This window comes from Saccostrea cucullata, unplaced genomic scaffold (genome assembly GCF_032062105.1).
Source record: "Saccostrea cucullata isolate Sc308-1 unplaced genomic scaffold, CSIRO_AGI_Scuc_v1 ctg639, whole genome shotgun sequence".
Classification (NCBI taxonomy): domain Eukaryota; kingdom Metazoa; phylum Mollusca; class Bivalvia; order Ostreida; family Ostreidae; genus Saccostrea; species Saccostrea cuccullata.
This window is the reverse complement of record NW_026926185.1, coordinates 12799-84887: the sequence shown is the minus strand read 5'-3', so window position 1 is coordinate 84887 and position 72089 is coordinate 12799. Positions and strand designations below refer to the sequence as shown.

The following is a 72089-nucleotide window of genomic DNA, read 5'->3' as shown; positions in this document are numbered from 1 at the left end:
GCTTATGATGCCCCTTCACTACCATTATTTGAAAAACTTGGATGGCTGACCATATATGAGTTAATTGATTTTCATAAATATATATTACTGTACAAAACACTTCATGGTATGGCACCAACTTATTTAAGAGATTCCTTTGAATTTACTCCTTCTAATAGTTATGTTCTTAGATCTGAAACAAACTATGACCTTCATCAACCGAAATATCGAACAGATCATCTTTTCATTTTTCCTTATTCCGGTGTTCATTTATGGAACAAATTACCCTTGCATATCCGTATTTCACCAACTGTACAAACTTAACCAAAAAGGGTGCAGAAAAAAAGGGGCTTTGTCTGAAACTGATGGACAAATCATGCTGTGCACACATTATATCGCTGCACTCTTTTCCAACGCATATAAATCTATATATGCTATATTAATGTTATAGATAAATAGGATACTAGAGCTTTTTAGAATGATGCTTAAAATCAAGTTGCCATTAATTGTCTTTTGAGCAGACATTTCAAATGATGAGATATTAGGTGAAGGAAAAAATACCATGTTTTGGGTTACAAATATACCCTTATCAAGCTCGTTTTCTTCACCAAAAAAATTAAAATACTTGTAAGCATGGGTGTATGTATCTTTTCGAAAAGAATTATTTTAAAAATTTTGAAAGAGAACACCAAATATAAAAATTTTCCAGACATATCCTTGTTGCAATACCTTGTTTACCTACTTCTGTCTATAAAATAGAGAAAAAAACAACAAGACAGAAAAAAATGAAAATAAATATCCGCATCTGTTTAAATATTATCTGTATGTCAAAGATGGTGTCACATTTTGCAAGCACTTAATAAATCATGTATATGATATCTAAGGTGACTTAAAGATAGGCCACAGTACTTTTACCCATCAACGTAATTCACTAAACCTGCGTTATAAAACATTTTGGAGAAAACCCGACTAAAATCGGTACCGCTGTTTCAAAGATAATCAATGTTGAACGTCTGCATTTGCACCTGTGAAAAAGAATATTTCACTGATATGGAGACGTCACTATTGCCGGTGAAGGGCTGCAAAGTTAGGCTAATGCTCGGCACTTACGGCCTTTGAGCAGGGAGGGATCTTTATCGTGCCACACCTGCTGTTACACGGGGCCTCGGTTTATACGATCTCATCCGAAAGACCGTCCCATTTAGTCGCCTTTTACGACAAGCAAGGGGTACTGAGGACCTATTGTAACCGGGATCTCCACGGGGGATTTAAAAAAGGAAAGATGGAACTAAAATTTACAACTCGGCTCTTTTAAGGAGGGTTTATAAAGGTTTTTGAGATTAGACTAATAGACTTCATGTTAAGAATGAATATAAGGTATTGAAGATACTGCATTTATTCCGTATGCTTTAATTAAAAAGACTATATTCCCGACCGAATGTTTTTTTTTATCTTACAAAGGCTAACAAAGGTTAAAAATGGGCGCTATTCGGTGAATTTTTTCAAATTAAAATCACTTACAATTATTTTTTTAAGAGCTTTTGAATTGGAAATAAATGAAATAAGCAAAACAGTCAAGTTGTACATTATTCATTCAAAAATAACGGGCTTAATGCAGTGCTGGAACAACGCTTCAGATTATTAGCCATCTAAGTAAGTCAAAAATCTTGGTTTCGATGCCGATGGAATTTCTCATACATAGCCCCACAGTTTAACATGCATTCTCAATTTATAGTGCCAAATCGACCTTGGGAAAAGTCAATAAAATTTGTGAACTGAAAATAACACTTATATGTCATTTTAAACATGAAAGTGTATAGTTATTAAAAATCACAATTTGATTTACATACTTCATACTGTGTTTTGTTGACCTCCTTCGAAATGAATGCGGTTGGAGGGCTAATTTTACATCAAGATATTTACGTAATGTTGAAAAGACATATTTGGAAACGAATGATTTTTTTTTAAATACAAAACTAGGATAATACACATAAATTTTTGTTAACTATAAACACTTATGAAACCCTTTATAAACATTAGTGAAAGGAATGTGTAATCTTTGTTTCACTTATTAGTAAAAACAAAACAGGCATAATTTTCATTTAAATAAAATTATATTCTTTTTATTTTAAGTTTTTATTAAATCTGATGATAAGCTAAATAATGGCAATATTCCCTAAAATGTTTCAATATTTGACTCTTTATTAATCTGCTTAGAGAAAAGCACATTATTTAAAATATAAGAAGGTAAAATATTTTGCCATTACCTGATTACAAAGTATTTGATAAATATTACGTAAATATTGCACATAGATGTCATACAGAATAAAAGTATATCTGAAAAAAATATGATTTTATTTATCATTTCAAATTATTGCATTTTATGAATTTTTTTATCTGTGTTCTTGACAAGGAGGTGAATTTAAAATTCAAGTTATGACTTATTTATAGAGGAATCATGTAATAAATGACCCCCCTTCCACCATTTAATCTGTTGATTATTTCAAATGCTTATTATAATTGCTTGTGAAAACTTTATCGTCAAATCTAAAAAAAAAAACAAAAAACAAATAACAAAGTTATCCCCATCACCCTTTAAAAAGTTTGTTCATTATTACAGTTGCATATTACATGTGCTCTATAGAGCAATATACGTACATTCTACATTTAATATACCGTTAATTGAATTTTCAGTACTATTAAAACATAGACGCATACGTTTTAAGTTTTATGTCTCAATAGCAATTTAAATGGGAAAAAATAGGTCCACAATTTAAAACATGTATTTCTTGCAGAGCAACAAAAATGGAAATGGATTTAATTTCGACCAGTTTCTTGACACCCCACACCAAGCTGTCTTTTTTAACCTGATGTGGAAGCCCCCCCCCCCCCCCCCCCCCCTCCACACACACACTACATGTAGCGCAGTGCCTGTTCTCTGGAATTATATTTCCTACAAAAAATGTAAAATTATATTTTCGTCTTCAAAATGTTAAGCTTGGCATACAATTAAGGTGCATACAACGATTTTTTTAAGTAGACGATACATCAGTTCAAACAAAGAGCAAAATACAAACTTTAAGAAAGTTTTGTTTCAGATTTACGTTCCGAATGATAACGTGCATTACACTTAAAACTATGCAATATTAACCAATTGCTCAAAATGGAAACATTCGATCATTAAACCACAATTTTACTTGTGAATAATATTATGTCAATCAATTTTCAAATCACACGGATGCACAAGATATTGAGTAAAAAATGTTCACCTTTAGTTTGCATGTGCACTTCCATTTGCATTTCTGCACTCTTGTTACAGAAAATAATGTCATTTTAAGAAACAGTGTATTTCTTCATGTTTTTAGTTTTTAAATCATTAAGATTCACTCGCAAATCTGTTCAGACAGTTCAATAATTTAATTCCTATTTATTTTAAAAAATGGTAAAGTAAGTATTGGTAACGTAAATATCGGTAACGTAAATATCTTTCTGATTTATTTATCGTATCGCATTTATCGTAATGCTGTTGTTTAATCATTTCACTGTTAATTAAAGGTATATTCTAGTACTTGAGTGTTGGCAATTTGACCCATAGGAAACAGTGTAGTTCTCTTGCTTAATTTGTAAAACGTAAATATCGATAAATTTCTTAACCATGGGACTCATAAGAAAAGGGGAGCTATTTTTTATAATACAGATAAACAGTGTCTTTTTTTACCATTCCATGCAATAGAAGAAATGTTCATGATGTTAAAAAGTTACAACTTTATCCTTTTGAGTGAGTTCAGCAATCCTTCAAGTCCTTTTGAATTTCCAGATTGAAAAGTAATAATTTTGCGGTGACATCAAATTTGATAAATATATTAAATCTTTTTAAAATTTGTGACACACATATGTGTGCTTGGTGTGATACTCAGAAATTATAACTAAAATGCAGGACAATCTTACTAAGAAAAGGATATTTAAATGATTTAAAACTTCTTTTTGGTTTAAAATAAAAACTATTCTATGATCGGCGAGAGCAACGTTAATATCTATTTCTGCTGTAAAATACGATTTTCGCCTAAGACAATTATTCAAGTTACAAAAAACAATTGTTGTATTTTAATCAACAACCCACAATGGTTCATATGAATAGCAGAAAATAAAATTTATTAGAAATATTATATTACTTAAAACACGGTACATCTGTATATTATTTAAAGCGCATTGAGACTATACTTTGAGAATGCGTGTTAAGGTAAAATAAATCAATTAGCAATTGACAATCGTTTAATCATATATCAAATATAGTCTTGTTTATGACGAATTTATTTATATCCTCTTGAAAGAAAGAATAAATAACAAACGTCCGTATTACAAAAATACATAGCAAATATATTTTCATGAGAAGAAGATATTAAAAGTTTATATTATATATTATTAAGTTTTTTTTTTTAAATTTTAGACAAGAATTTCAGGACTCCTCTCTTTATCAGTACTCCAACCTTTAAGTTTACAAAATAACAAAAAATGTGAAAACTTTTGAAAATATTCCGATGTGTATAATTATTTCATCGATATCGCTTAAAAGATTGTGTCCTATCTTCCTGAAATCTGATAAATCTAGTATATGATATCTTTGGTGATTTCATTCGTTTATTGTTCATTTTTCTCTTAAAAAGAAAGTTCCCAACAAATTAATCAACTGGGTTTTTTGTAAGGGTATGTCAACATCTTTAAACTGAGATGCCGAATTTCTTCCGTAATTGTGTATACATTACACCATAAAATTATATTTCTGACCGCATTCTTCACATTAGATAGATTAATGTGCATTAAAGAGTCCGGAAACGATAGAATTTGAAATAAATTTCAAATGTTTACACGTTTTGTTTCTTGTAAAAAGGTGAAGATACCAAAGAATGATTGGTCTTAAAAATTCGCTAAACAATTCAAATATGTGAAAAGGACATAAAACACAAAAAAAAATTCCAGAAGTGGAATGATTTGACTTGAAGGATGGAATATCCCTTGTTGATCGATCTCTCACCTACTCTGAACCCTATATAATTGTAAGTTAGACGGAACTTTCCGCATTTAATTCAGTATAAACCAAACACCTATACCTAACAATTGGTATAATTCATTACACAGCCATACAGCCAACGGCCAAAAAAATTTATAAAGGAACGACATTAAAGGGAATTGTTGAAATCCCTGTTACATAAACTTAGCAGTCAGTAGAATATGCATCGCTAAAAAAATCATAATCTGAGCTAGATTCAAGTAGCGAATATATTCGCTACATAAACACCATCTGCAGCTGATAGTGGAGCATTACAGCATGAATAAGGATAAAACATTCGACTTCACAATTATAACGTCACGTACGAGGGTTGTCCAAAAAGTTCGTGAACAATGACGTTTTTGTGAAAATAAATGGTTCTATATGAATCTGTTGTATATCAAAATATTTTTTATGAAAAAACAAGTCAGAATGATTTAGTTTTTATTGATGGAAGGTAATATTTTTGTAAAAATCGGGGTCTTTAGAGGTCGCGGATAGTGCGCACGGACCAAGGTTAAAATTATGTAAACTCTGATATAAAGAGTTCAGATTAAAATGATTATTTTCTCTATAAAACAAGTCAAAAATTAATAAAAATTTTATGTAACACAAATAAAGATGTTATTATCATTTTATGATATCTTAAATATCGCTTACTATATAGACAACGAAAATAAACAAAGAAAACCTTAGCAAGTACGTGTCAAAACTCAACAGAAAAAGTGACGTCGTCCGTCGGCACGGGTCAGCGTCCGGTAAAAAAATTAAATTTTATAACGATTGAAAGGATGTAAGAGACAAAATGTTTGTTAAAACAACTCAAAATTATTGAAATATATTGAATGTATCGATTGGGATAAGAATATACGATTTTTCAACAGTGTGTATAAATTTAAAGACACTACAAGACTTTTAAAACACATGTAATTAACTGTAAATGGAGATTTCTATTCATGACGTTGTTATAAATCTAGCGCAGCGTCGGACTGGGCTGTTCAGTTTGGGTATACAGACTGTTAATTTAGATGACGCTCGTAAATTTGTGTGTATTGTTTTGAATTTCAAAAATTAAATAAATAATAATCTATACTTAAAGTTTATTGCTAGCACTTCGAATTGCGTTACGCCTTAAAAAAGAAATCTTGTGTGTGTCCATGAACATGTGTTCAGTCAAAATCCAAATGTTTGACGTTACAATGAAATTAGCGTAACGTCAGACTGGTCCGTGCGCACTATCTGTGATCTTTAAAGACCCCGATTTTTATAAAGATGTTAAGTTTCATCAATAAAAAAATAAATCATTCCGACTTATTTTTTCATGAGAAATATTTTGATATACAATAGATGCAGATAGAACCATTTATTTTCACAAAAACGTCATTGTCCACGAACTTTTTGGACAACCCTCGTATATGTGTAACGTACGTTATTAACTTACTAATGTTGTTTCGTTTAAAGATTCTGAAGATAAAAAAAAAGGCCTTAAGCTCTACTGATGTTTTTCATTTTTTTTTCTTCTTCTTTATTTTTGGCTTATTCCGTTATGCAAATTATACAACGTTTCCAACTATCATTGGTGATTCCTACAGAGTGATTCCTTATATAAATGTAAAGTAAATAAGTGTAATCGGGAATTTTGTGTACATGTACTAGTATTAACAAAATTTAAAGGAAACTATATTCTTAAATACACAATGCCATTGTGCTCCTCTCTTAATACTTTTAGATTTAATACTTTGACACTGATTTTAAGGTCTCCAAAAACAAAACGAAACGTGTACTTTGCAATAATAAACATGTTGGAGGCGGGGGTGTTATTTAGTGAGCTCACAAACCCTCTAGGTTTTTTTTTCAATTTGTGATAATGCACCATTGTTATACCTGATATGTTAAGCCTGTAGCACTCTAATCCCCGCTAAAGGAAATAAAGAAATGTATCTAGGTATTTATTATATAATTCTTTCTCTTTTTATAAACATTTAACTAATTCTACTCAGTGACTTGGAGATTGGTCCCTCTGAAGAGACCGTATAAAAAAAGTTCATGTGTCGCAATAAGCGCTGACACGAAAAAAATCCCTCACTGCTCAATAGCCCAAAGTGACGGGTATAGAGCGAATTTTGCTTCTCTCCACTTGCAAGCGGTGGCATTACCATATAATTGAATAATTTTCGAGAAGGACGTTAAACAAAACATAACTTTTATAAGATATAGCTATATTATAATATTTTCTATTTGAAATATATAGTTGTTATAGCGTTGGAATACAAACAATATTTGGGCGAAGGTAAGAAAACATAAAATTTAACTGTTTTGTAACAAAATTCAGAGAATTAAACATAACAGATTTCAAAACTGCAACATATATCTTCAGTCATAAAAATGCATTTTTCAATTTTTACCGACAATTACATCCTTAATATAGGTCTTTGTTTCATTGTCGTTTGAATAATTTCATAATAAAGGACATGTTAGAGGAAGATCATATTTGATTAGATTTCAATTACTGTGCTTATAAAAAAGAGTTCTATTCATTTTGCGATTTGTATAAAACTGTTTTTATATAAACTTGTTTTACCATACACGTAATTAGAAGTGTATTCATTAATTATTCTTAATATTTTGTAGCAAATTCATCTGAGTTTCTTGTCATTCAGAGAGAGAGAGAGAGAATAAGGGAAGGTGTAACCTTCAAAAAGTGAATAGTAATGCTGGCGACTTTGGAGGAGTTGGTGACTTAAAAGAAAGTAAAATTAGACGAACACCTTGAAGAGCACATATTTAGAGTTGGAGTTGTAATGCAATTGTTTACATGTACAGCTAGTTTTTGCTCATCTCTGATCCAAAGGTTCAGGGTTGCTCTTCTGGACATAGTGTTTTGCTTTCATCTGTTATTTTTTGTGTCATGTCTTAACATATCACATTTTTTAATTCTTCTCCAGAACCACTGGAGCAAATGAAAAATAAATGGCGCCAAAGGAGTTTAATTTTGAACTAGTTCACTTTTAATGCGAGGTATGTTATGAATGGTGCATATTTGTACGAAAGCCCAGAAGGCTCATTCGAGATTCAAGTTTCGAAATATGAGATTCAAAACTCGAGATTCGAAATTCGAGTTTCGAGATTCAAGATCCAGATTAACTTATCAAAAGGCTTATTCGAGATTCGAGGTTCGAAATACGAGATTCGAAATTCGAGTTTCGAAATTCAAAATCCAGATTAACCAATCAAAAGGGGGTTCAACATTTAATTACTCCCCTTTATTATGTTTGATCTATCAATAAATCGTTTAAATATTTATAACAAATGAGTCATTTGATTAAATAACAATAGAAGAAAGAGTGTTATATATATTAGAAGGAAAGTTAAATTATAATTGGATTTTTGATCAGCAAGTGAACTTCAATTCATAATTTGACTTCTTAAATATTAAGTAGAATACATATATCAGGAAAAAAAAATATATATATATATATATATATATATATATATATATATATATATATGTAAGTATATTTGTATTGTCTACTTTATGTGAAGAGTTGTTTACATAACAATAAAGTTATAAATGGTAACTAAAGATTAACAAAATCCAAACCCCTACCCGCAACACCTGCCAATATTTCCTGACACTGAAAATGTTACTTTAAAAACTTGAAAGGCAATGTAGCTTTGATAAATAAAAACCGAGTATATTTTAATCTTGACCATAACGCTATGGTCAGAGATTAAAACATAAAACAATAACGCTATAGTTCTGCAGCTAATTTAGACTAATCTACTGTTTGATATCAGATAAAATATGAATGCTGCATTTACTCTAATTCATATTTGCAATCTGTATTGTATATATAATTGTTAATCAATTTAAGAAATCAAAGCCTCAGATGAAGATAAGTAATTGAAAACTTTATTTTTATGTATTCCCTCAATTAGGAAAACGAATACGGTTTTTACTTATGAAGGCTACATTGCCTTTAAAGTTTTTAAAATTACATTTACAGTGTCGGGAAAAATTGGCAGGTGTTGTGGGTAGGGGTGGGGATTTTGTTAATCTTTAGACACTATTTATAGCTTTATTATTATGTCAACAACCCTTCATATAAAGTAGACAATGCAAAAATATATATATTCCTGATATATGTATTCTATTTAATATTTAAGAAGTACATAATACAAATTAAAGTATATCTTCCTAATCAAAAATCCAATGATTATTTAACTTTCCTTCTAATATATATAACAATCTTTCTAGCATTGTAATTTAAACAAATGACTCATTTGTTATAAATATATTAAACGATTTATTGATAGATCAAACATAATAAAGGGGAGTAATCAAATGTTGAACCTGCTTTTGATTGGTTAATCTGGATTATGAATCTCGAAACTCGAATATCGAATCTCGAATTTGGAATCTCGTATTTCGAAACTTGAATCTCGAATGAGCCTTCTTTCGTATATTTGATATGATCATTTAAAAAGCACTTGGTCAGAAAATGTGAAACGTATGCTTAAGGAAAATTAATATATTTGTTTAATGTTATCTAATGACCTAACTTTTAATCTCAAACAAATATTTTTACATGCTATACATAGGACATACCCGGTATAAGCCAATGCTGTTAACTAATGTCCTTGGTAAAGGTCGCTTCATAATATTCAAGAAAGATTATAGAATTAATGAGATAATTAAATAATAAAAAAAAGTAAGTAGGTATGCATTTTACAAAACTCCGAAGAAAAGTAACATAAATATTATTGTATGACAATTTGTGCAGTTATGTATGTGGTAATCTACGTATTTATGTCATTTGATAGACCAATGATCAATTTGGTTTTGAAAACAATCTTAATATCATTAAGAATTTTGAGTTGATGAGATGATGAGTAGAATTGGATTTTCACGTCAATTACAGTTTGAAGTTGAAAAGTTCCAGGGTATACAAAAACACATGCGATAATGTTTAAAATGTTTTTAAATGGATTGGAGGATGAAATACATTTTCTCTTCAAATGCACTGAATTTAAAGATAAAAGACAATTTTCTTTAAATCGTTCTCAGATGTGTGTATGTACTAGTTTACCTAATCTTATTTTCAATATGAAACTTGTATGGCTATTTTCAAATGAAAATGATGAGTAAATCTAAAAAATACTAATCTTATTCATATCAAAACACTGTACATATGACTGTTTAAAAATTAATGTATTTAACTGTTACATATTGCAAATGTAATGTACTTACTTTCTTTATTTATAGTAAACGTGAGAAGAAACGCAGATTTCTTCCATGTTATATATTTGACTTGAATTCTTGTGTTTTCTAGAGAACCGCCCCTTAATATATTCTGAGATCTGACAAAAATTAATATATTTTAGAATATAAAATATTATAATACATGTAAGTATATTACATAAGTACATTCACACACAAACATTTTTTAATTTTGTTTAATATTTGTTTATTTCATTATTTTTTCGCAATATTTTATTTATAATACATACATTATTGAATTGCTGTTCAACATTAGTTCTGTAGAGGAATGCTATCCGGACAGTTACTCCTCTGAAACATGTCTATCCTAGAGCATTGTCTCTTGAATCTTGTATAGTTTAGGAACTGGATTGGTATTCCTACATGGCTTCAAGGTGTAAGAGAGACAACTCAAATTACTCACCACTGTTACAACGCACTTTGAAAAATTACGCACTTTGAAAAATTTTTTCAAAGTGCGTTAAAATTTGGGACCAAGCTAACGCACTTTGAAAAAAATAATTTTTTTTCAAAGTGCGTTAATATCGACCATATTAACGCACTTTGAAAAAAATGTAAAGATTGATCAATATTCCTTCAAATAATCGGTATGATAAATAACAGATCCTGATTTGATAACTTTTTATGATAAATTCACTGTATATAGGACCTGAGATATTGACGCTTTGAGGTTTTGATAAAATAAAGGAAAAATTAAAGGGTCTTGAAAAAGAGTGTGACGATTGTTTCTGATAAGTAGATATAAAGGTATATAGGGGTACTAACAGAGGACAGCTTCATAAAATTCATTGATAAAAAAGGGCAACTTGATTGTTCAAAACTATGAAAATTCTTTCTCTCTCAAACGTTTAACTGTACTTTAAAATTTCTAGTTTTCATCTGTTTTAATTAACTCATTTTTTATTGAAAGTTTTCAACGTCATACAAGTTAGGTAAATACATAATTATATGAATGCTTTGGTTATAGCATAGACATCGAGACTGGGCGAAGGGCCATGGGGGATGGGGGGGGGGGGGGGCTAAGACCCCCACTTATTTTGGAGAGATATATACATCGTATAAGCATTGTTGAAAATGCAGCTTACCCTTTTTTGGGTTTATTGCTCCCCTCCGTTTGTTACCGAACCTATGTATTGGAAAGATAACGATTTGGACATAGGGATCTTATACCCGTCTTCTCTTTTCGACGGGAGTAAATCAATTCATTTTTGAGGTTAGGCTTAGGCTTAGTTTGTTTTGAAAGATAAAAAACAATAAAATCTTTTCATGACTAAAATATGATTTTTTTTTTCAAAGTGCGTTAAGTGTCTCCATGGTAAAATATATTGATGTAGACTCTTAACGCACTTTGAAAAAAATTTTCAAAGTGCGTTGAGTTGGTCCAAAATTTAACGCACTTTGAAAAAAAAATTTCAAAGTGCGTTGATTTTGTCCCAATTTTAACGCACTTTGAAAAAATTTTTCAAAGTGCGTAATTTTTTCAAAGTGCGTTGCCACACACCACCTCTGTTCTGTGCAGTCCTCTGGAATGTTTACAAATCATGCTTACTTTTATGGTTCCTTAAAACAACAAAGTGTGCAAGTTTTTGAGTGATTTCTTTTGTTCATTATTATTTAAGTTGAGGTATGATTTCCTTTTTTTATTATTGTCTTGATTACATCACCATTAATGCAAGACTTCTTATGAGCTGATTTTCTGTGGCTGCCCATACACATTAATTTTTTTCGGCCACAGGAACGATCATTCTAATTTGATGTATTGCAATACATAAAATAAATAACGTAACGGTATGATGTGCGGAAATAAAAAAAAAATCAGGAATATAAAGAAGTAAAGCCACGAAGGTGCAAAATCGGCCTACATTTTTTACGAAATTTTAACAGAGGTGAAAGAGAAAAATAATGGTGAATATATTATCTACTACTCTTGAACTTAAAAGGGTTAACGTCACATTTTTCAATTGATGACGTCATATTTGTACATTAAACGTCTAAACACGTGCACTTTGCCGATTTTTAACAAAATCGACCATTTTTTACATATTTAACTCAAAATTTGACCTTGGCCACACCCTACAAACAAAATAAAATTTATGTCATTAAAAAGAAGATTAAAAAGTAAATACACAGGGCATATTTTTATTTTGTTTGTCACGTGTGGCCACATTGAAAAACTAACTTTTCTTTCCATATCAAACCTCTGAAAACCGACCACCACAGCGGATTTTCGGGAATATCTCATGATATCAAAAATAATTTTTTTGTGTGCTTTCTACTTTAAAAATGTATCAACATGAATTGTCTAGTTTGAAATATATTGGATTTTGTGTTTTGGTACGAAAAAGGAAAACGAAAACCATGTGCTTTACAAAATATTACGGCATGTTATAGGCCTATTGTTAACTTCCACTGAACCCGTACCGTGGATCTGACCCAAGACTTTTTCTTAACATAGCTGACTTAGATTCAATTTTTTTATATTAATAATATTTTTTTTAATAATGTATACTCTTTTTGTATTAATGTTTACAACTCTATCGCAACGCCTCGTCGCCATGGTCACCATGTAATCAAAGGGAGATTACTCGTGAAATAGCCTACAACGGATATAACTACCAGCAGAAAGGTCCAATAAATCAATTGAAATTAAATAGCGATTAAAAACGCAGATAATTTCATGACATCTGCATCGTCAACATTACAAATACTGGTATTATAAATTGGCTAAAGTAAAAAGTAGGAGCCTACCAATTAGCGTGTTAAAAATTACTAAGGATGTCTTTTACATTCCTCTATAGTTGAAAAGATTTCAAGAACCTTGACCTCATGATATGTGACAAATTATTGAACCTTCTGTACATGTTTATGCGCCAATTTATGGTGGGGGACTTCAGATTTAATAGGTTATATCAAAAAGTGTTATTTTGTTTTTTATTTAATAAATTAACGAACACATATAATCAATTCTACATATATATATAATTTACGAGAGGCAATCGTAAACGCATTAGGACATGGAAAAATGGTACTATCATGAGTGTGCATATTCAATTTTTTTCTCGTATTATATTAATCATTTCTAAGTTATATGATTTAAAACAAATAGTCTCTGTATCTTCTTGAGATGAATTCTTGCACTCAATTTTAGCAACAGGTCTTTTGAAATAAGAGGGGTAAGGTTGGCAAAAAAAACTCTTATTCTTCAAAACCAATTCTTTTATTTTTATGACACATTTAATAAATGAATTGCATATAAATGAATTGATGCAAAACAAAACTCAAGCACGTAGTAGCTGCAGATCTGTTGCTCTCCGAAAAAAATACATGTATATTAATAGACCGGTCTTACGTCTATCAATTTTTTTTTTCGGAGAGCTGCAGATCTGCAGCTAAGCACGTACATGCTTAATTATCAAAGGTGCACATATTCGGAATAATATTCATAATTATATATGTATACGAAATCAAAAGAGTTATATGTGTCAAAATTTATACCACAACCCAAATAAAACCTCGAACAATATTAGGATAAGGGTCTCCCTCCCTCGGACTCATACATGTGTATGGCTTTGGGTCTGTTCACCCTATCAATCTGTTTGGTAATTAGCAAGGTACAATAAGTGTTTCTGTATATGTGTAAGTCAGCAGTGAAGGGACTTCTCCATACAATAGCTTTACCAGGTTTCTTATCCAGTACGCTTCTGTTCCGAATTAGAAGAAAAAAATCGTACAAAGGATTTTCCAAATTGTTCAAACGATTTTCAAAATTGTTCAAACGATTTTCCAAATTGTTCAAACGATTTTCCAAATTGTTCAAACGATTTTCTAAATCGTACAAACGTCTACATCGTTCAAACGATTTTCTAAATCGTACAAACGATTTTTAACAATCGTACAAACGATTTAACAAATAGTACAACCGATTTTTAACAATCGTACAAACGATTTAACAAATAGTACAACCGATTTCTAAATCGTTCACCGATTTTCAAAAATTTTCTTTACAATGTCAATATGGCACGAATACGCCGTCGTACTAATCTGTAAAAAAATTTTCTTTTTAAGTCGACTATAGTAAGATAGAGAATTCCCAAGTTTGCACGTATTTCTTAGTAGTGTATGCTTGATCGACTGGAATCTTGCTTAACTTGTGAGAAGTACGGGGTATTTACTGTACTTTAAAAAGTACGAAGAGAGAGAGCGAGAGAGAGAGAGAGAGAGAGAGAGAGAGAGAGAGAGAGATGTTTAAAATTGCAATACGGCACTAACCATTTAAAAAATATAGAAGTTTTTCTTAAATATGATTTTCCCCGTTTTCATATACAAGTAGGCTCGGTTTATTTAATATAGTGTTAAATTTCCACCGAGAAACGACCACAAGACGGGGGATCTGGATTTATAGGGATCATATACATTTCAAAGATCCTCCCCCAGTACCATCTTTCTTTAAAAAAAAGTGTCGTAATCCTTGAAAAATTCTTTTTGTTTATTTTTCTGTACATACAGTTTGTATTTTGTATTCAAAAGCCATTATAACTGGCTAAATATTACATGTTTTCAATCGATCAATGAAATGCTCCGCCTACACTGAATATTAATGTGACACAATTAAAACCCAACTCGACAAGCGCAACATTCCGGAATTAACACGATGTATATGGCTTTTTAAATTACCATTTATAAAACTAAGACGCCGTTTTCAGTGTGAATTTTTGCAAGTAATATACCACAAAGATAACAAAGTATGAGTTAGGTGTAAAATAATTAACATTTGAGTTAATTAGATAAAGTTAGAGGGGTCCGAAAAAGGGGCCACGGCACTATGCGTAAGTGGAAACATTCTTTAAGTGCATTCAAATTGATGACCTGATAAATGACATCTTCAAACTTTATCCACTTTTCAAACTGATTTATTTAATTTAATGTTTGTATATGTATTCTATATGTATTCTTGGGTGAAACTTTTTTCATTGCTTTTTCCCTTTATATATATTAACTATTTTTGGAATTTGTTTCTCACCGTAGGAAAATACTGAGCGGAATAAAGTCCTGAATATCTCGGGTAATTTATTTTATTTAAGAAAAATAATTTAAAATGAAAAATGACATCATCTAAACAATTGCTGAAAATTCAGCTTAGTACATGTGCACTTTCTTTTTTCTTAACAAAAACAACACCACCCACACCTCACCACCCCTAAAACACTCGAGAAAAAAATTCAATATTTATTCTAATCCTACTCTTGTGTATTACTTTCCATTACTGTAAAGCTTTTACCTCTTATAAATAATTTCAACGTTTTGATTTTAACGTGTTTAATGTCAACGTCATGACGTCATAGTATTACATTCGAAAAAACAATGCTTATTTAAAACGCCTGTAAAAAGAAAACTATAAAAGATATTGTTAAAAAATAAACTGTTTTACAACGTACACATACTAGACTATCATTTAGCAAAAATTCATAAATTTTGAATACGGTGCGGATTTTGATGCTTCGTGGCTCTTGTTCTTTCCTCCCGTCAAAACTTTAATAAATCAAATCTATCGTCATACATGGGGCCAACATCTATTTTAGTCCATGGCAACCACGGAAGTAACCTGAATTTTGAATGTTGATTATGCCATACTGCAAGGGCATTATATTAATTACCTGAAAAAGTTTCATGGAAATTGCTCATGGTGTGTGCAACAGCCCTACAGTAAAATTTTGGTCCTTACAGAGAACTGATGTTAAGTTTCTTAAAATCATGATCCCTGGGATGGAGTGGGGCTACAATATCTTGTCAAAAGAACTGATAAATGATATTTGACTTTCTTTTTGCATTTATTTAGAAGATTCATTTGTTGTAATAATTTGAAAATATAAAATCACTGTAAAATAGTGTAAAAATTTATTACAGTGAACACTTTGAAGTTTTGTTAAGGGGGCCGACTATAGTTTTATTGTGTGAAAACTACAATATCGAAATTCTTCATTTTTATACCATATATAACTTACATTAACTTCAGTGTACATGCAATTTTTGGAGGAAATCAACCGTCCAGGTATTTTTGAGGGACTGTCTCAAAATTCAGGTACATTTACTTAAGGATTAAATAGGAAAATGCCAATTTTTAGCACTTTAAAGCAAATTATACAAATGCTCCTATAGACATTTTGTTTAAACTACAATATTTGATGAGTTATACTATATTGTACATTATATGTAAGAAATACTAAATTCTACGTCTTGTTACCAGAGGGGGCATCTCAAATTACAAAAAATTAGCAAATTTTACTAATTTTATAGAGTATTACAAAATATGACGCACACAATTGATTCACATGAAAAAATACTAAAAATATTGGAGATATTCTCAAATTTCTATGTCTTAAATTTCAAGAGTGCATGTTTATTTCTTTTTCTTAAATAATACTTTTATACCCCTTTCTTTAAGAGCTACAGATTATCATGACGTCAAAAACACACTGCAACGAAGTCAACCTACCTATTGCAAAATCTGTTAAAATATCAGTAACATCAAATTGTAATATCATTTTAATACCTATAATTTCTTAATTTTGTTAAATTTTAATTATAAAGCGAAAAAAAGTTGCATTAAAACAGTAAATACGCTTCATTTTACTATGATGTGCGCAATATTGCGCGATGGAAACTATAGATGGTCCCCTTAAGTGTATAGGTTACCTTTTGATAGTTAACATAAAATCATATAAGCAAAGTATCGAAAATGTTAAACCCACCACTGAAAAAAAGTAGATTGATTTGAAATTAAAATAATATGTAATTTTTAATATATACGATAGAGTATCAAAACAATCATGGTAGTAAACGAATAGATACATGTTAGTCTATACAGTGAATATTTCAAATCATGCATACGAAAAAAAAATTGAAAAGAAGTATATATTGTATGGGCCATTTAAGGCTCCAATTCAGAAAATGTTGATCTTTATTACGGACAGGGATTACATGTAGATCGTGTGCCAAAGGGTGACGCATTGTTTGTTGTAAGATAATACATTATGCTTTCCTTCTTGTGACCAGAGGGGGAAGGTTCATCCAAGAATGTAGCATAAAATCCCATCTTGTTCGATACCATGCATTGTGTGCGTTTTTCTAGTTGTTCTGTTTGTATTGGCGTGATTATCTCCCCTTTTGTGCATTTCTCAACATCCAAACATTGCGTAGCACAAAACTTTTGATCCGAGTCGATGGATTCGGTGAAGAGTAAGTAAGCTCTGGAGTGGCCACACACAAAGTCTAAACCTGAATATGAATATTGATTAATAGCAAGAAGAGCAATTGTCTAAAAGGTCACATAAGTATATTAATACACTTTAAAGTGAAAGCCCTATTTGAATATAGTTGCAGAACTTATTACAATACGAGTGTAGGCCTAAAGGATCCATAGAATATATAGTTAATTGATAGACGAAGCTTCAGCGCCTAGAAGCAAGAGAACTAGAATTATCAGGAGCAGCGAAAAAAATAGTTAAATATTCAGTAGCAACTCATAAATTAAGCTCTAATTTGGCCGCAATGTACAGTAGGGGGACAAAAGTCTTGAGAATAAAAATGGCGTCACTGTAAAATAAAGAATCTTGTGCAATAAAATATGTTTACACCGCAGGAGTTTTAAACTTTGGAAATCCCCATTAAGTATAAATAGGTTACTATGTGTCACGTGTCTATGACGTATTTTTATTCGTCTGCTCAAGGTTATTTTGTCTTTCTATCGATGTAAACAAAATGGAGGCTAAACGTTAAGAAATTTCACTACCTATGAAAGAAGTAATTGTAGAACTTTATTTGAATGGAGAGAAAGTGTCAGACATTGCACGAAGCGTCAACCGATATTTAGCTTCAGTTTACCGAGTTATTGGTAAGTTTCAAACAACCGGATCGCTCGAAAACCGCCCGAGATCAGGCAGACCCCGTTCGATTGGCGATTGAGAATTTCGGAGGCTGCAGAGGATCGTGAACAGGGATCGCCTCGCTCCCCTAGGAGAAATTACATCACGATTCAATGAAAACAGACCAACACCCGTGTCTACAAAGACTATCAAACGACGATTGAAGGAAAACGGATTCTACAGAGGTGTATACAGGAAAAAAGTTGTCATCAAAACTGTCAACAGAAGGAAGCGCTTGTCGTGGTGCAGAGAGAAAAGATGGTGGACTGTAAGAAACTAGTGGTCAAAAGTGATTTTTATTGACGAATCTCAAATATGTGTAGGCGTAAATAACCGTGTGTATGTGTGGAAAAAAGCCGGAGAGGGTTGGAGACCCGACTTAGCGACGAGACAAAATGGTCGCAAGTTCAGCATTATGATTTGGGGATGCCTCTGTTTTAACGGTTTTGGGACATTGTGTCGAGTTGAAGGAAACATAAATTCAGAGAAGTACATTGATATTTTGGACACTAACTTTTGGCCTGTTATAGCTCGCCATCTCCCAGATGGGAATTATCTTTTCCAAGATGACAACGCTCCAGTACATCGGTCCCGTTTGACTCAGGAATTTGTCGCCAGAAATAGAATTAAGAACATGAGCTGGCCTGCACAGTCTCCGGACATAAATATTATTGAAAATATTTGGTTATTTATAAAAAGAAAACTTCAATCACGAATACAAATGATCAATTCCCCGGACGAACTTTTTCAACACACACTGCAAATATGGCGGGATATAAACTTTACCTACGTCAGAAATCTGTTTGAATCCATACCCCGAAGAATACAGCAAGTCATCTGAATAAAGGGACACTTAACTAAATACTGAGGTATGTTGTTTTATTCACTTTGGGCAAATGAGCTGTCAAAGCGTTTTTTTTGTCCGAGTTGTCCCTCTTGCTTTGGAACGTGACGCCATTTTTTTTTCTCAAGACTTTTGTCCCCCTACTGTATCACTATCACCATGCAGAATATATAAACAAACCATTATAATGACTTATATTAGTTTTAACCCCATTTTGTAACCTCCCTCAATGGCATATCTGGGTCTTCGAAGTACACTTAAAAATATAAGGTAATTTTGTCAATTTTTATTTATCTTTTACATTGTATTTAAAAGTCTATCTCATCATGAAAGCTTAAATTGCCTATACAATAAAAATCTTGCAAAAATCCCTTATTCCATTAACCTTTTAAATCATTATTTACAATGATTAATTATCAAAAGTGAATGGCATAGGAGAGTAACTTCTCTCAGTCGAAATCAAATTAAAAGGGCCTTGACCAGGAACATGACACTTGACCAAATACTTAAAAAGTACATGTTGTCTTTTATGAATCATTTGATGTACGACTTGATTGTTACTTTTGTATCTTCGTAATAAAAGAGTTCCAATTAATATGGCGTCTTAGTATCATGATATACAACATGGTGTCAGAAGTAATCTGATAACATTCTCATAAATACAAGCCATCGACAATTATCCTGTCCGTAAAACAGACAAAAAGGAGTGATGGATTTGTTATCAGGATCAACACCAGCCATGGACTGGACAAGTGATGATTTAGAAGGCCATTTGAAATCATTTTTGCAGCACGTGAACTTCGCATTCTCGGGATCCCTAAAAAAGAAAACTGAGGACGAAAAGTGCGCATATCAGATGATCTGGGTTGGCCAGAAAGGACGTGACATATATTCCACGTGGAATCTAAACGAAGAGGAACGAAAGACACTAAAGGTACACTTTGATAAATTCGAAGCTTATGTCAAGCCCAGAACCAACATTATTTACAACAGATACAAGTTCCATAGCAGAACTCAGACAGAAGGAGAAACTCTTGACCAATTTGTAACTGATTTGAAACTGTTAGTGAAAGAGTGTAACTACCAGGAACCCGACAATATGGTCAGAGACAGAATCGTGATTGGCATTAACAACACAAAAATACGTGAAAAACTGATCAATGTAGTTAGTGACCTTACGCTAGAGAAGGCACAGGAAATCGCTCGTCTGCATGAAATGTCAACTTCACAAGCAAAGTCAATGGCACACAATTCTGGAGAGCATTCCTAGGTAAACTTGATAAAGAAATCTTATAAGAAGTCATCCAAACACTCTCAGAGTAATGACACTGGAAAGAGACAAAACTTCAGTGAAACCAAACCAAGAAAACATAGTGATGATCAGAAAATGTGTACACGCTGTGGATACAAGCATGGAAAAGACTCGTATCCAGCCAAAGGAAAAACGTGTGGATTGTGCAAGAAGCCAAGTCATTTCAAAAAAATGTGTAGGACTAAGAAGACTGTTTATGTTGTCGACAATGAGTATTCAAGTGACGAAGGAGAGGAATATTATGCTGGGAGCATTCAGATGGAATCGCAAGTGAATTCTGTAGACCACGAAGATCTAGAGTGGACACAGACTATTTTCGTAAATGATAAACCAGTGAAATTCCAGCTCGACACAGGTGCAATGTGTAATGTTATGCCGTACAGCACACTGAACAAAATTGACGTACACCATAAACTCAGAAGTACAAGAAACACTCTGAAATCTTATTCAGGACACAGAATTGTACCAAAAGGTGTAATAACACTCCAGTGCCAAGTGAATGACAGAGTTCAGAAAATTGAGTTTTTGGTTGTTGACATAAACGCAAAACCGATAGTTGGTGCAAAGGCATGTGAAACGCTAAATCTGATTCAGCGGATGTCGGTCAACAGAGTGAAACAGGAAATGTTAGACATAGGAAGTGTGACATTTAAAAACATTCCAAAGGACATTCAGAAGAAATACGGGGATGTGTTTTGGATGCCTGCCAGGGGAACATTCAATCAAGATAGATCCTAATGTTCAGCCCATCATACATCCACCAAGAAAAGTACCACTTGCCCTTAAGGTGGCTCATTACATCCACAGTTTATTTTAGATTTCATGACAGCACCACTTATCATGTAGATGCCAAATATCCAAATGGAGATATTGATATTGTAAATATTTTTTAGAGAATTTTTTAACTTTCTTTTTATTTTAGTCAAATGTTTTATTTCAAGTTTATTATTTCCAGAATTTCAGAACTTTCAGTGTCAAATGATGGACATCTTCTTTAGAAAAGTACACACAATGAAAATACTTCATAATACCTAATATTAATTTTATTAGAAAAAATAGTTTTCTTCTACAAAACAATAAATGTCATTATCTTTTTAATCTGCGCATAAAATATTTTAAAAATGAGTTCTGAAGAGACAAGGAATGTAATTCAATGAATTGCTTGTGACAAATTGAAAGAAAAATGTTTTAACGAAATGAAAATTCCAATTTCGAAAATATTTGGTATAAAATGTCCTTTTTCAAGAGTTATCTTTCCTAATTACCCAAGACTCAAAACACAAAGGAACGTTTGAACATTACATCTAAATTTCAAAAGAAAGCTTTACACTTCCATAATATATATATTTAAATTAATAAAGAAAATGTACAAATTAACACCAACACAGTAAATTGTGCAAGTAAATAACATTTTTAAATTCAACAAGGTTGTAGATTTAAACTCGAATTTCCTCCATGCAAACACGTTGATTGATAGAGCCCACTGCTTCGACATGTCAGAAATTGCACATTACTTGTTTGGCGAAGATTTGGCTGTTGTTTTCTTTTGTTTCTGCTAAAAAGTAATCCCTCTTGGTGTATGTAAAATGAATCCATTACTTTGTTTTCACTGTTTAGAACACCGCATGTTTCATCTATTTTTAAAGCGTTTTAAAGGTCAGGGTCATATAAGTGAGGTACCCATACGATTCGACCCCAAAGTAATTCGGTCGAAACAATGGAGGTTTATTTTTTTGTGTAGTACGTCATCAAAAAATGGTGTAATGAGCCTCCTTAAGGAAAAAGTCAAACAGGAAATAGACCGCATGGAACGTGAAGGTGTTGTCATCAAACAACAGGAACCAACTCCATGGGTAAACTATATGGTGACAATGACAAAAGCTAATGGCAAAGCCAGTATTTGTATTGATCCCAGAGACTTAAATAAAGCAATTCTTAGGGAACATTTCCCGTTAAAGACTATAGAGGATGTTCTCACAGAGATAGAGGGAGCCACAGTGTTTACAAAACTTGACGTTACTTCAGGATTTTGGCAGATTCGCCTAGATGCAGCCAGTAGCAAGTTGTGTACATTCAATTCCCCATTCGGGAGGTATAGCTTTACTCGACTCCCATTCGGCATTAAGTCAGCATCTGAAGTTTATCAGCGACATATTTCAGAACTGGTACAAGGAATCGACGGCTGTGAAGCTATTATTGATGACATTTTAGTGTGGGGCAGAAACCTCATGGAGCATGACCGGAGACTTGCAATTATTATGGACAAAATCAGACACTACAATCTAAAGCTAAATGCAGAAAAATGTGAGTTCCGAAAGGACACAGTTACATATGTGGGACACAATCTGACTTCAGCAGGAGTGAGGCCGGACAAAGAGAAAATTAGAGCTGTCACAGAGATGAACAGACCAACTTGTACTCAGGAACTATAGACTTTCCTAGGCTTCATTCAGTATCTCTCGAAGTTTCTTTCCAACATCGCAGCACTGTTAAGGCTTACTATGAGAAATCAACGGAAATAGAATAGTGCAAAAACGGGAATTGTTTTTAAAACTGAAATTATTTTTATTCATCTATTATTACAGAACTTAAATACTTATGGAAATAGCATAGTATAACATACCCTGTACTGTATGGAGTTTGGTCCCATCGATGGACAGTCACATGATGAATGCATAGTAGGTACACGGAATGTAGGTCAATAACAAATTTCAATATCGCAAGGGCATACCCTAGTTGAAATTAAAAATTCAAACTTTTAATTTTTTCTGCATTCTTTGTACTTTCTGGAAAGTGCTGCTGCTTGGAATAGAATTCGGGTTTTAATAGTTATAATTTCAAGTAAATAGGGTGATGTCGAAATAAGTTTTACTTTTACCAGATATTTTGTGAACTTATGAAGTCATGCTCTCGATTTCAAGAAAGCAGCAGCACTTTTCAAGTTAAGGAACATATCCTTTATTTATATTTAAAAAATGGTAAAGATTTATTTAGTGTATGCCCTTGCGAAAAAGCGATTTTATGAGGCACCTCGATGTAAAATATATCTAACCTGAACATTAAAACACCACAGAATTATTTAAATACATTCTCTCGATAGTTGATGAATAATCGCACTTAGCAAAGGATATACATTGGTATTGTTAGCCTATTAAAAACCTGTAAATAATATTCTGTTTTATAATAAAACGCATTTTTCATTGTTAAAAAATTTCCAAATCTGTCTCTCACAGTACATAAAATACGTCATTTTTATACGCCCGTCTTAAGACGGGACGTATTATGTTATAGGCTTCATGTCCGTCTGTCTAGCCGTCTGTCTGTCCGTCCGTCTGTTAGCTTTTCTCGTGTCCGGCTCATAACTTGAATACTATAAGGCCTAGAGTTATCAAACTTTGTCAGCTGATACATCTTGGGTAGAAGGTGTGTCGCGCACAAAAAGTAGGTCGCTCTGACCTATAATTAAAAAGTTATAGGCAAATATGGAAAAATCCTGTCCGGTCCATAACTAGAAAACTATTAGACTTAGAATCATCAAACTTGGCCACTTCATGCATCTTAGGTAGAGGGTGTGTCGCGACCTATTTCAAGGTCACTGTGACCTTTAATTTAAGTGAAATTTAAAAAAAATGTTTTTTTTTTCTCTTCATTTACTCACTCCAAAAAATGTAAAAGTATTGTACTATCCTTATTAGAAAAATGTTAAATCAAGAAAATACTTATTTTTTTAGCATATACTTGACAGCAATCTATAACAAATGTAATGTATGTTAAAGAAATTCCACCACTCCCATGAGTTTTGTTATTTTTAATTATCAAGCACTGGTCAAGAAGAATTTTGATAACAGAAAATTGCATGTCAAATTAGAGAGAGAAATTAATGAGTTTAGTGTGAGGAAGAGCATCGGTGCTGAGTATTGGGCCAAATGGGTAATCCTGTTGGATTAAAAATAGCTCTTGTTGGCTAGCATAAGTTTTAAAATGAATTTGATGAGAAGTAAATAAAACTAATTTGATTTTGCATAATAAACTATTTTGATATTACATAATATTATGAACTTTAAAAAACTAATTTTATAGGGGTGGGGTGGAATCAGCATGTCCATACGAATTGCATATTAAAACCTGTCTGCCATTAAATCTAACAAAACAATCATTGAGGTTTAATTTGTTTTAAAAATGCCTTATGGTAGATAGTGCAGATCCAATTATCTCTTGGGAGTAATGAGTAGACAAGCATCCAGTTAAAGATTAATTAATGTGTTCAATGTAGCAAGGCTATAGCTGTCTCAATCATTTCTTCAGAGCATTATCTTAACTGACAGTGTATCCTTTGGGATTTTTTTTAGACAGAAGAACTATTGGTCATTTTATATTTGATGGCCAGCCTTTTATTTTCAAAATTAATTAGGTATAGATTAAGTTGTTAAGACTAAATTATTTGATATTGTTTAATATGATAGGCATTTGGCAAGGTCTAACACAACCAGTATAGAAATCTATGAATGATGCAATATATGTTATAATTAATGCCTACACCTAACAAATTTTTTAAGGAGTTGAAAAATCATGGAAATCTAAAATCAAGGTTGACATGATTTTCTTGCACTTTTAATTGTTTAAGATAATTGTAATTTTGACGGGCGTATCATGCTGTGGCGTGGCACTTCATTACCAAAATGACGTCATGATTGACAAGTTCATCAAGATCAGTGATTTGTATGGGATTTAACTAGCGACTTTAGTTAATGAATTGGTAAGTTTTATTGTTGTTTATTAAGCTAATACAGTTTAAAATTGCAAATTATTTTATTTTCGGGTAATATGATGAATGCATAAAAGTCATATTTTTGTGTGACGTCAAGTAAACTTTTCCCGTATGAATTAGGCCCCGCCCCTTTTTTCTAGCCTTAACAGTGCTGCGATGTCTGAAGTCAGCGCTCCACTTCGTCAGCTCTTAGAAAAGACCACATGTTAGCATTGGGACGAAGAACAGCAGAATAGTTTCTTGAAACTGAAACAAATGGTTTGTCAAGCACCAGTGTTGAGGTATTTTGATTCGAACAAACCTTTGACTCTCACCGTTGACGCAAGCTCTAAAGGGCTGGGGGCAGTACTTGTTCAGGAAGGACAACCCATCGTATACGCTTCCAGAGCCCTTACCCAAAGTCAACAGAACTATGCGCAGATAGAGAAAGAGACACTAGCTATTTCATTTGGGTGCGAGAAATTCCATCAATATATTTTTGGAAGAAGTGTCACAGTGGAGACAGATCACAAGCCGCTACAGTCAATCTTCAAGAAATCTCTATACCAGACTCCAGCTAGACTACAGCGACTACTGCTCTCACCTCAAAAATATGACTTGAATGTTGTGTTCAAACCAGGAAAAACTATGTTCCTACCTGATACACTCAGCAGAGCGTTCTTACCTGAAACGAAGGAAGACTTAGAGCTCGATATTTCAGTCAACAGTTAGCATATCTTGCAGTAACACACAAGGAATACATACAGTTCAAAAGGCTAACAACGGAAGACCTAAAACTACTACAAACCCTGAAAACAACTGTCCAAAATGGATGGCCAGCTAACAAAGAAGAAGTGCCACAGAGCATTCACAAATACTGGAACTTTAGAGAAGAAATTTCATGTATAGATGGCATTCTGTACAAAAGCCACAAAGTCATAGTTCTATCAGCGATGAGAAAGCGCAAATTCATGTTGAAGAACCAGTCGAACCTTGTGTACAGGAAGATATACCTACCGCTCAATCTACATATGATGTCCAAGATCAGCAAAAGTGTTCACTTACCAGCAGTCCGTGCGATAAACCTGTCACAACCAGATCAGGCAGAGTAATAAAGCAGCCAGAAAGATTCAAGGATTGTGTGTGATTTCCATGTGAGGCTAAAGCAAATGTGAATCTGTGAAATTTTGTCATATCTGAATGTGTTCAAATTGTGTTTATTCATTCCATGGAGGATCCAATGGAGGAAACAATTTATTATTGCAAATTTCATTCATTAATTTTGTAATCTTTACATATTCAATTGTCAGTTAATTATCTAGGCAGTTAAAGTCTAGTCAGTTTAAACATGTCTCTGTACAACTGTAAGTTTTATGCATTGAATTAGATTTATATCTTTAAAGGTAAACTTTTATCTAGAAAAAGGAGGATGTCATATATGAATCATTTGTTGTACGACTTGATTGTTACTTTTGTATCTCCGTAATAAAAGAGTTCCAATTAATATGGCGTCTTAGTATCATGATATACAACACATGTAGTCCAAATTCCGTAAAATACCTACCGTATCACCTTACCTTAACACCAGAACCTATGACCCAATGTCAGGAAATTCACAAACTTTAAAAATATACCATCGTCATCTTATCTGTTTTTTTTTAAGTTAAAAGTTTTCAAAGAAGTAACACAGTATTATCAATATAACATCCCCACCCCCTCCCGAGAAACACCTTACCCTGTTATAAGACCTTTCAAAAAATTCGTAAGAAGCATCTTTGTTCTTTATTCACGCACTCTCTTTATCTGCTCAACAATAAGGGGGGGGGGGGGGGACATCATTATTTAATAAAATGAATTCATTTTATCAATAGAGCCCCACTCTTATACCAAAGGGTCTTATTGTGTTTAATTAGTTTTTTTTTTTGGTTTATAATCAAGAGCAGAAAAGAATATTTTCAAAGAATATGTGATCGATAAACCCCCTTTCTTTTACCAGAACCCCTAACCCTAGGCCTGGGACCATGAATTTCACAATTTCAGAAGAGGCTCCTTGTTCATGATAACCATGCTCTTAGTCTGATTAGTTATTCCCTAGGAGCAGAGAAGAATATTTTCAAAGCATATTTTTTTTTTTACAAAGGGCTTAATGTTAATTACAGTTATAGTAGCAGCGTAGCTGCTTGTTTTTTTAGGAGTAAAGGAGAAGATTGTCAAAGATTGCATTTATTTTTTAGGTTTTAGACTAATTATAAGTACTCAGGACCCAGGGTTAACGTTGAAACTGGTAAGCGATTTTAGAAAACAATTTGAAAATGTTAAAATATTACACTTCTCGCCCTCAGCCCCATTTCGCTTTGGAGTCGTTTAATTTTAGAGAGAGTACGTCGTCCATGTTATGCACAACTCACGACGGGCGACAGATAAAAAAAGGTTGCAATAGAAAAATGTAAATTGTAAGTAATGAATAAATAGGGTATATTTTTATAATAACTTTTCCTTACCAGAGCATCCAGGTTGGATTTCTCCGCCGTTTGGATAAAAATCCAAATGACCAATAGGACGATGAATACCAAAGCGTAGTTCTAAAAATCAAAGAGATTGATTATATAAACAACAAGATGTATGATGTATTAGATATAAAAATGTATCTTAATTCATCAGTGACATGGCAAGAGCAGAACGATGTAGGTATGATGATAAAATTTAAAATGCTTTGATATTTAAATATTTAGTTATCTAAAAAATTGGGAACTAATTGACCTTTTTATTGCTTGCGTTTAATTTCAAATCTTCGGGAAGTACCTAGTATGGAAGCTCGGCAGGGGTCGAAATTTTACTGCATCTACTCCACAAATAATACTAAATATTTTTGTACTAAACAACTTACTTTACACCATACATTGTAGCTACTACACACATTAATATACTCGTATATTTTTAGAATAGTACTTGAAAGGATCATAGCAATGTACACATTATTCAATCGTGTTATTTACAACAAAATTAAGAATTACTCAGTGTAAGGTCCTCAGCAAATTTTACTTATCTTATTTGTTTTCCTACAAAGCCAACTTTGACATTGATTTGAATACCATTAAAGTAAAAGAAATGGTAATTATCACGACTCCGCTCGTTGACAATAGAAATGATGAGTTGCGGGTGTTGAACATTGAAATTCTAAGGACTTTGATTACAATTGAACACAAAGTTAATTAAATCAATTAATTAATAATCTCGGACGAAATGAACACCTTTACTTCCAGTCAATAAGTAGCTTTCATATTAATATTTCGAGGATTTCCCAACGAGGTGTCGAAAATAGTCTGTCGAAGTTGCAAACTCTGTTTTGTGCCAATTTTGCACTTTAAAGCAAATTATCACAATAGATAGACCTTTTGCTCAAATTAAAATATGTACATGTATGACGAGTAATACTGTATTGTGCATTAAGTGTACTATGTAACTCAAAATTCCACCCTCTTATTTCACCGGAGGGCATCTCAAAATGCCAAAAAATTACGAACTTTCATGTGTTTATATAGGGTAATAAACTATGATAGATATAAAGAATTTATAAAATAATATTTCCATTTCCAATTGTTTTCCCTATGATAAACAATACAAAAGTCAATCTTGTTTATTTTCCGTGATTCCTGTGGCACGTAAATCTCTCTATTGAAATACTACTGAAAGGTCAAATGTCATCCTGCATGTATACGTACTGGCGTATCGTATAAATACACTGAAGAAAAAATAGCTGTTTTGTTTAATTGTTTACTTAGTAATTATATATGATATATATTTTTTTACAAACAAAATTAGTAATGAATTATCTCCGGATCAAGAGCAAGGGACCTAGTCCACTACCACCGAGGACTCGTGAGACCGTGAACTCCACTTCCGTAAACATGGAAAACAGCCCATCTGAACCACGTGGAGAAATCGGCATCGCCACATGCACATAGATCGATCTGAAATTCATCATCTGATACAGACATTGCCCCTCAGTCATTACCATCCGACTTATTAATCAACTTCCTCTGTTATTTTAACATTCACACAAATCTGTTTCCTGACCTGTCATCATGATGACCAACTCCAATTTTATCAACTGTAACATTGCATTAAATATGGCGACGGAGAAGTAAATGTTTTCGTGCTTCCGACAACCTAAATCTAGGTCACATATATAATTATAGTTCACGAGATTCACAGTAACTACATGTAAATAATCATTAAATTTGGTTCGTGTTTTATGGGACTATTTTTTAAAAGTAAAATTTGACGTCAAGGGGCGGGGCAAGGGGCCTCGTGCATTTCAAATCTACTTAAGAACTACGAACGATAGTATTGTTCTCCCGCCTACCTCTAAGTCAATTTTCAACAATTAACATATTCGAAAGATTTTCAAAATTTTTATAAATATTTATATGAATTTTCATAAAATGTTACTTATTTGGGATACCAAAGAGAGATAACTCTATAATTTTGGCAAAACTTGTGTTTTTCTCTATAGAAATCAACAGAAAACGGAAAATATTTTTAAAACATCTCCCCCTCCCCCCGTGAAACAAAAATTCCTTCTTACAGGTAATATGGACTGTCATTTTTTATGCCAAAGCTTTTTGTGTTTCACGGGGGGGGGGGGGGGAGAGACAACAAATGTTTATATACGAAAAAAAATACTGATTTTTAACCAATTTTAAAAATATTTACAGCTCAATATTTTTATCTTATTAATTCATATATGTTTTATTTATTTGCGAAAACAAGAGAAAATATATCAGATAATTTTTATCATATTTAAGACTATTTCAAAATATGGTGATTCTTGAAAGTTCGATTTCACTAAAAATATCGTCTACCCCCCCCCCTTTTTTTTCAAGAGCTGGAATTAATGATAATTTACTATCTAGCGCTGGAATTAGAATGATAAATTAATAACCAAAGAACTGTTCTTTGTATTAAACAAAGATTTAATGGACAAATTGCCATTAATACTGAATTTAATGGGTGCAAAATGTAGGCGGGAATCAAGATTTAGTGTTCGTAGTTCTTAGACGGTATTCTGATATATACTGAAAGGAAAAAGAAACGCAGGGTAAACTTTTGAGGTGAATTAAATTTGTTTTTTTTTAAATACTTTTTAGTTTTCCTATCTACCTTTTATAATCATCTTTCAAAAAGATATAACCAAGTTCTCATATGAATATGACTAATTATTCATGAGTTATTGAAGCTCAAATGACGATACCCCCCAAAAGTGAAAATTGAAAACTCTCATTATCTTCAATGTCTATCTCGTGCATTTGTCAGAGTCATGTTTCTCCTTTGCATGGAATTTCATCAGAGTGTTTATCTTTCAAACCCTGGCTATATTTATCATGGGTAACCACACAAAAAATAAGTCAAGCGGCGCGCGCATGCGCCAGTGAGAGGAATACAACCGTAAGTTGACTGGCTCAAAAAACCAAATTGCGGAATTGTTTCCTTTCAAATTTTGTATGAATGTAATGATTATAATCGTCCACTGTATAAATGGCTGATTTTGTGTTAGTAAGGTGGCAATTTAAGAGATGGCTGGACGAATAACCCGCTCGTAACATGGCTCTGTTTCGCGTTAACGTCATCGTCATGGTTGATTGAAAATCATTCCAGACCCTCTCTGACAACGGGTAAAAAGTCTTATGGGGGAAAATTTACAAGAGACTGGTTAAAAAACCGCTGTTGCCCTTTTCATTAATTAGGCAATTCGAAAACAAGACCCCATTGAACTTCCGTAAACTGTGCCAAGATTGCAATAAATTCATAATGTGTCTTAATATTGAAAAACGATGTACATACCTCAGATGCATCAAATAATGCAACAAGATTTGTTGACAAACTCGTCGTTATCAAATTGCACGTATTTTGTGCTTTTTAGCGTTTTCCCTACGTGACGTCATAAATTTTACGGTTGAGTAATTCTGAATACCGATTTTGATGCACAGTAACTAAATTTCCCTTCTGACCAATTTTCGTAATTTTCGGTCATGTGGTCAAATTTTTATCGAAAATTATGCTACCCTGCGTTTCTTTTATTTTTATTTCACGTAAAAATGGAATCACTGTCTAGTTAGGAGGGTAAGTCAGGGACATCAACAATAGTGGGAAACATGGGATAATTTGCATAACGGGCGAATCCTCCTAACTAAACAGTGATTCCTTAAAATAAACATGATTGATTGATTGTATACTGTTTAACGTCCCTCTCCAGAATATTTCACTGATATGGAGACGTCACCATTGCCAGTGAAGGGCTGCAAATTTGGGCCTATGCTCGGCACTCAGGGCCATTGAGCAGGGAGGGATCTTTATCGTGCCACAACTGCTGTGACACGGGGCCTCGTTTATACGGTCTCATCCGAAGGACGGCCCCATTTAGTCGCCTTTTACGACAAGCAAGGGGGTACTGAGGACCTATTCTAACCCGGATCCTCACGGGATAAAATAAACATGATCTAAGAATTCTAAAAGTTCTATGTTTTAAATTACAAGAGCATATATATAATACTTTTTCTTTTATAACATTCTTATTACATGTACCCTTTCTTTAACAATTCTAGTTTATTATAACGTCAAAAATAAACTTTTACAACAGGCGCGTAGAAACAGGGGGGGGGGGGGGGGGGGGGGGCACTTTTCCCCAACATTACCTTTACTATAGAAAATGTTCATTAAAAAGATGGTTGCCCCCCTCCCCCCCCCCCCCCCCACTTTTTACGATTGTATATTCATAGGAAGGAAACATAGGAAAAAATTGGAAGTTAAAAGAAGTTGGCCCTGAAAAGTTGGCCACTACCCCCCCCCCCCCTCCCAACCTGTAATTTCCTAATGACGTTGTGCACGGTGTTGGTGTCATTTTCGGGAATTTGATGTTACTCTTTTTCTTACATTTTTTATGATCCCGTGAGGATCCGGGTTAGAATAGGTCCTCAGTACCCCCTAGCTTGTCGTAAAAGGCGACTAAATGGGGCGGTCCTTCGGATGAGACCGTATAAACCAAGGCCTCTTGTCACAGCAGGTGTGGCACGATAAAGATCCCTCCCTGCTCAAGGGCCGTTAGTTCCGAGCATAGGCCTAAATTTTCAGCCCTTCACCGGCAATGGTGACGTCTCCATATCAGTGAAATATTCTGGAGAGGGACATTAAACGGTATACAATCAATCAATCAATACATTTTTTATGAAGAAAAAAAATAAACCCAATTATGCCTCCAATTATTTAATGCAGTTCATTGAAAAAAATGCATGTAATTAAATTCGCTGCCCTTTTGCAAGCATATATTGCGGAATCTAGGAAATATATGCATAATTTGCTTCATTCAATAAAAAGATAGGTAGGAATAATAAAACTTGTTCGACATCGCAATTTAAATTTACATGCTTTTTATTTAATTGAGATAAATTCAAAACAATTCCATATCATATCAGTGGGCGCTAAAACCTGTCCTTTGTTTTCAGTAAATTGTATGATTGCATGTAGATATGTTGCTGATTTAACATTGAAATTTTTCTTTTCGTTTAAAGTCCCTATTCCCATCCCATCTTTAACCTCCACCATCACTCAGACCCTTACATACTGAGTACCTGTATCTACAGTAGATCTAAATATTTCAAATAATTCAATTTTAAAAAGGAGAGCTAGAATCGAATCTGAGAATTGACCCTCAAGTCAAGTCAAGTAATTTTTATTTATAGTCGGCACATATATACAATTCAACAGAAATAACATGAGCTGTGGTGAGCTCTTTAACCGACTTTAACATATTTACACAAAGATAAAAATTAGTAAAAATATACATTGTTAGTAAAACAAAAGATAATTTAAATGAAGCCATTTAAAATGACACTTTAAGGCTAAAGAAAACAAAAATCACATATACTAGCACCTTTTGCAAAGAATAAACTAAAAAAGAAGAAGCAGTATACATTGTTTTGCACACGGATGGATATCACAGTCCTAATGAGCACTGATCATGCTGATTAAAATAATAATTGAGAGGAATAAATAATATATGAAGTAAGAACATCGATAAAGCGCAGTACAGTACATAACATTTACTAACACTGACAGAAATGAAAGTTGAACAACAAGGAACGCAACATAGAAAGCATGCAACTATTCATATGCTTTGCACACATAAGGACATCACAGAACATAATAATAATAACAGAAGAGAAAAATAGGGGGGGGACAGAAGCGTACACACACAAAAGTTCAAATGATTGCAAAAGAAACATTTAGGAAGGCTTCTCAGACAAAGGCAGCATGGACTGGTATTTGCATACACTACAGTTACATTTTTGATATCTACACCAGGTAGAAATGTAGTTCTTGAATAAATTAAAAGATGTGGTATTTCGGATATCATTGGGAAGGGTATTCCATGTCCTTGCTGCCTCATATCTGAAAGAACCTTTTCCATACCGTGTAGTTTTGACTCTGGCAATATCAGCGCCTTTAGAAAACCTGAAACAACAGGGAGCACACTGACAGGTCTGTAATTGTCTTTAATAAGAGCACTATTTATCTTATGAATTGGTGTAACCTGAGCTTCTTTAAGCTTGTCGGGGAAAATTGAACATAATAAAGACAAGTTAATAATGTTTGTAATAGGTTTTGCTAAAACAGGCTGTGCTAAATGGAGTAATTTAGATGATATACCATCAATACCCGTAGCCTTCTTTACATTTGTTTTGCTGATCCTTTTCTTTACAAAATTTTCGGTTACACTAGTAAAAGAAAATTTCTCAGATATATTTGTGGAGTTTGTTTGAATAACAGCAATGCTTGGATGTTTGACATCTACTTGCACACTATTTTCTCCTATATCTTTGGCAACATTTACAAAATAATTATTAAAAATTTCACTAACTTCTTCCTGTTTGGTAATAAGTTTATTTTCCTCTGAGAGAATAGTGTCACTTACTGTGGTATAAACTTTGTTTGTTAAAAAGGGTTTAACAGTTGGCCAAAAATCACTAGATTTAGGACCTCCTGTGCATCTTTCCAAGAAGTAATTATTTACCGACTTGTTCTTGAGTTTTGTAACCCTCCCTCACTTTAACTTGTCCATGAAAAGAATTTTCTATGAAGTGCTGTTTAGAGGCTTAAGTTGTATTTATTCGAAAAATATTTCAGTTTTCTCCTTTCCCCCTTTTCACCCCCCCTTTTTTATATACGTTGCAATGTATGTGCCTAGCACACAGATCAAAGATCGTAGGTTAAATATACTCCTTTGGATATCAATGCATTTTACCTGCTTTTTGTGATTCAAAGAGCGTTTTGTATATGCTTTCATCAAGATTCAGATTTGAATAATTAATTGATGTTGATGTTGAGGAATTTTGGTGCCGGCATGGTCAGATTTTAATCAGATTAAGGAGATTGTATAGAGACATTGTCCTTTCCCATATTTGAAGGATATGGAGATTAAATGATTAAATGAATGGTTACTTAGTATATGTACTATTTTGGTCGGTTGAAATTAGTTTAAAAGTATTTTAAAAAAATAAGAAAAAATGAAACATTACTAAATAAATTATGAAAAAGAAAGGACATTGTTTACAGGCACGTAACAAGGGGGCGTGCCCCCTCCCCCAATTTTTAAAAACATTTTTTCTATTGAAATGTTCACTGAAAAGCTGGTTGGCCCCCCAATTTTGGCAAAAGTAAAGTAATATAAGCGTAATGTAGTAATTGTAGGAAGAAAAGAAAATTTGATACTGAAAGAAATTTGCGTTGAAGGAAGTTCGTCTAAAACAAATTTTCCTTTTTTTGGCTGAACAACTTTTTTCCGGTAAGTAATTTTTTTCTCTCCGGCTGCCCTCCCCCACCCCCACTTTCAAAAACGATGCTACGCCACTAGCTTATGACCAAATATATTAATGAAATTTTTTTTTATTAAAATAAATAATGCAATAAATTTGTTCTCGCCATAACCTGTTTCAAAATGTCGTCTATTTCGAATGTAAACACCTATTTTTTTAACATTATAAAATACAACTGTTTTATGTAAAGGTTACATGCCGAAAACTGTCCATTCTGTGAGAAGAAAGAACTATTGGAGGGCCGTTAGGCCCGACAATAGTTCTTTTTTCTCACAGAATGGACAGTTTGAGGCTTGTAACCTACTTAAAACATTTCATTCCATTGTGTTCAGAATGGACTCTCTAAGAAAAGTTTCTCTCTTGCAACGTCAATGAAGTAAACATCCTTTGTATTAAATTTGGCATTGTCTTCTTAGTAGACTGTCTCAGGTAAATTTGTTGATTTAAATACTGTGAATAGGATTCACTTCAATTATTAACTTAGTGGACAGGTACAGGTGAGTTCCTTGGTTTTGTATAAAAAGCATGCACATCGAACACCACTTGTTAGTAAATGTACCTGCGGTTAGGATGTCCTCTTCAGATGGAGAAAGCGTGTTTTTAACGCAAAACAAGTTTAGAGAAGTTGATGAACAAGAAAACAACACGGATGGCATTCTCAGTGATATTTTGGATTTGGAAAGAGAACATCCAAAAAAAAACAACCGAATTTTGACTTCAAAGTAGATATTTTTTCGGATATTTCTGACGAGGAACTTGTTAAGGCCACCCAAGACATAGAAAGAAAAGAAAATATTGAAAGGTTTGCACGGCTCAATCAAGAAGATTTGGATAATTTGGTTAAGAAAGGTTTATCGAAGAAAACAGAGCAAAAGTCAAAGTGGGCAATGACTCTATTTACGAACTGGCAAAATGAACGAAAGCGTATGTTACCAAACCATGATACATTTATGTACCAGGATATTATGATAATGAGTGATGAGGAAATCAACAAAACAATGAGTTTCTTTGTAGCTGAAGTGATGAATAAATCTGGAGAGGATTACAGACCCAATAGCTTGTATGAACTTGTGTGTGCAATTCAACACAAATTACGACATGAAGGTAGATTCATAAACTTTTTGGATGATGATAAATTTCACGATATGCGCAGTATTCTTGATTCAAAGATGAAAGAACTCTCTGGGCGAGGCATGGGGATAGAGCGGAAACGGGCAGAGATTATAACTGACGCTCAAGAAGATGAAATGTTGTCCAAGGGAGTTTTAGGAAGAGATACACCTCAAAAACTCTTAGATACTCTACTGTTTCAACTAGGACTACATTTTGCACTACGAGCAGGACAGGAACACAGAAACTTGAGGGTTGGGACAAACAGTCAGATTTCTCTTTCCATGGATGCATCTGGACTGCGATATCTCGAATATAGAGAGGATGTCTCCAAAACAAATCGCAGTGGGCTCCAGCACAAAAATCTGCAACCTAAAGTTACCAGAGCATACCAGAACAAGAATGTTCCCGAGAGATGTCCTGTGCTCACGTATGAAAAATATCTGCATTTAAGGCAAGTATATTGTTGTTAATTTCCACCAAAATATTGCTGTAACATATATCTTAATTTAAAACACTTTAATCTATAATATGCAATTTTCTTTTAAAGGCCTGAAGCTGGTAAAACCAATGCTCTCTATTTGCGACCTCTGCGGTACCCCACAGATTCCACTTGGTACGCCGATTCCCCTGTTGGAGTACACACTCTTCAACAGACCGTCGCAAAACTGTGTAAAATAGCAGGATTTACTGGCCACTACACAAACCATAGCCTCAGAGCAACCGCCGCAACACGCCTTTACGATGCTGGCATTGATGAGCAGCTAATAACCGAGAAAACTGGACACCGCTCGACATTTGTTAGATCGTATAAAAGAACAAATGAAGAACAACAGCAAAGAGTGAGCAAAATCATTCACGGTGAAAATCAGTGTGATGTAGCTATCAAGAAAGCCAAAACCGCAGCCGAAAGTGATTCTAATGTGTGTGCACCAGCTGGTGCTAGTGAAATTGAAATTTCGTCTGGGAGTGTATTTTTCAAATTTAAATTCTAAAGTTGGAATAATTATTACAATGTGTGTATTTCGTTGTTCATGAATAACATGTATATCTTTTGTGTTGGATTTGTTGTTATTTTTTCTTAGTGCTTACCTATAACTGTCCAATAAGTTGTAAAAAAGTGTCCACTATTTTTAATAGTGGACAGTTTTTCCAACTTATTGGACAGTTACAGGTAACTTATTGGATTGTTTTTGTTATTTCAAGGATAAGAAGGTATTAAAAGAACAAAAGATGATGTCATAACAATGTTTTAATTCATACGATGCTACCGGGTTAATGACAGAAAGAACTATTTTTCAAATTATGTAGTGAAAACCTGATACTCTATCGAAATCACAACTTCCAACACACCCTAACTCTTATTCAATATTGGACTATTCACTCGGCATTTATAGAACAGTTTACGCCAGTATCAAATAGAGTTGACAAACTTAACTGTCAGGTAATTTAAATTTGAAATCACACCCTTACATTAATTTTGGTTTGATTGGTTTTTTTCTGGTGTCTTAATTCGAACTCTGAATGGTACTATTGTATGTACAGATTTTTGACAAGGATATATACTGATACAGTGTACATGTTTTGCTTTTATACATAAATACAACTTAAAAATTATTCTTAAAATTAATCATTATTGATATAGTTTTCTTTTATCCATTTCAGGGTCATTAGCAATAAGAGTAAAATTTTGGAGAAAAAATCTTTTTTATATTACATTTTATGCATTGAATGTAATAACGTACACCAAAACGCCATATTTTTAAGTCTGTGACACAACATGTTGACTTTTATTTTTTGGAATGATTTTGTCCCCATTCCATTGAAATTAATTTGAATATACCGATAACTTTTTGAAGAGATGCACATTTCATAAAAATCCTCTAATTTTCGATACGTCTATTTTTAATGACTACTCATACAATACGATCATACACAACATTTATACACTTATAGTTAGATTTATTACTTTTGGACAATGTATGATATTTATTGTTGACTTTGTAAAACCCCTCTAAAACAAACACTTCTTTGTAGAATCAATTCATTTTCATATCAAAGTAAAGTTTTGATTTTGCACATTTTGTATTAAATGTTGTTTTGTAACAAAATAGAAAAATGAATTCTTAAAATGAAAGTAATTCATGGAGTGAAGAGTTTAAATATGATGTTTTGCCGTAAAATTCAATTGTGACATATAGTTACATGTCGTACATATATGTGACATGGCAATTATTATCAAAATTTAAGACACCGCAAGTTAACATTCTGTCAAGAGATCTTTTCCTTAATAACATGGCAACATTTTGTAGAATTTAAAATAATTTTTAACATTAGTTTTTCACCCAGCATTACAAAATTGGCCATTTTCCGAATCTTAAAAACTTTGTTTCATTGAACCTCCAAACTTTGTGACACACCATCTTATTCAATATCCTCAAAATTAATCGGCTTAATAGCAGAAACCCCATATACATATCCACACAAAAGATCAGTCTAGATGAAATTTCAAAATTGTTTAAGCTCATTTAATTATTTTTCTAAGTAACCAAAGACTTTTTATGTGTATCCAATATTTCGCCGATTTACGCTTGTCTACTCCTCTGTCTTGGATTTTGAGCGACGCGTTTAGAGCAAACGGATTGAATGAAATCACAATTGTTAGAATTTACTTCATTTACATCATATTTTGAATTTTTCTGCCAAATTTTATGTTTGTTTTTTTTTGTCTTATGGAAGTTATCGACATTTTGTTATTGCATGTGTGACGCTCCTGTTACCCGTCTACATGCGTTTTTTGACGTAATTGACTGAATAAACGAATTAATATACTGGATAAATGGAATTTTTTGAACAATATTTTAGTTAAAATATATTAAGTATACAATTACCGACCGAATGATATATAGTTTTTATATGGTGAATTGTTTTAAAATTATTAAAATATAGGGCAAATGCCGCCGCAACAGTAATTTTTGACCTTTTGACAATAACATCGTGCGCGACGTCAATGTTAAATCTTTTTAAAGTTGCTTCAAAACAGTAAATTTTATACGCTTCAGTTTACTACTATTTGCGAAATATTGTTGTACGGTAATATGGAACGCCATAGCTGTCTTAAGGTATGGTACAAAATGTTACATGGTGCATTCTATATAATTAAGGGTTGAATCAATATGATAAATGGTCACCACTCCTTGTTAAACAGGTCGAGACCACTACCTTATATGGTAGGCAATTTTCATCACGTGACGATGTCTTTGTCACGCCCGTTCTCCAATCAAGTGAAAGAGTCCCAAAGCATAACAGTCTACCACGTGTTTACGATTCAATGGCTACACGTGGTTTTCGTCGGTTTACTGCACAAAATTTAACTCGTCACGGAAAAAACTGTAGAGCTTCTTTAAAACTTTATTAGACCGAAATTGAAAGATTATATTATAAAGACACTGCTCCATGCTAACATTTAATATTGGAGTTGTTTTAGATGATTAACAGTTGCTTCGAATATCGTACAAACGCTTTGACTTTTGCATATACATAAAACACTTTCTGATAATATTGAGGGGTTAAATAATAATCTCACACTTTCTCCTGCTGTCTAAGAACAAGGACCTATATACTACCTGCGAAAGCTATGTACACGTATATCACGTGAAAAAAACTTAATTTTTTATCGACACAATAGCATTTATACTTCTCTTTGAACAATGGCATACTAGGCCTATGAATTATAAGTTGATATAAGGCTTCATAAAGCAATTTTTGTAAATGTGAGCATAAAAATGAAAGATTATACATAATTTTAAATATTTCTTTCACAAATTTCAAAAAAGAATTGAAAATAAGTTTCCAAGGGACAATACAAGTTGCCTTTAATTTTCAACAGAGCTAGGTACTTGTAGTAGCCCACAATGCATTGCGGCTCATTCAGCAGTAGGTAAAGTAAACATATTAGCTAATTTAGATGCAAATTTATTCTGACGTCAGAAAATCTAGTGGTCTCGATCTATTAAAGGGTGAAGCGGACATAATTAAAACACGGTGCGTTCAGTATAATAAAGGGTTGGTTCATTATGTTAAATGGTCACCACTCCTTGTTATACGGTGAAAGATACATAATAAATGGTGCGTTTAATATAATAAAGGATCGGTTTAATGTGTTAAATGATCACCACTCATTGTTATTGGGTAATAGTTGTATAAATGGTGCATTCGATACAATAAAGGATTGGTTTACTATGTTATATAGTCGCCGCTACATGTTATAGGGTGAAGTATACAAATTTAATGGTGCATTCTTAAGGAATCACTGTCTAGTTCGTATAGTATGCCAGGGCATCAACGATAGTGGGAAACATGGGATAACTTGCATAACGGGCGTTGTTGATGTCCCTGGCATACTATACGAACTAGACAGTGATTCCTTATAATTCCGTTTCACTTTTAATAAGATTGTAGATTTATATTTTTAAAATGTAGACATAGATTTAAATTATATGAAGACTTCCTTGCCAGTTCCATAGCACTCTCCCACTGACGCCAAGCACAAAGGCAGCCGCAGGAGATTTTCATGCATATTTGACATTCATAGATTCAGATACAGAGACAGATGCGCACGAGATTTGCATGCATATTAGGCCCCCCTGACCTTTCGACTTTCCTAATTTACATTCCGGCAGGTTTATCAAGAAATTGATTCCGCTAAGTTTCAAAAGGTATCACAGAGACAACAAGCTAATACTGAGAATTTGTGTCCCCCGCTTAGGAAAAAAAGTAAACAATGCAGAGTTCGGGGGAGGGGGGAGTCAGATCCCCCTGACTGAATTTGTAGAGTTATTAAATGTAAACATGTATACTGAAGCAAATAAAATATGGCAATACGGATATAAAGATTTGATTGCTTATTCTTAATTATGTGTTTAGAAGATTCTTTTTATATGGAATATTTAACACACTGTATTGATGATCTTATGAGTTTGTACAAGCCACACCTCATATTTTTTTCATTTCACATGCTGAATACTATTATTTAATTAAAAAAAGTATATCGGGAAAAAAAGATAATGAATCGTTTGGAAATCGAACCCGTGACCTCTCACATGTGAAGCTAGAGACATACCACTAGACCACAGGGCCGCTCTACAAAGAGGAAAATTATATGCAATCATGAAGTCACATGTACATGTATATATTCATGTTAGGTATTGTCAAAATTTTACACAATCCACGATGTTTGTTTTATTTAGCCTTAATTAAACAGTTCTAATAGATGTAATAAGAACATAAAGTCCGCCGAGAACCTGTTTTATAATAATATTACAACATATATTACAATACCTCTCCGCATGCCCCTGTGCTAAAAATAGCGACATGTAATACTATAAATACTAATAAAACAAAGGGGGCGGGGCACTTTGAGAGGGGTGAGAGAGGTCCTAGGGAGTTTTGATATAGAATTACATTGCATAAGCTCAAAATCTTCCTGAAGTATCTTCCGGAAATGATAGTGTTACATACGGACAGAATGTATAAATTTACGACCTTGAACTTTGACCTTTTGACCTCAAAATCAATAGGGGTCTTCATTAGGCTACAGGGAGTTGTTATGTAAAATTTCATTGCAATAGCTCAAATGGTTCTTGAGATATCGTGTGGAAACAAAAGTGTTATAACAGACAGAATTTGCTTATTTATGACTTTTGACCTTTATATCTCAAAATCAATAGGGGTCTTCTTTAGTCCATAGGGAGTTGCTATGCTTAATTTCATTGCAAAAGCTCAAAGGGTTCTCGAGATATTGTGTGGAAGCGAAAGCGTTACAGACAGACAGAAAGACGGACGGACGGACAGACGGACGGACAAACCCAAATTAATATCCCCCACTTTTCAACCGGGGGACAAATATAAGAAATGGAAATATAATATAATAAAGGGTCGGTTTAATATATCAAATGGTCGCCGCTACTTGTGAAAGGGTGAATTATAAAAATTCATAGGTGCATTCAATATAATAAAGGGTCGGTTTAATATGTCAGATGGTCGCCGCTAATTGTTATAGGGTGAAATATACAAAATAAATGGTGCTTTCGATATAATTAAGATTCGGTTTAATACCTTAAGTGTCACCGTTACTTGTTTTAGAGTCAATGGAAGATAAATGGTGTGTTCAACAAAGTAAATATTTGCTTTACCATTTTAAATGGTTACTGCTACTTGTAATAGGATAAAAGGCACATGATAAATAATAACACATTGTTCAGCTAATTTTACATGGTTTCAAAAAAGGTACATTAAATATTAGCTATGATAAATTAATCAACTGGTGTTAGAGGGGGATTTCAATGGCACTGTTCTCCTTTAGTATTCTTATTTAAATTGTAATCCGTAATTGTTTTTTTTTTCAATTTGATTCTAATATTTTATTAATTTATTATCTTAGTTCTAACCTCTTGTTTTACTAAATTTTTTTTTTGCAGTGGAAGGGTTCACCCCAGTAAAAAAACATTCAATCCAGACATCTCTTTAAAGGCAAAAAAAAAATAAAACTGCTTTTCAAATGTGAAAAAAAACTATTTCCGGGAAGCGCACCTCTAGACCCTCGCATGAGTGTCACTCCTCTGTTTGCCGTACGTAATGTTTAATCTTCTGAGGAACATCACAGTCACTTATTTTATAATGTTTCCTACTCTGTTAAGATATCATTCCTCTATATTATAAAATTGTATAAAATTGTTTATAGAAAGACTATACACCTCCAAACTTTCATATACACTTTTTTTGTTATTTGCAATATGTGTGGAATTTGGAGGAGGGGTTATGTCTAAACGACATACAACGTTTTTAACTTGTTACATGTACAAAGGCCCAACGATTTTAAACGAGGGGGGGGGGGGTAAAAATTGAAAGGCATGCATCAATAATTTACAGGCTTAAAGTTGACAAATTATTGGGGGATTTCGGATCTTTTTCTAATTTTTCGAAATATATTATTTATTAAATACAATAAAGTGGGACTAACTTCACTTCAACCAATCTAAAACAAAAAGTGTTTGTGTGTGAGGGTGTGTGAGAGAGGGTGTGTGAGGGTGTGTGTGTGTGGGGGGAGGGGGGCAAGTGTCATTTGAATTAAAAATGTCATTTTAAATCAAATCTGTGCGCTTACGCCCTCGTACCACAGGCTTACATAAATATCTTGATATTTTTATTCAGATCAAATTTATTTATTTCAGATCAAGTTTACTTATTTTGAGATGTGATGAGGGTGGTAGTTGTTTCCTTGTTTATTTTTTTCTATTTTTATTGTTTCTTTTTTTCTTTTGAATCTACAATGTATGTAAAATTAGCTACACAATTTGACACATCTTAACCTTTTTTTGTATGTTTCACCCTTAAAAAGGTAACGGTGACAGTTTAACATAGCAAACCGACCCTACTTTATATCGCACGCATCATTTAATTTGTATACTTTACATTATAGCAAGAAGGGGTGACCATTTAACATGACGAACCGGCCCTTTATCATCATATTAAATGCACCATTTAATTTGTATACTTCACCCTATAACAAGTTGCGGCGACCGTTTTACATATAAATTCGACCCTTTATTATATCGAATGCACCATTTAAATTGTATACTTCACCCTATAATAAGTAGTGGCGACCATTTTACATAATTATTAATTCGACCCTTTAATATATCGAATGCACCATTTAATTTGTCTACTTCACGCTATAACAAGAAGTGTTGACCATTTAATATATAAAACCGAACCTTTATTATATTGAAAGCACCATTTATTTTAAATCTTTCACAGTACAATGTATAATAAGAAGCGGAGACTGTTTAACATAGTAAACCGACCCTTTATTATCCCCTTGCGCAACTAGTTGCGGAGGGGATATAGCATCGCGAATGTGCTTATGTATGTGTGTTAGTGTGTTCGTTACACCTTGTGGGCAATAATGACAGAAAACCGTTGCATTTACCATTCTCAGCGTTTACATACCTGTGTGTCAGTATAAAAGGATGAAGCCTATTCATTTTTAAGTCCATTGATGAAATATGTCTTCAGATATCGCATTTTTACTGCCTCGAAACCCTGACATTTTATGTACGAGTTGACCATAATCATTTGTGGGCAAGACTGACAGAGAACCTTTGCATTAACCATTCTCAGCGTTTACATACTTGTGTGACAGTATAAAAAGATAAAGCCTATTCATTTTCAAGTTCATTGTTAAAATATTTAACCAGACATCGCGTTTTCGCTGTCTCGAAACCCTGATATTTTTTGTACGAGTTGACAATAATCATTTCCGCTAGGGCACAAGTTTAAGAGACAGTTTTAAAGTTGAAAAGGCGCGTGTCGATTCTGCGGGAAGCAGATTAAAAGAAATTGATGCCAACAGGTTTCTGGGAATATGGGGTGCACGTTATTCCCGAAAGCTGTAATACAATCCACAAGTTCAAATATTCTCGATGTACATGTACATTGTTATTTCTCATTACGAAAAAATGCATATTGCCTGGAACTGGGAGATATACTTACATTGTAGGTAGGTAAATGATTAAAATTACTGAAATTTATACATATAGCATACGTGATACGTTTCTGCTAGGTATAAGGGAAACTGTCCAATTACGTATGCATATTTTACACCACCACCAATCCACCCTCCCCCCCCCCCGCCACTGAAATGCTATGCAATTTGATTTTTGTTTTAAAAAAAAAACATCCTCCGACCTCGGTCCTACTAAACAGAGTACGCTAGTACGATAGAGTACTTTAGAGTAAGCTAGTAATATTTTATTATACAATGCAATTAAACTACTTTTAGTATGTTTTAGTACTTTAGTTTAACATACAAATACAGATTCTTTATTGGCATAAACACAATTACAATAATTGGCAAAGGCCTACTGAACATTGTTAAATTATGTTTACATAATTTTTAACAATTGTCAAGTAATTGACTTTTAAGGCCCACTGAACATTGTTAAATTATGTTTACATAATTTTTAACAATTGTCAAGTAATTGACTTCTAAGTTCAAAATAATCTCTGATAAATTTATCATTATCTTCCAATACTTTTTGTATATTACTGTTTACATATAATTGTAACATATATTTCTCATTGCTAAGATTATTATTTTTCTTTGTTATGTTATAAATATTACTAAAGAATGTGTTTTTTAGCTTAGAATAAGAATTACAGTGAAAAGAAAATGAATTTCATCCTCAATCACACCAGTATTGCAAACATTACAATATCTTTCATTTCTTGATGTGGAAATATATCTACCACTTTCTATTGCAAGTTTATGTGCACTTAATCTAATTCTACTAAGAGAGGATCTCTCAGATCTTTTTTTAAGTAAATCAACATAAGGAGTTCTTTTTCTTAAGTATACTTTCTTGTAGAAATCAAGTTTTTCAGAATCAAAGATTTTTGATGTTTGCTCCTGAGTGCACTGATCAATGATTCTTTGTTTAATGTTTGGTAAAAGGTGTTGGATGGAACCTGAGTATTTTGTAATGTAATATTCAATATATATTTTAAATAAAATTTGTATGTTTTCTTTATTTTTAGGGGTTATTTCAATTTTTAATTTAAGGTTACGGTTTATCGTTGGATCCTGATTTAATTTAAATTGAACATGCTGTAATGTCTCATTGTGAATGTGCAAAATATTTACAAATGCAATTTATTTAATATTTGATAAAATTTAGATGTAAGTATTTAGTAAATAAGTCTGAAATAAAATAGTAATCGAGATTGGGGTATTAGTAATCTTTATTGCGTTGAATTGTGGATGTTATTTTCTTGTCAAAATATCTCTAAAACAAATATTTCAAAGTAAGTTTATATCAATGTTTAATCAAGTTGTACATGCATAAATAAACAATTTAATTGCATGAATTCCACCCCCGATAATTTGTTTAAAGAATAAATAGTGCTGAAAAACAATTTAATATCTTATAATAAACTTAACTACCCCAAATTAGGTATCCCTGTTATGCCCCCCTTGACCAAGACGCTATGCACTTTTTATTTTGTAAAAAAAATGTATCAACACAATAATTTTGTCAAAAGTAAGACAGTTGATTGTAATGTTGCGGGTTTGAATCCCTTTGTGGGACGTGGAGACTGGTCCTTCGAATGAGACCGTGTAAACCACGGGCCTATGTCCCAATAGATGCTGGCACAAAAAGATCCCTCACTGCTCAATGATCATCAGTGACAGTTCCTATTATAGGAAAGAATGTGCAGCTCTCTACTTGCAAGCCTTCATATGAGCAAAAAATTCTTGAGAGGGACATTAAACAAAATAGATTGTACTATCAATCTTTAACATGTTTAACATCCCTCGAGAGAATTTATCTTTTATGAGAGATTGCGATTTCCAGTGAAGGTCTAGTCGCGAGGGGATGCTTCGCTCAGCGGTGCCCTTGTTTTATTAAACAGACCTTGTATTATGAGCGCCACTATTTTAGCGGAATTTACGTTTCCCCCCAGCCTGTATATGTACATGTACAATGTACATGTAATGCTCATGTCAGTCTAGATATGAAAGTCCTATTTCCTCTCAATCAAACGTTATAAGGAAGTGAACCTGATGACCCCGTATAGCAAAATGGCGAAGATGCGTTACTTTTCTTAAATGCAAATTAAATATATACTAACACGCAAAAGAAAGGCAACACCCTACTTTAGGGGGAACTTATTATGTAAAATAAAGAATTTTGTATCCTAAAATTATGGATATCTTCAATATGGTAAACATCTGTAATTTAACGGTTTAACGATTTTTATTTAATAACCGGAAGTTAAGTTTGAGTCTGCTTAACAAAAATCTTAAATTGCATGTTTAACAAAACATTTGGCAATATAATGGAGTTCTAGGGGTTTTTACTGTTCATAATAAGTAATGCAGCAATATTTCAAAAAATGAACTCTCCTTTCGTTTCCCGTAACGATGCTAAGGCTTCTTGAAAATGGCTTAAGTATACATTTCCATTGCTCTAGTGGAAAATTTCAATGTAAAGGTGATGGCAAGTTGCTGAATAAGATGCAAAAATTCAATACATTACGCCTCAATAGGGTTTTATGTATCGTATGCATTTAGGTCAGTCTTTGTACATATGTACCGGAAGTCCAAGGGTAGCTACACTGCTCTAAGTAAATAAATGCGACCGAATCAACTGAAAAGCAGGCATTTAAAAACGGCAAAGAATAAATCCTTCGCTGAGATCTCGATATTGATGAACCTATTGTATCGTAGAAATGAAGCTGAAATTGTTTTTTAGGGTAGTCTTGCTCGTTTTACGTGAATGGCTGGGAGGGGAGATTTTAACAAAAATTTTGTTACCTAGTAAAGTAAAAAGATGAATATTTAACATTTTTATAAAATCTCTGATGTTCTGAAAAGTGAGTTTTGAAAATAATTAGATTAAAAAAATTTGTGTTCCCCGCCTAGGGAAAAAGAAAACCATGCGCAAATCAGGAGGGGGGTCAGATCCCCCTGACTGAATATGTAGAATTATTACATGTATCCTGAAGCAAATAAAATATTCAATGTGGATATAAAGATTTGATTGCTTATTCTTTATTATGTTTATAGAAGATTCTTTTTATACGAAATATTTATCACACTCACTACTAAGTCAAAAACGTACTGACATTCCCATTTTTTACTGACAAACTTAGAAAATTACTGACAATGTGCTGTCGTTACTGTAAAACTTAGACAATTACTGACCTTTTTACTGCCGTTACTGATAAACTTAGAAAAGTGCTGACAATCTTAGTCGGTGCTGATAAACTTAGACAATTACTGACCCGTTTACTGTCCCTGCTGAAAAACTTAGACAAGTGCTGACATTTACTGATAATTAATGTCCCTATTGTTCTCGCTCTCGGGGAGGCTGCAGTGGTGTGAAAATGACTGTGTGTTATACTTTGCATTTAAAAGTCTTATCTTAATTTTTGATGAAAAAAAATCCCAGGCAGTTATCTTTTTTTTAATCTAAATATTATTGATATCTGTAAAATAATTCAGAATATGATTTGAAATTAACTATGAGTAAATCAAGTTTAAATTTATGTGTTGAATATATCTATCCCTGTTTAATTAAAGAATTAAAATTAATTAATCATCAAGTTAGTTTTCATCTATTTATTTTTTTGCAGACAGATATATCACCGTGTGAAATTGACTGTTTGACTTCAAATTCACTTTGGACTCTAAATGTTATATTTAATTTTTGTTTTAATGTGATATTTGGTATTCTAAAATTATTGTGTTTTAAAATATTCATTTTACCATTCTTTCTCATGTTAAATTACTAAGTGTTCATTTAATTACTGAGTGACACTTGTCAGACACCAAAGGGGCAGAGTGTTTATGCCCAAGGACATTTTAATCACTTTTACAAACAACATGTAATTAATTAATTATCGGTGTTCTTTATGTCCATGCCATCAAAGTATTTCATTAATTGTTCACTGTATCACTTTTACTCATTGTCAACACCTGTCATTTTTAACTCATTGTACATTTTCCCATAAATACAACTGTCAAATATTACTTAATCAGTCGGAGGCCGGGTGTACTACCGGCCACACGCCCGACTCGTTCCCCCATCATGCTGTAACTATTTCTACTTTTAACAGTTTGGAGGCTATGGCCATATCCAACTGGTTATTGTTAATTGTTGTTCCATATTAGTCATTTCAATCGTTGGGACTTTATAATAAATTCGGAAACCATACTTATTCCTCGTTACTTTGGACTTTTTATATGTGTCATCGGGAAGAGTCCTTGGAATACGGCTCTACTACTTCCGGCCAACGACGCCACTCACTTCCCCTGCCAACATTCCCTCTTGCCCGATCAACGACACATCTTTTAGACCCAAACTATCTGACTTTAATGTTGAACCCCCCCCCCCCCCCCCGTTTTCACGATCGGAAAGTTGTATCAATTTTCAATTTTCTTTTCACAAGCAGGACAGATGTCTCTTGTTAAAAAAGGTAATCTTCTAAATATTGAATAATTACTGATAGGTAATTCAGTTTCCCAATGTTCTCGGACATCTGTACAAGTTATATAATTATATACCCCTGTGTAGTGTATGATTATTATAGTAAACTTATTATATTTCGTGATCTAAGAAAGATAACTCTCATTTATTTTATTGTGATTTATCTCCCTTTGTACTCAACCGGAAGTTGATGTTATAAATAAAAGTAATGGCTGATTAGTTTGTGTTACATCAGTACATGTGGTTAAATCCGATAATAACTTTGTATGGGACACTACATCTGGCGACGAGGATAAACCAGAGGATAAACCAGAGCCGAGCAATGGCAGATGCGAAACCTATTTTGACCGATGTGAGTAGGATTGACAAGTTTGACCCACATGGAGATGTGAATTCGGTAGGAATCCGTTGGACACGATGGGCACGTGCATTTGAGCTCTTTGCAAGCGGAAAGGGAATAGAAGACCCAGCGCAAAAGAAAGCTTTAATGTTACATGAGGCAGGGATGGACGTACAGGATATTTTCTACACGCTAGAAGTTCCCGAACCGGGTGATGGAGAAAACGTGTATGGCGTGGCGTTGGCGACATTGAATAAACACTTCACTCCGCAGGTAAATCACACGTTTGAAAGATCACAATTTCGCGCTATGGCACAAACAGCAACAGAAACTGTTGAACAATTTATCACTAGACTGAGACAGAAAGCTGTTTATTGTAACTTTACGAATATTGATGAAAGTATACGTGATCAAGTGATAGAGAAGTGTTATTCTCAAAGACTGAGAAGGAAATTGTTAGAGAAAAATAATGTGACACTGAAACAACTGAGAGAAACAGCACAGAGTTTGGAAGCAGCTGACAAAAGAGCAGGGACTATGGAACACAAACCAGAACAAGAAACCATAAACAAAGTGAGTAGATACAAACATAAACATGACTCTAAACAACATGATAAACCAGACAAAAAGTGTTTCGCATGTGGTAAATATGGTCACATTCGTACGGATCCGAAATGTCCAGCACGAGGACAGAAGTGTCGGAAATGTCACATGGAAGGTCATTATGAAGCATGCTGCAAGACCAAGTCAAAGACAAAGTGGCACAAAACCAAGAAGGCAGCAGTCCGAAATATTGAAACTTCAGAAGTAGAACAAGGAGAGGAGTCTGAGAGAACTTATGTGTTTACTATTCGGAACCAGGATAGTTCAAAGAATGACTTTAGTGTCAGTATTGGCGGTATTGATACAAAAGTGATCATCGACTCAGGAGCTTCAGTGAATGTTATTGACAGACAATTATGGGAACAACTCAAGGAACAAAAAGTGAAATGTCACAGACAGTCGAAAGCATCGACAAAGAAACTGTATTCCTATGGAAGTAACAAACCACTGACTGTCGCAGGAAGTTTTGTTGCTGATGTGTGTACGCGAGACCGTGGTGTGTCAGCCGAGTTCTTTGTTGTAGAGGAAAGTGGACAAGCTCTCCTAGGCTATGATACTTCTACCCAGCTTGGAGTACTACAGATTCAAGAGACAAGTACTGTTGCACCAGTGCACACTGTGAATAGCACAGATATTAAAACAGAGATACTAGGGAAATTTCCGAAAGTGTTCACAGGACTTGGAAAACTTAGAGACTTCCAACTTAAAATTCCAATTGATGAGTCCGTACATCCTGTAAGTCAGTCCGTACGTAGAGTACCGTACCATTTACGCAGTAAGCTAGATCAGAAACTGGATGAACTTGAGAAGATGGATGTTATCGAGAGAGTCAAAGGGCCAAGTCAGTGGGTATCACCTATTGTGGTTGTACCAAAGAAGAATTCAGATATTCGCATATGTGTCGACATGCGAAGAGCTAACGAGGCAGTCGTTCGTGAGAGATATCAAATTCCTACTGTCGACGAAATTCTGCAGGACTTGAATCAGAGCAAAGTTTACAGTAAACTAGATATCAAGTGGGCCTATCATCAGTTAGAGCTTACCCCAGACTCTAGAGAAATAACTACCTTTATGACACCAAGAGGACTTTATCGATACAAACGTTTGTTGTTTGGAGTGAGCTGTGCTCCTGAAATGTATAACAAAATCATTCAACAGACATTAGGTGACTTACCTGGTGTGAACGCAATATATGATGATGTTGTGGTCCATGGATCAACAGAACAAGAACATCGACGTAACCTAGAGTCGGTGTTGAAACGTTTAGAAGACTCTGGAATGACTTTGAACATTGAGAAATGTCAATTCAATATGGAGAAGATCGATTTCATGGGATACGTACTCTCTGAACATGGTATCGGAATAGCAGACAGCAAAGTTCAGGCTATTAGGAGTGCCAGGACACCACAGTCAGTATCTGAGGTGCGCAGCTTCTTGGGACTAGTCAATTTCGCGGGCAGATTCATACCAAACCTGTCCACTGTAGCAGAACCCTTAAACAGACTTTTGCGTAAAGACCAGTCATTTGCATGGGGACGAGAGCAAAATGAAGCATTTGACAAACTTAAAGACTGTTTAGCTAATGTGTCAACTTTAGCCTACTTTGATGTGAATGCCAAAACACAAGTTATTGCAGATGCAAGTCCAGTCGGCTTAGGCGCTGTATTAGTCCAGGAACAACATGGGAAACCTAAGATTATCTCCTATGCAAGTAGATCCTTAACGGACGTTGAACGCAGATACGCACAAACTGAGAAGGAAGCACTCAGCTTAGTGTGGGCGTGTGAGCGGTTTCACATGTACCTGATGGGGAAGACTTTTGAGCTGTTAACAGACCATAAGCCACTTGAGTTCATTTTCTCGCCAAAATCAAAACCATGTGCACGTGTAGAGAGATGGTTGTTAAGGATGCAGAACTACAGTTACACAGTTCGTCATATTCCGGGTAAATCAAACATAGCTGATTCATTGTCAAGGATGTTGTCAACAGATACATCAAATCTGAAGACGAGTGATATAGAGGAATACTTAATACGCTTTGTGATTGAAGAAGATGTTCCAATCGCAATGACCGTATCTGAGCTTGAGAGAGCATCATTGGAGGATGAGGATCTCAAGAACTTGAGAGAATGCTTGATAACAGGGAAATGGTATCAGTTACAGAACAAAGACTTTTTGACAGTAAAATCAGAATTGTGTACTGTGGGACATCTGATACTACGAGGGACAAGGATTGTCATACCTAAGTCATTACGCGACCAAGTACTGGCACTAGGTCATGAGGGACATCCTGGAATTGTTATCATGAAGCAGCGATTGCGATCCAAGGTTTGGTGGCCTAAAATGGACCAAGACATTGAACAGTGGAACAAAGCTTGTTATGGATGTCAGCTAGTATCGCAGCCTGAAAAAGTGGAACCTATGCACAGAACAGAACTACCATCACGACCATGGGAACATTTAGCAGCTGATTTCCTAGGACCGTTACCATCGGGAGACTACATTTTTACTATCGTCGATTATTATTCACGATGGATTGATCTGGCTGTCATGAGATCTACAACGGCGGAGAAAATGGTCGAAGTGTTGACAAAGATTTTCAGTACACATGGATTACCTGTTTCTATTACAACAGACAACGGACCACAATTTGTCAGCGAATATTTCAAAACATACTGTGAAATAAATGGCATCGTTCATAGGAAGACCACCCCATTGTGGCCACAGGCCAATGGAGAAATTGAACGTCAGAACAGATCAATATTGAAGAGACTGAAGATTGCACAAGCAGAAAAGAAAGACTGGAAATCGGAACTTCAGACTTATTTGCTGATGTATCGCTCATCACCACATACCACAACAGGAGTGAGTCCAGCCGAGTTGTTGTTCCGTCGAGTTATTCGTACAAAACTACCAGATATCCATACTTATCGTGAGACAGATTACCGAGTTAGAGATAAAGATGCAGAGAAGAAGGCAAAAAGGAAGATGTATTCTGATGCTAAGAGAGGAGCTACACTTAGTGACATAAAACCTGGTGATCTTGCGTTGATGAAGAAGAACAAGGAAAACAAGTTATCTACGACATTTCATAGTGATCCATTCAAAGTTGTCGAGAAAAATGGAAATAGTGTTGTGTTAGAATCCATGGAGGGAGTTCATTACAAAAGAAATGTGTCGCATTTGAAAAAGTTTGTGAATTCCAAGGAATCTGTGAAAGTGTCAAGTGAAAATGTGAATGAAAATGTGTTAAGTGAAAATTCTAATGGAAATGAAGATTTGTGTTTAGGAAATCCGGTTCCAAATCAAATTGCAAGCGATAAAAGTGCGATTTCAGATGATGTCCAGGAAGCGTCATCAGGAAACTCATCAGCAGAAGAATCTGACAGCAATGTTCAAGATCCGATGACAAATTCACCGCAATTAAGCCGACCAGTTCGACAACGCTCTTTGCCGGTGAAATTCAAGGACTATGTAATGAAATAACATTTTCTGTGTAACCTTTGTTTAAATATAAATTTGATGATTGATAAACCCTGTATTAAAATGATTCATTGACTGTGTTAAAGTTAATTGATAATTAGATTTGTTCATTTACAATTTATTTGAAATAATTGCTATCTGTTTAAATGAAAAGGGGGAGGATTGTAGTGTATGATTATTATAGTAAACTTATTATATTTCGTGATCTAAGAAAGATAACTCTCATTTATTTTATTGTGATTTATCTCCCTTTGTACTCAACCGGAAGTTGATGTTATAAATAAAAGTAATGGCTGATTAGTTTGTGTTACATCAGTACATGTGGTTAAATCCGATAATAACTTTGTATGGGACACTACACCCTGTTCAAGATTTCCGGTTTCATTTCCTCGTACGGGAGTTTTCCTGTTGAACAGTACAGTGTTCAAAATACACTTGTACTATACCTTGTAAATTTTGTCACTTAAAACATTATAATTTCTAAATGAATGGTTGGTTGATTATGATCGATTACGCAGGGTTCATAAGTATCAAATGTCTGTAAGTCCGAGACTAATAAATATTTATCAGACTAGTAATAAAAATTCATGTACTAGCAATAATAAAGTAATCTCACGGAAAATATTTATATTTACTAGGTCAGCGGTAAGACTAATATTAGCAGTAGCACCATTCTCAAATATTTTTCTTCTCTCTCTCCCTCCCTCCCTCTCTCTCTCTCTCTTAAAGATACAAACAGTATTGACACTTTAAGTTACTTAAATGCTTGAAAAGTGCTCCGTTTATTCACATTGCCGGGGAGGTTAGATCACTATTTAGTTTTTAAACTTAATGTTTAAAAATTTTTTAATCATGATTCAATTTTAACAAAAATATTACATGTTTCGTACCTTCCATTTTCCCCCTGTAGCTATCGGTGAATTGGAATTAATTTAATTTTATGTGCTGAAATTCATCTCATTTAAGTACGTAGGCGAAGGGTGTTATGATGTTAGCATAATAATAAGTCAGAATGCGAACTTGTCTAGTAAAATATATTACGTAGTAGTGAAAATTGGAAGTCAGTAGTCCGTCGAACCAGTGCTCACAAATATTTATTTCGAACCTTCTAACATACATGTATAAGTCTCCCCCCCCCCATGCACACAGGTTACATGGAAAAAAAAATCTAGTATACCGGTACTTGAATATGATTTATAAAAATATGTAAGTTTTTTGAATGATGCAAATTTCTTTGTCCATTTGATCAATTTATACCCGTCCCGTAATCATTATTTATTTTATTCAGGTTTAATTAACATCTTTCCTTTTCATAAGATTAAGATTATTCGCTAACTGTAGGGTCCCACTATCTTCCGTGACGAGTTACCATTCATCTCTCTCTCTCTCTCCCTCCTCTCTCTCTCTCTCTCTCTCTCTCCAAGAAATCAATATTGACCCAGGCAAAGTTTAAAATACATGTATAGTTAAACTCCGGCTGATTTTTTTTACTGTCATAAATCAATACTGCTGCATATAAATTGAGTTTGATTTTCAATTATTCTTAATTATTGATCAAAGGTTAAGGAAATATACTATGAACTATTTTTATTTGATTGATAATCAAACAAATTCCTCACTCCACTGTCCCACACACACACTAACACAACTTAACAAAAAATATTAGGAACCAGTAATTTTACAAAACTTTGGACGTAATGTACCCCTTCTCATATATTTATTTTTGCCTAAATCTTTAAACAATTTGTGTCTTTCCCCGGTTGGTTTTTACATCAATCCTCTTTTTCATTAATCGTTATTTTTATCTTATGTCGGTATATTAAAAAAAATATTTATTTAATCCAAGAAGAGGTTGAAGGATTGTAGATTGTATATTTATATTACGTATGTGTTGGTGTTGAATTTTTCAAATTCAAACCGTCTTAAAGAAGAGTCTACCTGTCGCCGTAATGTTGCGTAACTAACTTCCAGTGAAATCCGGCGAGTGTTCTTCTGTATAATACAGCAGTGACTCCTATTGTCTTCTTTACCCGCTACCGTACACACTCGGATCGCCTCAGGTGATTTCTTTTACACACAGGTGCTTCACAGAGTTTCCGATTGTATGTTGAATGATTATGTAATTCGGCTGGATATCAGCTAAACGACTTGAATAATTTTGGACGAATAAAAAGCACAGTGTTACTGTAAAATCATGATATTTGTTTCAATACCGAACAAAGCTATGAAACGTCGATTTATTAAGTTAATTAAATTTATTAATTTTTTGTACCTAAACAGATGAAAAGGAGTACAAACTGAAACACGGCAGAATTAATTGTGTGTTCTACTTTAATAAAATAAATAAGTACATGTTCATCGTTCTTCATTTAGTTCGCACGTGCCCCCCCCCCCCCATTTTATTTTGAAAAGACAAAAAGAAACTAGATCCATGTAAAATAAGACTTTCAGGTGGGGATCCAGAAAATCCAGATTTGAAAATCAGCTAAAAGATGTACATTATTTCAAAAGAATAATGCGGACAGTAACTAAATCAATGAATGTCAAAGGATTAATGATCAATGCAGGCCCGTAGCCCCCTCCCCCTTCCCCATGAATAAAATAAAAGATTTTTTAAATCCCCCGTCTGTCTTTTAGTTTTGGCTTCTTCTTGCAAATGCTTGGATTCGGGTATGTTTGACTGCACAAAAAGAAATATGGACGGCCTCCACATAATTACAAGTTTTACATAATATGAACACTATAAGAAACGCCTTTCCTCAAAAGGGGGCACTCACGGCCTCACCTCGCGCTATGAATTAAAATTATTCAAACCAATTTGAATATAAATTAAATTAAAATTGAATAAAACTCATCTAACCTAACAGTTTAATTCTTTAAATTGAAATTAAAAGAAAGTCAGGGAGTCAATGTTAATTAAGAAGATATTATAAATACATGCCATGTAATAACATTGTTTTATTATAAAAATGAAAAGACCTCTGTAGAATTTCATATCTCACTACTAAAGGAAGATTATTTTTTCTTTTAATTGCTTATCTTTTTGAAGGTTTTGATTTATCCCTTCTCTTGAAAATAATTTTTACAAATCAATTTTCTATAAATAGATAGAAGTTTTTTTTTTCAAAGATATCATCTGGAAATAGTTAAAAATTATATGAAAAAAAAACAAATAAATGAAATAATAATCTATGTTAAAATAAAAAAAAATCAATTTCACACCACTGCAGCCTCTCCGAGAGCGAGAACAATAGGGACAGTAATTATCAGTAAATGTCAGCACTTGTCTAAGTTTTTCAGCAGGGACAGTAAACGGGTCAGTAATTGTCTAAGTTTATCAGCACCGACTAAGATTGTCAGCACTTTTCTAAGTTTATCAGTAACGGCAGTAAAAAAGGTCAGTAATTGTCTAAGTTTTACAGTAACGACAGCACATTGTCAGTAATTTTCTAAGTTTGTCAGTAAAAAATGGGAATGTCGGTACGTTTTTGACTTAGTAGTGACTGTAATGAAGATTTTATGAGTTTGTACAAGCTAGACCTAATAAATTTTTAATTTCACATGCTGAATACTATCATTTAGTGAAAAAAAAGTTTTTGGAAAAAAAAGGAATTGGAACGTTTGGGTATCGAACCCAGAACCTCTCACATATAAAGCGAGGGACATACCACTACACCACGGAACCGCCGAAAATTGATGAAAATTATATCCAAAGATGAAGACACATACACCGATATTGTCAAAATTTTACACAATGCATGGTGTCTAATTTAATCCTTATTAAACAATTCTAATAGATGTAATACGAATATAACGTCCGCCGAGAACCTGTTTTATAAGTTATAACACACCTCATGCCCCTATGCTAAAAATAGCGACATGCAATACAATAAATACTAATAGAACAAACTAAGCGGTACGCTTTGAGAGAGTCGAGAAAGGTCCTAGGGAGTTTTGGTATAAAATTACATTGCACAAGCTCAAAATCCTCTTGAAATATCGCCCGGAAAGGATAGAGTTACACACAGACAGAATGTATAAATTTACAACTTTTTGACCTTTCGACTTCAAAATCAATAGGGGCCTTCCTTAGGCCACAGGGAGTTGATATGTAAAATTTCATTGCAAACACTCAAAGGGTTCTCGAGGAATTGCGCGAAAACGAAAGTGTAATAACAGAGAGAATTTGCGAATTTATGACCGTGACCTTTGACCTTTTGATCTGGAAATCAATAGGATTCTTGTTTTGTCCATAGGAAGTTGCTATGTAAAATTTTATTGCGAAAGATCAAAGGGTTTTCGAGATATCGTGTGCAAACGAAAGCGTTACAGACAGACAGAATGATAGACGGACGGACAGACCCAAATTAATATCCCCCACTTTTTAAGCGGGGGACTATCAAACATTTGTAGAATACTTCTTGTTGTGTTTTCTTTTGCGTTTCAGTATATATTGGGGAATTCTTAAGAAAGGTCTTGCCACAAGTATTACATATGTGATGTATGAAAGATCTTTCCCGAACCGTTCAAAGGTTATGGCCATGGTTAAAGTTTATATTAAGAAGAAGATCAAACTCCAAGGTCAAGATCAAAGAGTCAATTTGAAACTTCTTTGTATCCAATGAAAGGTTTTGCCGCAAGTATTACATATGTGAAGTATGAAAGCCCTTGCCCAAACCGTTCAAAAATTATGGCCAATGTTAAAGTGTTCAAACAGTAGGTCAAACTGTAAGGTCACCGTCAAAGGTTCAAAGTTGTTGGTATTCAATGAAAGGTCTCCACACAAAGATAACATATGTGAAGTATAAAGCCTTACCATTCAAAAGTTAAGGCCAAGATTAAAGTTTTTCATAAGTACGGAAATTTCCAAGGTCAAAAGGTCAAAGTTGTCGGTATTCAATGAAAGGTCTTTCCACAAAGAATACACATACTGTATGAAGTATAAAAGGAAGGAAAAGGGGAAAAACACAAGTCTATAAAAATAATTTTAAAACGGTCTTTGAAAAGATGAAATTTAAAACTTTAAAAGTGTGGTACCAGGTGGATTCGAACCCACGACTTTAAAAAGAAAGTTCCCACGGTGTAAAAGAAATTTACAAATTTGAGGCAGATCATCAAAATAAGTATTCCTTATTGTAGGCTTTTTTTCAATTTCAACCCTAAGGCAGGGCTGCCCTTAGAAATCCTATCTTAAATTATTCCTCATATCCAAACCTATCAAAATATCAAAATTTTATTTAGGGGCAAGCCTGCTCTGAAGGACTTCTAGGCCAAAATTATTGCAAAAATCAACGATTTAAGGGTCATCCACACACCCACAGCATATCTTCTTATATTATTGAGCATTACTTTTAACAGGTATATCAACCTTTAAAAACTGTCCAGGGATTAAAGTGTAATTTATACTGATTTTTTAAAAAAAATAATTATTTCACAAGTTTCAAGAAATTTTTCCCAAGGCGTTTTCATACCTAGCCTAACAAATTTTGTATTACCCTTTCGTATATTTGTAAGCTAACAGAATAACCATAAAAACTTAACTTTATCGATCAACGTATTTTTTACAGAAATTTATTTTATTCATAAAAAGAACATTAAACTCATTTTCTCTAAAATGCATCTCGAGAAAAATCAATAAAGACTCTTTTTGTAGAGAAGAGACATTAATGAATTAGATTACATAAAAAAATTGACTTAACTGATCATCCTGTAACTTAATAAATAATAGTAAAAACAAATTGATAACAAGATGTGTTTGTGAAACTCTGATCACCCCATATGACAAAATAGCAAAAGTTATTTTTCTTAAAATAAATCAAAAATGTCGGTACCCAATGTAAGACCTTCTGATAAAAAAAAACACAGTTGTGAAATATGTAAGACGTAGCAACATCTGTTCAGAAATGTATGGGAAAGATTAAATGTTTTTTAAAGGTAGGTCAAATTCTGAGGTTAATGTCATCATTGTTGGGTTCGAAAAAAGATCTTGCCACAAGGATAACATATGTAAAATATGAAAACCCTAGTTCTTTCCGTTCAAAAGTTATGGCCAAGTTTAAAGTTTTTTTTAAAAGTATATCAATCTCCAAGATTAAAAGGTCAAAGTTGTTGGTATACAATTAAGGTCTTGCCTCAAGGAATACATATGTGAAGTATGAAAGTCTTTGAACCAAACGTTCAGAAGTTAAAACAAAAGAAAAAGTTTGGAAGTTTTGTGTAAAAGTGTGTCTATGTCCAAGGTCAAGGTCAAAAAGTCAAATTTGGCAGTACCCACAGAAAGGTCTTGTCACAAAAATACACCTTTTAAATAGGAAAGCCATAGTCCCACCCAGTCAAAAGTTTTGGGCAAAGTTAAAGTTTTTGCGGAAAAACAGACAAACAGATAGCGGAAGGACAGGGCAAAAATTATATCCCCGAATCTTCGATTACAGGGGCATATTAACAAAATATTACTTGCTATTAAACTGCCTCCGCTTGTATGAATCACGTCGACAAATTTTGCATCCGTTTTATCTAATCTTGCTGGTGCTCCTGCATTTTCAAAAAATTCTCCTGCAGGATCCAAACCTACAATGGAAAGATTTATAAACTCCACGTTTGTTCAATTACAATGTATTTGATACTGTCTTTATCTATTACCTCTGTTTTTATGCCCCCGTAAACGAAGTTTCGGGGGCATATAGTTTTTGTCCTGTCTGTCTGTCTCTCTGTCTCTCTGTTTGTCAGTTTGTCTGCAAAAACTTTAACCTTGTCCGTAACTTTTGATTTAGTGGAGCTGTGACTTTTATATTTCACATGTTTATTCCTTGTGACAAGACCTTTCTTTAGGTACCACCAAATTTGACCTTTTGACCTTGACCTTGGAGTCTGACCCACTTAAACACAAAAATTTTGAACTTTTACTTTGGCCATATCTTTTGAACAATAGATACCAGGAAATTTATATTTCACATATGTATTGACTGTGGAAAGACCTTTCATTCGATACCAACATCCTTGACCTTTTGACCTTGACCTTGGAAATTTCTGTATCTATGAAAAAACTTTAACCTTGGCTATAACTTTTGAACAATAAGTACTATGGCTTTCATACTTCACATATATAATCCTGATAAAAAGATCTTTCATTGGATACCAAGAACCTTGACCCTTTGACCTTGACCTTGGAGTTTGACCTACTTTAAACATTGACCATAATTTTTGAAGGGTTCGGGCTAGGACATTCATACTTCACAAGTTTATTCCTTGTGGCAAGACCTTTTATTTGATATCAAAAATTTTGACCCTTTGACCTTGACCTTGGAGTTTTACTTACTTTTTACAAACAATAACCTTGACCATAACTTTTGAACAGTAGGGGCTAGATCTTTCATATTTCACATGTGTAATCCTTGTGACAAGACCTTTCATTGCATATCAAGAATCTTGACCCTTTGACCTTGGCGTTGGAGTTTGACCTACTTTTTACAAACTTTAACCTTGACCATAACTTTTGAACAGTAGGGGCTAGAGCTTTCATATTTCACATGTGTAACCCTTGTGACAAGACCTTTCATTGGATATCAAGAATATTGACCTTTTGACCTTGACCTTAGAATTTGACCTACTTTTTTTCAAACTTTAACCTTGGTCATAACTTTTGAACGATAAGGGCCAGCGCTTTCATACTTCCCATACGTTATCTTTGAGACAAAGCCTTTCTTTAGAACCCAACAACCTTGACCCTTTGACCTTGAAACGGAGTTTGTCCTATATTATAAAATGTTAACCTTGGTCATAACCCTGGAACAGGTGTAGCTAGCATTTTATATTTCGCATTTCTTGCGAAAAGGCCTTACTTTGGTACCAACATATTTGATCTGCATTTGAGAAAGCTTAACCTTCGCTATGTTGCCATACGGGGGTATCAGTGTTTCACAAACACATCTTGTTTTTTTAATTATTATATTTTTGGTTACGTGTTATTAACCAACTGCTATCTGCATATACTAATTAAAATTAAATAAACTAAAATTGCCTGGTCATATCTGGTATCTTTGTCCTTTTTAGCTCACCTGACCTGAAAGCTCAAGTGAGCTTTACTGATCACATTTTGTCCGGCGTCCGTCTGTCTGTCTGTCCGTCTGTCTGTAAACTTTTCACATTTTCGACTTCTTCTCAAGAACCGCTGGGCCAATTTCAACCAAACTTGCCACAAAGTATCCTTGGGTAAAGGGGATTCAGGTTTCTTCAAATGAAGGGCCACGCCCTCATTCAAGGGGAGATAATTGGGAATTAATGAAAATTTGGTGGCATATCTAAAAAATCTTCTCAAGAACCACTGTGCCAGGAAAGATGAAACTTATGGGGTAACATCCTCAGGTAGTGTAGATTCAAATTTGTTAAAATCATGACCCCCGGGGGTAGGGCGGGGCCAAAATGGCCAACCAAAGTTTTACATAGAAATATATAGGAAAATTCTTTAAAAAATCTTCTTCTCAAGAATGACAAAGCTATAATTCATCATATTTATATGGAAGCATGCTCAGGCAGTGTGGATTCAAGTTTGTTCTAATCATGACCCCCGGGGGTAGGGCGGGGCCAAAATGGCCAACCAGAGTTTTACATAAAAATATGTAGGAAAATTTTTTAAAAATCTTCTTCTCAAGAATGACAAAGCCATAATTCATCATATTTATATGGAAGCATGTTCAGGTAATTTAGATTCAAGTTTGTTCAAATCATGACCCCCCGGGGTAGGGCGGGACCAAAATGGCCGACCAAAGTTTTACATAGAAATATATAGGAAAATTCTTTAAAAATCTTTTTCTCAAGAATGACATAGCCATAATTCATCATATTTATATGGAAGCATGCTCAGGCAGTGTGGATTCAAGTTTGTTCAAATCATGACCCCCTGGGGTACATAATGTAGGGCGGGGCCAAAATGGCCGACCAAAGTTTTACATTGAAATATATAGGAAAATTCTTTAAAAATATTCTTCTCAAGAATGACAAAGCCATAATTCATCATATTTATATGGAAGCATGCTCAGGCAGTGTACATTCAAGTTTGTTCAAATCATGACCCTCGGGGTAGGGCGGGGCCAAAATGGCCGACCAAAGTTTTACATAGAAATATATAGGAAAATTCTTTAAAAATCCTTTTTCTCAAGAATGACAAAGCCATAATTCATCATATTTATATGGAAGCATGCTCAGGCAGTGTACATTCAAATTTGTTCAAATCATGACCCCCGGAGGGTAGGGCGGGGCCAAAATGGCCGACCAAAGTTTTACATAGAAATATATAGGAAAATTCTTTAAAAATCTTCTTCTCAAGAATGACAAAGCCATAATTCATAAAGCATCCTCAGGTAGTGTAGATTCAAGTTTTTTCAAATCATTACCACTAGGGGTAGGGCGGGGCCAAAATGGCCGACCGAAGTTTTTAAAGATATATATAGGAAAATTCTTTAAAAATCATTTGTTATAAAATAACAAATCCGATTGGTCATGGGACTACTTTTGGATTTAATCTTTACAATATAAAGTCATTTTCTACTTTTTCCTACCCTTAGTGCTCAGGTGAGCGATGTGGCCCATGGGCCTCTTGTCCATTTTATTACTAAGTACCCAAACTTACAAATAGCATGAGGAATAGATTCAAAGTCAGTCAAGAGTAAGATTCTGTTTTTAAAAATGCATATGTTAATGGGTTATCTTAAATGGCTGAAAAGAAACTAATGAAATGTTCCAAGTAAATTAATATATCTATTTTAAACAATTCATTCATTACATTTAAAAAATATTTTTGTGATATTTTTGTTATAATTTATACAAAAAATTTCTTCTTAAATGTGGTAGGTTTGGTGCTTTTGTTTATTAATTATCATTTAACATTCGTTCGTACTGCTTGTGATTTCTTAAATCTAAAATTGACAGAAGACTTTGTTTACTTTTGAAAGGGTTTCACATCATACGAGAGGATAAGCACGTTAATTTGATTTTTTGTCATTTCTCATTAACGAAAAACAATTCATACGTATTTTAAATGAGACACCATCTTTAGTTCCTGTTATAAAAAGGTCAAGATTTAAGATCAAATGGGTTAATCATTTCATTGAAAATAACGTTAAAATAACCTCAAGTTCCTAGTTTCTGCTATACTTCGAAGCGCCTGATTGAGTATAATACCTTCATTACTCTCTCTTTCTCTCTACCTGTGATTCTATCATATCGTATATCCTTATGAGCTTTTCCTGCAAACCCAGCAACATGGGCCCCCAAACTGTGTCCAATAATATGGATATATGACATTTTGGCGCGGTGGTAATGTTCTAGTTTTCTTATTAGAAGAGTGAGAATGACTCCAACCACCTCAGTATTGACTGCAGCTAGCTCGTAATATTCAAGATAATTCGCCCCATCACTCCAGTCTACTAATATTACGTTTGCATCCATCTGTAAAAAGTATAATTATCACAAAAAGTAGTTGTTGAAAACCAAATGATGAATTATGGGAAATTTGGAGCTTAATATACATGTTTCTTGACTGTTTCAAAACTGAATCTACTTTTTGTATTTTTTTTTTTTTTTTGTAAAGCCATTTTTTGTCTTCATTAGAAAATAAAAACATATCGGGTTGCTTTTCATATGGTTATGTTTGCAATTTCCTTATTTGGCATATTTACATTAAAAACTTAAATGATTAATATTCTGTAATACAACAAACCTTAGATAGGATTGTTTGGCTCATTTGAGAAACCCAAGATTCTTTCCTACTACTGAAAAATCCGTGAACAATGATAAAAGTGTCTTTGGACATATCGAAATATCCGAAATTCGACGTACTTGAAAATTTTAGTTCTATGTCCATTATTTTTTCGGAATTAAGAAAAAATCTTGGGTTTATAACTATAGGGGGGTCAGGTAGGACGCCTTGTCTATACAAATGAAAAAGCGCACCACCAACGAAACATCCATACACGTTAAAACACTGAAGAGGAGATCCTACAAGATAAATTTAAAGTAATCATTTTACAATTGTAAACAAATATATATTCAACATCAAAATATACTTTTTAAAAATATGGAAAAAAAATCATGAGATATATATATCATATATGAACATGAATGACTTCTTAAAAATACGATATATCCTAACGAGCTTGAGATAAAAGATACCACAGAGTCTTATACATCTTTTTCATATTTAGAAATTTTACTTGAAAAAGACGTTAATGGTAATCTAACAATCAAGGTATGATAAACGTGATGACTTTAACTTTTCCATCGTCAACTTCCCTTACTTGTGCAGAAATATACCTTCATCACCTGCGTATATATATATATATATATATATATATTTGAAATTTGGAAAAAAAATCTACTGATGAGCCCGCATGGGGCGAAAGCGCTTTAGATAAAAGTTTGAGTTTATCATTTGGATTTGGATTTTATTTTATCCCTATACCAAGGAAAAATAATTTTTTGAATATATATATATATATATTTCAGTTAAATCGATACGCAAGAACATACTCTATGTATGAACAATTTCTAAATAACTAGATACTAAATAAATACTAAATAAGTTATTTGTCAATAAAACTTATTTGTCAATAAGATTGGACAAACATTCATGTTACTTTTCCTAAGCTTGGGAAATTTATTCCACAACTGATTTTAACGTGATGAAGGGATAAAATGAAATGTTGCATTCGCGAATACTTATTGCACCTACCTTTAGACATCCCTATAAAACCAACCCATTTTAAGATTTGACTCAATATCCCTATGTTAAGAGCTCCAATAGCATTTTCATTAAATCCTTCCTGTACCGTCTCAGAGAAGTAATCATAGTAATGAACGTCGTATTCCGCGTCAAAAAGTAATCTTAATAGATGTTCTACAGGAACTCTTTTGGATCGGCCTTTGAATTCAACTTGTTTTCTACCAACAAACATTTCTACAACTAGATACCCTTTACGTTTGTTAGCTTCTCGTTTTTTTTTAGAATAAAGCGTTCTATCTAAATCCCAGTCAATACCGTGTGAGGAAAAGTTAAAGTGTTTAACTAACGCTCTTGCTAATTCGTTTTCGTCAATGTTTTGAATTGAATCCTCCTTCAAATAAAATATGAATTTTCTTTGGTGTCCAGAGAAATCATTTCGATGACATGATCGAAATTTTGCCATACCAGAATCGAATTTATTTCCGAATGCATGTTCAAATACTTGCTTTATGCTCCAATAAATTTTCTCTTTGTCTTTGCTATAAAGTTTGCAAAATGGTGGTTTGCTATTTAAGTAGCAATCAGAAAAGGCCTCGTATGCACGATCGCGAATGTTCTCACAATTGAAAGATTTATTTGGCATTAAGACTGATGTCATTCTATTCTCGATGCAATTCTCAGAGGATATGATCCAATTCTTCCCGTCTATTGAAAGCGTATCAAACATTTCCAAAAAGATAGAGCAAATGGCCTCTCCATATGAAATGGCGAAAGAAAATTCACTTTTTTCGCATGAAGTATGGTTTTCAAGACAGTTTGAATACCAATGACAATTGCTTTTTAATGCCGGTTTAAAGCAGACAGGTGGTACTTTAACTTTTAATTCTCCTTCTTTTTCCATTAAATATCTTTTCCTTCTTTCGTTTTCGGCGGGATCGCATTTACAATCCTCGTGAATGTATCCACCTTTTGATTCAGGGTATATACTTTGCGCACAGGGTAACCAGCAAAACAACGATTCCTGACAAGTATTTTTTCCCGAAGTTTGTATCTTCAAGGACTGACTTGACAGACAAACTCCCCACTGGTAACCGTTATAGCTAGGTATACGTACACAGTCATAAATTCCCTCAGGTCCATGGATGGGGTCGCATGAGTCACAAAGAACCAATTTAAAAATAATAAAAAATAACACCATATTAACAATGCTGACCATCTTTTTAACTTGGAATCTGCAAGTATCCCTTACAATGTTTGGATTTAACGTACTTCCTTGTCAGATTATTATATATAGTAAGTTTAGCTGACGTATTAAATTTCAATGTTTTTAGAGAGCACTTGCTATGTAATTTGCTCTCTAGACTAATTATGGCAATCCTAGCATTTGTTGTTAACTGATTTCTTAATGTTTGTGAGTGCGTTATATCGCTAAATAACGGTCTTATAAACATAACCTTTATGCGAAAAAATGTGTTTGTGAAATACTGATGCCCCCGTATGGCAGCTTATAGCGAGGGTTGAAAATTCTCAAATGCAAGTTAAACTCAAAGGTCAAGGTCAAAAGGTCAAAATTGTTGTTACTTAAAGGGAGGTCTTATCACAATGAATATATTCAATTAAAAATATTTTATTGACTAAGAGTCAAAAGAATTAGACACAAGTTCAAAAACTTACAAATATAGACAGTCTTCACTTAGAAGGAAACACCTATGAAATATGACAGCCCTAGTATTAACGGTTCAAAAGTTATTGTGAAGGTTTTAAGTTTTTGAAAGGGGACTAAACTTAAGTCAAGGTCAAAGGTTCAAAACTTTTATACCCAATAACAGGTCTTGTCTTAATAAATGCGCAAAAAATATTGCGCCGTTACTTGCTCCTTTTTTGCATTACGGGATCTGTAGCGTTATGGTAAAAGACAAGTATATAAATTTAAACCATAACGCTACAGATCTGCAGCTATCTTTGCTTATGTGTACATTGGCTGTTACATTATTTACGTACATTTGCATGCCTCACAGACTTATTAATACATGTATCTCGCACATTAACTTTATGCCATAAGTTTCATCCATTGTGTTTTATAAACCTGAAGTCTCTGTTAAGACAGAAGCTCTACTGGTTTGTACTTAGAGCAAAGGAAGAGAAAAGTACTTAAGCAGTTGGGAATAAGAACGTTACAACAGCAACATATAGAATGATGATACTTGATTTAGTCTCTTTATTTTCTTAGAGAGTCTGCTTGCATGCCACATTATAATATAATCAGACAAAAACTGTATTTGGAGTAGCATTTTGAGTAACCAATGAAGTAATGTTCATCAAAGTCAATATTCGATATACAGAATTGTGAACCTTAGTTTAGTCTACTTGTGTGCCAAGTTATTTTGAAGTCAGACCAAAAATGTATGAGGAGTAGCGTTTTGAAAGAATTTCTCAGAAATTTCTATTTTTAGTAAGCACTGCAACACCGTTCATCGAAATCAAACACCGATACACAAAAGTATGTACCTTAGTGTCGTCTACTTGTGTAGCATATTTTGAAAGAATTTTACACAAATTTCTTTTTTAGTAACCACGGCAACACCATCGAAATCAAAAACAGATATATAAAATTCTGTACCTTCGTGTAGTCTACTTGTGTGCCAAGTTATATTGAAATCACCCAAACTCTAGGAGGAGTAGTATTTTGAAAGAGTTTCACAGAAATTTCTTTTTTTAGTAACCACGGCAACACCGTTCATCGAATTAAAAAAACGATACACAAAATTATGTATCTTAGAGTAGTCTACTTGTGTGCCAAGTAATTTTGAAATTAGACCAAAACTTTAGGAGGAGTAGCATTTTGAAAGAATTTCACAGAAATTCATATGTTTAGTAAACACGGCAACACCGTTCATCGAAATCAAAAACCACTACTCAATATTATGTATCTTAGTACATGTATATTCTACTTGTGTGCCAAGTTATATTGAAATCAGACCAAAACTGTAGGAGGGGTAGCATTTTGAAAAATTGTTTAAAGACAGACAGACGGACAGCTAGACAGACGGACGGACGCCGGACGCATTACTATTGCATAAGCTCTTCTGGTCTCTGACCAGGAGAGCTATAAACCAATTGTTCATATTACAAGTCATGGGGATAGATGTTTGATGTATCCATATTTTTAAAGTAATTCTTATTTTCCACTCTTCAGAATACCATTTTAAAGAACGAAGTTCTAAGCTCCATGAATAATTACATTTTAAAGGTCGGAGTTATTGTTACTGTCAATTTTTTTTTTATCTAATAAGCTGTTTAAGGCAAAACAAAAAATAAATATATACATGTATAAATGTACAATATTCATTATTATTCATTTTCTATAATCGCACTAAGACTGTTCTACATTCAATGCCAAGTTCAATGAGTCGTTGAAAATTCTCTCCATTCTAGGTTCCAAACACTTAAGAACATGATTTGATACTTATGCTAAAACTGTATCTTCTTATATGATCTATGATCACAAAATCAACGTGGTTTAAGCTGTGGTGAAAAAAGCTTTAAAATGTCCGATGGATGGCACGACTCATACACTGCTTGGTTAAAAAGGGGGACAGATAAGATTCGTTTCACACTTTTGTCTATTTTTTAAATAAGTATAAGTACTAGGTACAAAATATAAGAGTACAAGTATCACGTTATACTCCTGGTCTTGACAGAATTAAGTACTTCCTTGTCAGTACTTGATTATGACCCTCATGGTAAACAATTCAATGTTCAAGATTTTTCCGGGATCACTCTTTGTAGGCCATAGCCCAATTTGACGTACTGGACTTTCGGATATTAACTTTTATGGAACAATATAAGCATAACATTAAACAAAAATTAAATACTTCCGAAATTAAGGTTACATTGAAGTAAAAAAAATGAATATAAATATTTGGCAAATAAATTCATAAATGCCACTTCCAATTATTACCGTTTTTCCAGTATCAAATTTGTCAATTCCGGAAAAAAATCATAACATCACTAAATGGTTGTTGCTTTAGGAAAATAACATCTTGGCTAATGAAAACAAAGAATGGGGAAGTATTATTGAACAATGCATGCAAACAGTATGTATTTGTCTTAGAAAGTTTTCTTAGCAGAAGTTGAGTAGTCGTTTTTATGTGTACTACTTTTGATATCTGAGTTTATGCTTTCCCGGGGGCCATTTAAAAGTTAAACAATTAGTTAGGAACAACGTTAGAGCGCCTAGTGACAAGGCTCTTAACTGTTGTCAACAACACACCGTCGCGCTAACACACAACACGCCGTCACGCTGAAAAAAATTCAAAACACGCCTTTGCGCCAACACTCAAGACGTTGTCACGATTAATTTACAGTTGAAGTATATCATTATGGGATTAAGCAAGATTCCAGTTCCCAAAGACAAGGACTATTTCCCGTGTCGCAGCGCGACACTGGAAATAGCTTGTTTTGTTAAAAACAAAGTAAAATAAATTTAGGATGACTTAAATATGTCCTTGTAAGAGAGACAAGTGTATGTTCCGTTGTATATTATCTATGTGTACAACAATCAGTCACACTCACCACCAACAATGACACACATGACATGTAAAATACTATACCTAGCATAAACTAGTATGCACAACAACTGCAAAATAAATATACCTGTATCTGAGTAACAATAAACAAATTGAAAATCTTAAATTAAAAAAAGTTAAAATTATAATAAAAATTTAAAATCAAACAGCATGCAAAAATTTGAGGAAAATTGTTAAAAAAAAAAAATAAATGAAAGCATATAGAAATATTTATAAAAAAAAAATCAAAAATTCAAACGCTGCAAGAAATATTCCCAATTAGTTTTTAGATTGGCACTTGGAAGCCTTTGGCGAACATCTTGACTTTTTGAAAAGTCACAACAGAGTTCCTAGCAAACAGATTAAGAAAGGTTATTGCAAGGCAAAGCCCAAAGAATTTAAAAAAAAAACATGTTTGTGAAACACAGATGCCCCCGTATTGCAACATAGTAAAGATTAAACTTTTTTAAAATGCAAATTTAATTAATTGGCAACAATAGTAGGGTATTTTCACTGGAAAACAATTGTGATATTTGAAAATAAGCCAATGTTTAAGTTTTTTCAATAAGTACAAAACTTTCCAAGGTCAAGGTCAAAAGGTCAATGTAATTGGTATCAAATGAAAGCTCTTGCAACATAGAATACTTATGGAAAGTATGGAAGCCCGAGCCCTTACCGTTCAGAAGTTATGGCCAAGGCTAATTTTTTTTAAAAGTAGGTCAAACTCCAAGGTCAAGGTCATAGGGTCAAAGTTCTTGTTATCAAATGAGAGGTCTTGTCACAAGAGTTAAATATGTAAAGTATGAAAGCAATAGCTCTAACTATTTAAAAGTTAGGTCAATGTTTGATTTTTTAAAGAAGGCCAGTATCAAAGGTCAAGGTCAAATGGTCAAAATTCTTGGTATCCAATAAAGGGTCTTCTCACAAGGATTATGCATATGAAGTGTGAAAGCCCTATCCCTTTCCGTCAAAAGTTATGGCCAAGGTTAAAGTTTTTTTCACAAGTAAGGAAATCTACAAGGTCAAGGTCAAAGGGTCAAGGTTGTTGGTATCCAGTGAAAGGTCTTTCAACAAACATAACATATGCGAAGTATAAATGTCCTGGTGTCTACTGTTCAAAAGTCATGGTCAACGTTCAATTTCTTAAAAAGTAGGTCAAACTCCAAGGTCAAGGTCAAAGGGTCAAAGTTATTGTTATCAAATGAAAGGTCTTGTCATAAAGATCAAAAATGTAAAGTATGAAAGCACTAGCCCTAATCTTTAAAAGTAAGGGTCAAGTTTTGCTTTTTTAAAGTAGGTCAATCTCAAGGTCAAGGTCAAAGGGTCAAAATTCTTGGTATCCAATGGAGTGTCTTTTCACAAGGATTACATATATAGAGTATGAAAGCCCTTTCCCTTACCGTTCAAAAGATATGGCCAAGGTTAAAGTTTTTTCACAAGTACAGAAATCTACAAGGTCAAGGTCAAAGGGTCAAGGTTGTTGGTATCCAGTAAAAGGTCTTTCAACAAACATTATATATGTGAAGAATAAATGTCCTAGAGTCTACTGTTCAAAAGATATGGCCAAAGTAAAATTTTAAAATTTTCATGTAAAAGTGGGTCAAACTCCAAGGTCAAGAGGTCAAATTTGGTGGTACCCAAAGAAAGGTCTTGTCACAAGGAATACACATGTGAAATATTAAAGTCATAGCTCCACTAAATCAAAAGTTAAGGACAAGGTTAAAGTTTTTGCGGACAAACAGACAAACAGAGAGACAGAGAGACAGAGAGACAGACAGACACGACAAAAAATGTGTAGCCCCGAAACTTCGTTTACGGGGGCATAAAAAAGGTCCTTAGAACTTACAAGCTGAAATTTACCAAAAACATTCTTTGAGAAGCCTCCGATCTGCAGTAAATACGCACCTGCAGGATTTGGGTAGATTAGTTAATGTCGTAAGAGACAAAGAATTTAAAGCTGCCAATCATACCCTTGATGGGATGTTGAAATGACTGGAAAAAAACCGGGGCATCAAGGGCCACAAACCACAAAGAAGTATTTCACACTGCAGATTTACAGAGAATCTCTGCCTATTTCAAATGTGCTCCATCCTCCCCTATTGCTCTTCGACAATGTGTATAGTACAACCTCTCCATTCATTTCATTTCCCGTGGCTAGGAATTTCACCAGATATGCATGGACTCATTTCATTTCGCAAAAGATGAAAAATGGC

At 33.6% G+C, this 72089-nt stretch overlaps 1 protein-coding gene across 3 annotated transcripts; it reads right to left on the bottom strand.

Moving 5' to 3' along the window:
• Positions 1–17143: 17143 nt before the first annotated feature.
• On the bottom strand, positions 17144–64581 carry LOC134271016 (inactive pancreatic lipase-related protein 1-like). 3 transcript variants are annotated; one of them, XM_062753281.1, is made up of 6 exons: positions 64307–64581; positions 63795–64035; positions 60046–60159; positions 33602–33643; positions 27634–27714; positions 17144–17582 (listed from the first exon to the last, which is right to left on the bottom strand). In XM_062753281.1, the coding sequence occupies exons 1-6, from the start codon at positions 64448–64450 to the stop codon at positions 17269–17271; spliced, it is 936 nt and encodes a 311-aa protein (XP_062609265.1). In that variant the 5' UTR covers positions 64451–64581; the 3' UTR covers positions 17144–17268. The 3 variants fall into 3 exon arrangements, with proteins under 3 accessions (XP_062609265.1, XP_062609266.1, XP_062609267.1); XM_062753282.1 differs by having other exon boundaries at positions 17144–17576; XM_062753283.1 differs by lacking the exon at positions 33602–33643.
• Positions 64582–72089: the final 7508 nt, after the last annotated feature.

Coding starts and splice junctions, on each gene's coding strand:
- LOC134271016 (XM_062753281.1), bottom strand. CDS start 64,450: ATGGACATAGAACTAAAATTTTCAAGTACGTCGAATTTCGGATATTTC. Junction 60,160..63,794: donor ACGATATGATAGAATCACAG/GTAGAGAGAAAG, acceptor TTTCCATTGTAG/GTTTGGATCCTGCAGGAGAA. Junction 17,583..27,633: donor AATCCAACCTGGATGCTCTG/GTAAGGAAAAGT, acceptor ATTCATATTCAG/GTTTAGACTTTGTGTGTGGC.